This window comes from Bidens hawaiensis, unplaced genomic scaffold, assembly GCF_021521415.1.
Source record: "Bidens hawaiensis isolate Kalapana, Puna unplaced genomic scaffold, B.hawaiensis_p1.1 tig00001236_1, whole genome shotgun sequence".
NCBI classification, from domain to species: Eukaryota; Viridiplantae; Streptophyta; class Magnoliopsida; order Asterales; family Asteraceae; genus Bidens; species Bidens hawaiensis.
In genome coordinates this window covers 2,313,809-2,385,897 of record NW_027491070.1, presented here as the reverse complement: position 1 = coordinate 2,385,897, position 72,089 = coordinate 2,313,809, and the positions used below count along the sequence as shown (strand labels likewise).

General features: G+C 35.4%; 3 protein-coding genes across 4 annotated transcripts; 1 reads left to right on the top strand and 2 right to left on the bottom strand.

The window, feature by feature from the left end:
• Positions 1–17,186: 17,186 nt before the first annotated feature.
• LOC143569008 (uncharacterized) lies at positions 17,187–25,572 on the bottom strand. The gene is made up of 9 exons (XM_077055022.1): positions 25,541–25,572; positions 19,538–21,134; positions 19,228–19,454; positions 18,809–19,141; positions 18,482–18,728; positions 18,278–18,406; positions 17,851–18,190; positions 17,500–17,757; positions 17,187–17,404 (listed from the first exon to the last, which is right to left on the bottom strand). The coding sequence occupies exons 2-8, from the start codon at positions 21,086–21,088 to the stop codon at positions 17,513–17,515; spliced, it is 3,072 nt and encodes a 1,023-aa protein (XP_076911137.1). The 5' UTR covers positions 21,089–21,134; positions 25,541–25,572; the 3' UTR covers positions 17,187–17,404; positions 17,500–17,512.
• Positions 25,573–43,844: 18,272 nt separating this feature from the next.
• On the top strand, positions 43,845–47,115 carry LOC143568994 (EIN3-binding F-box protein 2-like). Of its 2 annotated transcripts, none has more exons than XM_077055014.1 (2): positions 43,845–44,158; positions 44,752–47,115. In XM_077055014.1, exons 1-2 carry the CDS (start codon positions 44,134–44,136, stop codon positions 46,581–46,583), a joined length of 1,857 nt encoding a protein of 618 aa, XP_076911129.1. In that variant the 5' UTR covers positions 43,845–44,133; the 3' UTR covers positions 46,584–47,115. The 2 variants fall into 2 exon arrangements, with proteins under 2 accessions (XP_076911129.1, XP_076911123.1); XM_077055008.1 differs by having other exon boundaries at positions 43,848–44,158; positions 44,749–47,115.
• Positions 47,116–52,830: 5,715 nt separating this feature from the next.
• Positions 52,831–55,131, bottom strand: LOC143567572 (equilibrative nucleotide transporter 8-like). Its single transcript, XM_077053966.1, has 2 exons — positions 54,369–55,131; positions 52,831–53,556 (listed from the first exon to the last, which is right to left on the bottom strand). The coding sequence occupies exons 1-2, from the start codon at positions 54,853–54,855 to the stop codon at positions 52,862–52,864; spliced, it is 1,182 nt and encodes a 393-aa protein (XP_076910081.1). The 5' UTR covers positions 54,856–55,131; the 3' UTR covers positions 52,831–52,861.
• Between the last annotated feature and the right edge of the window lie 16,958 nt (positions 55,132–72,089).

Sequence of the window (72,089 nt, the reverse complement as noted above, 5' to 3'; positions counted from 1 at the left end):
CCGAATCAGGTAAGACGAAAGAGAAGGTAGTGTTACCCACTGGTGGAGATAAAAATAAAGCTTCTAAAAAGAGTACTCCACTCAACCCGTATGTCCCACCTTATGTGAGACGAACGGCTGGTAACACTGCCTCTACATCCAAACCAACATTTGAAAAGAAAATGGAGAGTAGGTGTTGCTTTAGATGTAATAAATTAGGACATCTTGTTGCAGATTGCCCTCTGACGCCGAGATACAGAGGTGTGAGGCCAAATAAAACTGAGAATAAGCATCAGTTTGATACTGCTAAAAATGAAAACTTTTCAAAATGCCAAAATGTAACTAATTCAAGTTTTCATAAAAACAAACCTCAGTTTTTCAACTAAACCACAAGATATAACACTTTCAATTCACATAGGTTTGGAAGGCATCACACTCAATCTTCAAGGAGATTTCCTAACAGGACTTACAGGAATTATCCTGATGCTAACTTTGGAAAGCCAGGGTACGGGACGTATCGATCCAAGACCAATTGGTCTTGGGTCCCAAGATTCTAATTCTCTGTTTTATTGTGCAGGAACAGTTGAACAGGGCTGCCCACAGTCTTTGGATTGTAGATAGCGGCTGTTCCCGGCACATGACGGGCAACAAACACTTGTTGCAAGACTTAAAACCTGTTCAGGGAGCGAGAGTTAGTTTTGCTGGTGAAAGCGGAGGAAGAATTACTGGTAGAGGTACAGTGTCAAATGGAAGGATGACACTTGAGAATGTGAATTTTGTGGAGGAATTGAAGCACAATCTGCTGAGTGTGTCGCAGATTTGTGATAAAGATTACACTGTCCATTTCACGAAGAATGAAGCGATCGTGTTGAAGCCTGGTTTCCAGATACCAGACGAGTGGATAGTAATGAAAGCTCCACGTGAAACAAATACATATGTGATGGATATGAGGTCTACTGAAATGGCCACGGGAGAATCTTGTTTAATGACGAAAGCAAGCGAATCAGAATCTGAATTGTGGCACAGGAGAATGGGGCACATTCATCTTCGGAAGATGAACTTCATTGTCAAGAATGGGCTTGTGATGGGCGTTCCCTTAAAAAGTTTTAACTTTGAAGACAAATGTATAGCATGCAAGAAGGGAAAGCAACACAAGAAATCCCATCTCACCAAGAAGGTCAACTCTATTGCCGGTACTCTAGAACTACTTCACATGGATCTCTTCGGTCCCGTGAATGTAAAAAGTCTAGGAGGTACTTCTTACTGCTTGGTGATCACTGATGACTACTCGCGATATTCGTGGGTATATTTTCTGAAATCGAAAGATGAGACGGCTCAAATGGTGAAGAATCTAATTACAAAAGTTGAGAACGTCATGAGTAAATCAGTTAAATACATCAGAAGTGACAATGGAACAGAGTTCAAGAACTTTGAAATGGAAATCTTCTGTCTTCAGAAAGGAATTGAACATCAATACAGCGCTCCGTATACTCCGCAACAGAATGGAGTGGCTGAAAGGAAGAACCGAACTTTAATTGAAGGAGCCAGAACTATGCTGGCAGATTCAAAACTTCCTGTGATATTCTGGGCTGAAGCAGTTGCTACAGCCTGCTATGTTCTGAATAGGGTGTTAACCGTTAAGAGACTTGGAAAAACATGTTACGAGCTTATGCATGGAAGGAAGCCCAACTTGAGCGGTCTTGAACCATTCGGGTCTCCTTGTTCGATTTTGAAGACTAATTCGAAATTTGGTGAAGTAGCCGATGAAGGAATCTTAGTCGGTTATGTTGTTGGGACTCCCAACAGACGGGTCTTCAATACGTCGACTTGCAAGGTGGAGGTGGTGTGTAACACCGACATTACTAGTTACCAATCGCCAAAACCAAGCAATGGACCTGCTGAGCTTTTCGACTATGTTAAGCTGTTTAAGTCATTTAACATCCCTAATTTGGAAATTTCTGAAGAAGAAGAAAGAATTGCGTCGAAGATGATACTTGATGAGGAAGAGAATCTATTGCAACGACAGCTTATTGAGAAAAGTCAACCTTCCACATCAAACACTATTGATACCCCTGCTGCCTTACCTGAAGATGAGTTTATCAATCCATTTCACTCTCAGCCAGAAACAACCATTGATGAGATCTCTTCAAATTTGGAAGATAATTTGCATGTCGGTGCTGTTCCGACCACGAGAATTCACAAAGATCACCCATTGGAGAATATTATAGGTGATGTGTCCTCCAGTGTACAAACCAGAAGTAGCTTGAATCAGCACACCTGTGTTTATACAAACATTAAAGAAACGGGTATAATGAACGAATGTTTGTACTCCTGCTTTATTAGCCAGATTGAACCGAAAAATTATCAAATGGCTCTTAAGGACAGCTCGTGGGTCGAGGCCATGCAAGAAGAGTTGGCTCAATTCGAGAAGATGGAAGTCTGGACTTTGGTTGAAAAACCAAGGAATGTGCATGCTATAGGCACAAAATGGGTGTTTAAGTGCAAGAGGGATGAAAAGGGGATTATCATTAGAAACAAGGCAAGGCTGGTTGTTAAAGGTTTTAATCAGCAAGAGGGTATTGATTACAATGAGGTGTTCGCTCCTGTCGCCCGGTTGGAAGCGATAAGATTGTTTTTGGCGTTTGCTGCATGTAAGAGAATGAAGGTGTTTCAGCTAGATGTGAAGAGTGCGTTTTTAAATGGGAAAGTTGATGAGGTTGTGTATGTTGAGCAACCTCCGGGTTTTCCTGACCCAGACTTCCCAGATCACGTATACAAGTTGAGCAAGGCGCTGTATGGATTACATCAGGCACCTCGTGCCTGGTATTCAACGTTATCGGACTACTTGCTCGAGAATGGTTTTGAAAGGGGTTTAATTGACAGCACACTGTTCGTGAAGAGAGAAGGAAGCGACTTCCTACTAGTTCAAGTCTACGTGGATGACATCATATTTGCTGCATCAAGAGTCTCCATGTGTCAGGAATTTGAGGCCGTTATGAAGAAAAGATTCGAGATGAGTGCTATGGGTGAACTAACGTTCTTTTTAGGATTGCAGGTTGATCAAAGGAAGGACGGGATGTTCATTCATCAAACGAAGTATGTTCATGATGTGCTCAAGCGCTTCAAGATGAAGGACAGTTCTCCATATGATACTCCAATCTGCGTCAACCACAAGTTGGGAGCTGAAGTAGACGGTGACGCAGATGTGGACCCAACTCTGTATCGGGCTATAATAGGTTCTTTGATGTATTTAACTGCTTCTAGGCCTGATATAATGTTTTCTGTTTGTCTTTGTGCTCGTTTTCAGGCAAACCCAAAGGAATCTCACATGAAGGGTGTGAAGAGGATTTTGAGGTATCTCAAAGGCAAGCCGAAGCTAGGGTTGTGGTACCCGAAGGGAGGAGACGTGGAACTGGTAGCATATACGGATTCTGATTATGGAGGGTGCAATCAGAGTCGGAAGTCAACAACTGGAGGTTGTCAGTTTCTTGGTGGCAGATTGGTTTCATGGCAGTGCAAGAAACAGACGTCAGTCGCAATCTCAACGTGCGAAGCTGAATATATGGCAGCATCCAACTGCTGTTATCAGGTTTTGTGGATTCAGCAACAATTGCGCGACTATGGTCTGAATTTCTTACTCACTCCTATTTTAATTGATAACACTGCTGACATCTCAGTAATTAACAATCCCGTGAAGCATAGTAAAACTAAACATATTGACATTCGTCATCACTTCATACGGGATTGTGCTGAGAAGAAACTGATCAAGGTCGAAAAGGTCGATACGCTAGAAAATTTCGCTGATTTATTTACAAAAGCGTTTGATAAATCCAGATTTCAAAACCTAATTGAGCTGAACGGGATGATCAATCCCGAGTAACCATGTTTTTATTTGCGTTAAAAAAAAAAACGTCACTATTGCTTAAAATTAGTCGGTTACCTCAGTTTGATGGACATATCCTCGGATATGTTTTGGTCCTCGTTTCTACTTGTAGAGAAAGAGGATCGCCATTAACCAGACGACTGAAAGTGACCGGGGCGGTTATGATGTGTTTTCTTTCTGTCGCTGAAAATTAGTCGGTCATACTTAGTTAGAAGGACACATACTTGTATGTGGTCGGTCCAGTTGATCCATTGGATCTTCAGGATTTCCGTTTACCTGAAGACTTTGACGTGATCGGGGTGACTGAAGTCAAAATTTTTTATGGGAAATGAAATTACTTTTCAAGTCTGTTACTTCGTAAGAAGTTCGTTAGCTATGTTAAACGGAAAATTGATCTAACCTTGGAAAATGATATATATACTGATTGTGTGTGCTTAACTAGTGAAGTTATTAGGCTTAAAAGGCTTTAGGACAATCATTGTATGTCATGGTAACTTTTTATGGTGCGTAAAAGTAGATGTGATACAAACTAATTTTACTTGATTTTACGTGGAAACTCCTTAAGAGTTTTGCGTGTCTTCATATATATCTTTTCGAATGATAGGCAGAAAAGCGATTACCCAGTCATACACGAGCCCATGTGTGTTCTGATTCCCGTGAAGAAAGCGTTTCAAGACACTGCAGTGATCCAGATTCGGGACTTGCAGTAAAATTCTACTTTGAAGTCTATGTTGAAAAAAAAAAAAATATTTTTAAGTTATTGTAACATATTAGTGATCATAAATTCAAGACTTCTCTATCTTAGAGCAAGAAGAAGAACGGGAAACAGGAGAAGAATACATACAAGTTAATCAGACACTATGGGTCGAAGTCAATTCGGGGTGACTTGGGGAAAGCCAAATACGCTTTGAGGATAGATAGGAGGCATCAATATTTCTGAGTTGTTGCCCACTTAAATTTTAAGGATTAATTGAACCTAACTCGTATCACAGAAACGATGAAAACCATCTTAAAGTATATTACCTGCTTACAACCTGTCTCTATATGTCATAATACAGCTAAACACGGATCTATGTAACAGTCACGTAGTTAGTATGATTCCTGTTAGGATCTTTTCTAAAACGTGGTGTCCCTGACTAGACTGAAATTTGATCCCTTATTTCGTTAAATTTTTATAAGTTTTTCTATTTTTGTAGTTGTATTATTTTATATCTGGTTACTTAGACTTGATCATTTTTGTTTAACTCTTTATGAAACTTTCAAATGTTAATTGCAAAATGTTCAAACTTAAAGGGTTGATTCTGAACATATAGGCGAAGTTGTTGAATCAGGCGAACTTGTGCTTAACTTCGCCTAGGCGAAGTTATCCTTAACTTCGCCTGACCAACTCTGACCCTATATAAGGTGATTTTTTAACAGTAAACTTCATTATAATATCAGCGAACTTGATTTTCCGGCGAACTTAAGAGATTTCCGGCGAACTTGTGTTTATCTCCGTTTTCGATCTTTGCTTCTAGTTTCTATTATCATTGAGGGTATGTGTTGTCGATATCTCTCACAAACTTGTTCGTTCTTGATCGTTTTTACCCGGTTCGAGACCTCGGGTCGTCGGACCTTCAAAACCGAAATCTTAAAAACTTGTGTTAACGTGTGCATGGACATCCTTTTCAACTTCACATCCTTAATATCATGTGTATTGATGTCCTTGATCGTCGAACTTAGCCGAAAACACCGGATTTCCGGTGTTGGAATCCTAACAGTCGCCGATTAAGTTCAGGCGAAGTTAGGGTTTAGGCGAAGTTATCCACAACTTCGCCTGGGGCGATGTTGTGATAAGGCGAAGTTATCTTCAACTTCGCCTAAACCAATTTGTTTAACAGTTATTTAGACGAACTTACAGATGAAGCAAAGTTGTTCCCAACTTCGCCTCACCTTTAAGTTCGCCTATACAGTTTTAATCACAACTTCGCTCATGGTATAACGCGAACTTGTGAGTTGCTTAACAGTTATCTAACTTGGTTCGTTTAGTGCAGATATGGCTGCTGTTGGCGGTGCTGGTGGTGATGACGGTAATGATCAAAGACAGTTCTTTCCAGCGCATAACCAGTACATCATGTTAGACCCAGACGTAAGTGGCGTGGAGGACTACAGGGAAATAATCACATTTCTCCTGCGCTCAAGGATCTTCCATGCGATCACGAATACCCTGCCTATTTCACTACCTAACATTGAAGACTTTTGGCAGTCGGTAGAGTATGATTGCCAGGTTGAGCCCCCGGTGATGCGAGCAACCGTAAATGGTCATGTTGTGCAGTTCTCTTCAGAAGATATACGGTTGGCTTTGCAGTTTGGAGAAGAAACGAGGGATGACCCAACGGAGTTCGTCGCTCCTTTTCGTGATGGGGCATATCTCAGGATGGGTTATTCAGGTCCGTTGGGGGACACGCAGAGGAGAAAAGGATTTTTGTTAGATCAGTGGCGCTTCCTAATGCACGTCTTGATCGTGTGCATGTCTGGGAGGAAGGCAGGAACTGATGGAATGGGCGCGACGATGCAGTCTGCCATGACTGCCCTGACTTACAACAGAAGATATTCATTTAGTCAGCTGATATTTTACGAGATTGATCGTCAGAGGAGGGCTGTGGCGCGTGAGCGATTTATTATGTATCCTCGATTCTTACAAATGATTCTCAATCATGTGGCTCCGTTGCTACCTCAGAGACGCCCTATTAGATACGTTGAATGTGTGACGAAGCGTATCTTTGCTCAGTGTCGCACTTCTAGCGCACGAAGCAAGCCTGAGCTGCGTCCCAGGCATACTCCACTGTTTGGGTATCTTGTCAACCCGGAGTATGTTCCTGCTGGTGGGGACGAGTTCAGAGACCCAAGACCACAACAGGCGGCAGCACCTCATGCTGTATCAGCTGCGCCTGCTGTGCCTACTGCTGAAGACGTCGACCTTGATGCTGCTTTTAGCGGCCAAGGATTGTTTGATATGGATGTCTCGGGTTCTCAGGCCATGGATGTTACTAGAGCAGTTACTTCGGTAGCTGACTCCGATCTTGATGAGACATTTGCTGAAGCTAGACGATTGATGGTGTCTAGGGAGAGAACGATTGGGAAGAGGATGAGAACGGTTGAAGACGATGACGAGGAAGATGAAGAAGAAGAAGCAGTTCAGCTAGTGCTCAGACGTTCAAGAAGAGAACGGACAGGTATGGGTTCGGGAGCTGGAGAAACTTCAAGGCTGGTACGTTTTGCTCCACCTGCCTTGTCTGGTATGTCTCTTATTCCTTCTACAGCACAGGTTACTGCCGTCCAGACGTCGACTCCAACAATTGTGTCTCTACCACCTCAATCGCTTACTCCATCGGTGGTAGTAGCACGATTTTTTGAGTCTACAGTCACTACTACTGCAGGGTTACCAAGTGTATCACCTGCGGTCACTTCTGCTGCTGATGTCCCGCCAACTCCAACGCCTACTTCAGACTCCGAAAGGATAGCTTCACTAGAGCGGATCGTAGCTGAGCAGTCCAAGACTATTCAAAGCCTAGTGGAAGCAAACCAACTACAGGCCTCCCTCCTGGTCGAGCATGGGAAGATCATAGACGCTATGAAAGCGTTCTTGGCATCTCAGGGGGAGATGAGCTGTAGGGGAGATGAGTTGAGGACAAAACGGAGAGAAGATCATGACGATGATCCCAATGCACCGGAAGGTGCAGGTGGTGAGCTGCCAAGAACTTCTATAGCTTTTGGTACTTCCACAGCTGAGGGGGAGTCTACAAGCGCAGCTGATGATGATGATGTTGATGATGTAATCGACGCGTTGAAAGAGCTAGATGATGATGATGATTTTATGCTTGAAGAAGATGTGCTGCCGAGTGATGAGATTGAGAAGATCGGTGAGCAAATTATTGTTGAAAATGTGATAGAAGAAGGGGAGATAGTAGATGAAGATATTGAACACGAGATTCCAGAGGTTGAGATGCCCGATATGGGTGATGAGACAGTTGTGGAAGATACTGAATGGGAAGAGCAGCCGAATTGGAAGGAAGGTTGTGCTCAATGGTTCGTAAAGACGAAGAAACCGGCGGTCCCTAAAATGTTCAAAAAGAGTTACAATATTAAGGGATACGCTGAAGCAAAGAAAGGTATTATCTGCTGGATATATGATGAGCAGCTGCGGCTCTTCGCGATCAAAAGATATGACGGGATTCAGTACTTCAGGAGAACTTTGAGATCATTAAACACACTGCCTGAATGTGAGGTTAAAGACTTAGCCAGATTGGGGTTGATAAATCGAAGTGACAATAACATGGCTAGAGTTATCGGAAAGATCGTATGGAAAGAGAGCATTAAGGAGAAGAAGTTTGAGCTGCTGAAACCACAAAAGGGGAAACTTGTCGAAGACAAGGATAGAGGTTTGAGAGCTGATGGAAAGCCTTAGATGGTTATGAAGTATAAACCGATCCGGTGCCTTAAAGAAGTACCGATGAAGCTTATGCCCAAGGACGTGCTCAAAGACCTAAAATGGTGGTTCGTGGATTGTGAAACAGCGGAGGCGGTAATGGAAGATGAGGATGAACAAGAAGTGCTTAGGGTTTACGACCCGATGCATCTTGTTAATCTATCGCAAGCTGATCTGAAGATGCTCAACGAAAAGAAGATCTTCTACATTCCTGCTTGGAAGGATCAAGCAAGGAAATATCAAAGGGTGGTGTCGGTATGTGTTAGAGAAGGAGCGCACGCGTAAAGATACAAGATTACAAGACTCAAGTTTTGAAGATCAAGATATGAAGCTACTGCCAAGGGGGAGTCTGTTGGTACATGTATGTCAGTAGTTCATAGTCTAACGTTTGTAATCGAGTCTGTAATGTAATTATGTTTTTGATTATGTTTATGTTTATGTAACGAGCGAAGTTGTCAACAAGTTCGCTTAGGCGAACTTGTTGAACAAGCGAAGTTGTTAACAAGTTCGCTCAGGCGAACTTGTTGAACAAGCGAAGTTATGGACAACTTCGCCTGAGGCGAAGTTGTCGTGTTTATATATACTATTCACCGTAACAGTTGAGTAAAGTTCGCGAGGTTGGTTAGGGTTCGTTTCAGTTGATTAGTTCGAGAGTTACGTGTTTACAAGTCAGAGTCTGTAATAGTGACCTCGTGTCACGTGTTCGGGTTATCAATATAACGTGTTTCGGTTATTGCTCGTGTGTTTGTTTTATACGTATTCTACGCTCGTATCTACCTACGCAGGGATTCCGCACCTGCGCAGATAGCGACATCCCGTGTACGATCCGTCCAGGAACCTACACACCTGCAACAAGGGTTTGGTTGTTTATGATTTAGAGCTTCAAAATCGTCCGGTTAGGGTTTGGTGACCAAAACATGGAGATTTGGGTGTTTATGATTTAGAGCTTCAAAATCAGATTAGGGCTTATGAACATTGAATTGGGTCTTCAAAATCCGACTAAGGCTTCGTGAAGGTTGAACTTCGGTCTTTGAAATCTGATTAGTGCTCCGTGAAGGTTGAATTAGGGTGCTCGGAAACTAGGTATGGGTGGTGGTGGCCGATTGTGATGGTTTTCCTATCTCCTTTTGGTGGTGGCCGATTGTGATGGAGGTGGTGGCGGTCACAGATGGTGTGGGTGGTGGCTCGCCGGGAAACGAGGAGTGGTGGTGGTTGTACTATTGTGACTAAGAAGAAGAAGAAGAACTGAAGAAGAATAAGAAGAATAAGAACTAAATAATAATAATAATAATACACAGTCAGCCGTCACGTTGCGTTCCACGTAATCAAGTTTTTGCCAACTGGGATGGCCATGTCAGACAAAGACTAACGGAGTTAACATCCGTTAGTCGCGGCCCGTTAAAAACAAATGCATAAGTAGTTGGTACTGCTAGCAGGCAAGTGTAAAGTTGAGATGAATATTTACCAATAGGCCATAGTTGGGATTATTTAAAACCAATTTTTCTAAAAATTTTCAGGCAAAAAGTGGATGAATTTACATTACCGAGCAAATAAACGAGGGGGCCGAGCTCAAAATTTAGGTCGAAAACGGGTAAATTTACAATAAGTATAAAAAATTTCAACCGAAAAAGGATAACTATACACTACCGAGCGAAAAAACGGAGGGGGCCGGGGCCACCCCTGGCCCAAGTAAAGCTACGCCCATGCCAAAAACCGAATGTTCTAGTCCAAGACTGTACACACCCTATAAATTAGTGTCACACTCTTGTTTGTTATCTCCTAGCACAAAGGTAAGATTTCTTCTCATTCCATCGTTTATGTATGTTAATCTACAAGTTCTTGATAAATTTGTTTGTTTATTATCGGTTAGAAAAAATTTATGTGTCCGTTACTTGTTACCGATAGATATGTGAGAAAATGATATCATGTAGGACCAAAATTTGAGGAAGAACAAACAAGTAGCCAAGTAGGGCTAGAGATGAGTATTTGTGGGTGGTGTTATTCACAATTTGTTGATCTTCTTGTGACAATGCCAATGATTGTGACAATTATGTGTTGTCAATATATTGCTGGCCAATGGATATATACAATCACTATCATTGTATCTTATGGTCCTTAATTAACAAGTGGTAGGAGATTGAGATATGGGGCAAAATAATGTGAAAATAGACAAATATCAACATACTTTTGTACAATTGTACTAGAACATGTCATCGTTTGTTACTTAAAAATTTCGATTATGCAAACCTTGATCATCATAATCATGTGTTTTTCCTTTATGAATATGTTGAATATTCATTGGATGATACTATACGTAACGTAAACATACAAGTGTATGGCAGGTGAACAATGATCAAACGACACTTATGATTTTTTCAGTGGTGTGTGATATCACATCAATCACCTTAATGTCAGTATAACACATTATACGACCTGTATGATTTATATAATACCAACTTATATGACTTGTTTAAACATTATGACTCGTATGATTTGTCAATATAATATTTCATACAATCTTGTATGACGAACAATATGACTCGTCACTTATGTGCAGTTAGCATATCAGTGGTGTTAGTTATGTTTTACCTTATTTGATTTACATTAACTATATGTGTATACGTACGTGTGTGAGAGCCTCCTTAAGCAAGTAAGTATAAATTTATATAAATTGTTAAAACCAAATTACCTAATTATTTAAATATCATTTTTATAATTAAGAAAACAAACAATTTGCAAAATTTAATAAGCTTATTTAAAATTATTTGTTTAAACCTAAAAAAATACCCTTTAGCTAGGTCTTAATGTTTTCTTGTATTTGATTCAAAACTTTTAACGATTATCGGTGACGATGACACTAAGTGATAAAATTTGAAGGGACTAAATAATACAATAATCTTTTATTTTCATGGTACGAATTATAATATTGAAAAATGAATGTGAAATGCAAATATATTCGTTAAAGAGTGCTTTCCCGCATGACGTAATAAGCATTAACATCATCTAGAAACTTCAAGATTTTACGAATCCGCTTTTGTATATTTTGTAACTAGTTTGAGGCCCGTGTATTACACGGGTAATTGTTAAAAAATTTAAACTTTGATTATTAAGTGAAATACAATCAACAAATTGATCATATATTGTTAATACAATTACAATTAAATTAAAATTACAGACATTACATAACTAAGATTACACAAATATGTTACAAATAGGTAAAAACTACCTTTTACACTACATTTGTGATTGTATTAGCAGGTATACATTGTTTATCAAACATCAAAAATTTTAGTTCACGTCTGTTTTTAACTCTTAATAAAGTAACATATAGGCCTGCTTATAACTCTTGATATAGCCATATATAGTTGTCTGTGTGACAAAAAAGGTTCTCCAATTACATACCAACTCTAGATAAATGATAATATATATCCATGATACTAATAAACAAAATATGCATACTCATAAAATATCATAGCTTTTAATCAATTAATATGATGTCATTTGAGAACGAATGTTCATGTTATCCAAAAAAAAAATGATTATCCCAAAAAACATATACTTGAACTTTGATGATATAATTATCTTTAGAATCTAACAATTTGAAATTGATTGATAATGATAAATTTGTTGTCATTAATATTCTGTGTATGACAAATTTTTAATTGACTTTATATTTTACAATTAAAAATTGTATAATCAAGCAACATAAAAATCGAAAATTCAAATATAACAAAATGATTTATTTATTTCATATGAATGTAATTGCCAGGAAAATGAAAAATACATATTAACACTAAAACCATGTTCAAATAATAGTGATTATTCTGAGTTAGAAGAATATTAGAAGATTTAAAGTTGCATAAAGTGAAGGTAGTGGTTCTTATTTATAATCGTTGAAAGTAGGGCCGTCACTTTTACCCGTAACATGAAACCAAACCCAAGAAAACCCGTAGCTGAACCCAAACTAACCCGACCCGAGAAACTCGAACCCAAGAAAATAATATCCCGAACCTGAACCGAAGTAATTCGGGTTGATTCTTGGGTCCGAATTCTAGGTTTCGGGTCAACCCGAAAACTTTTAGTTTTAGAATCATATGTATTTGTAGGTATTAAAGGCTAAGCCTTAGCCGCTGACGTTATCATGATTTAATCCAGGTCGATTGTTCTCATTCCACATATTCTGAATCGAATGTTTATTATTTATTATTTTGAATATAAAGCATAATTAACACTTCAAAATTCACTAATTCTCTATTGTCAATCTATACGGAGAATGCTTATTATATGTAGTAATGTATTTAGTTGGAATAAACCTATAATTTTAAATCATATATTAAAATGACTTAAAAGATAAGGAGCATATATGAAAATTGGTTGATAAAAAGGTGAGGAGTGCTATGGTTTAACAAGTGGCAAAAATGGTAGGCTTTTATAACTCTTGATATAGTCATATATAGTTGTCTGTGTGACAAAAAATGTTCTTCAAGTACATACCAACTCTAGATAAATGATAATATATATATATCCATGATACTAATAAACAAAATATCCATACTCATAAAATATCATAGCTTTTAATCAATTAATATGATGTTATTTGAGAAAGAATGCTCATGTTTATCCAAAAAAATAAAATGATTATCCCAAAAACCATATACCTGAACTTTGATGATATAATTATCTTTATATTCTTTATAATTTGAAATTGATTGATCATGATAAATTTGTTGTCATTAATATTCTGTGTATGACAAATTTTTAATTGACTTTATATTTTACAATTAAAAATTGTATAATCAAGCAACATAAAAATCGAAAATTCAAATATAACAAAATGATTTGTTTATTTAATATGAATGTAATTGCCAGGAAAATGAAAAATACATATTAACATTAAAACCATGTTCAAATAATAGTGATTATTCTGAGTTAGAAGAATATTAGAAGATTTAAAGTTGCATAAAGTGAAGGTAGTGGTTCTTATTTATAATCGTTGAAGGCAGGGTTGTCACTTTTACCTGTAACATGAAACCCAATCCAAGAAAACCCTTACCTGAACCCAAACTAACCCGACCCAAGAAACTCGAACCCAAGAAAATAATATCCCGAACCTGAACCGAAGTAATTCAGGTTGATTCTTGGGTTCGAATTCTAGGTTTCGGGTCAACCCGAAAACTTTTAGTGTTAGAATCATATGTATTTTTAGGTATTAAAGGCTAAGACTTAGCCGCTGACGTTATCATGATTTAATCCAAGTCGATTGTTCTCATTCAACATATTATGAATCGAATGTTTATTGTTTATTATTTTGAATATAAAGCATAATTAACACTTCAAAATTTACTAATTGTCTATTGTCAATCTATACGGAAAATACTTATTATATATAGTAATGTATTTAGTTGGAATAAACATATAATTTTAAATCATATATTGAAATGACTTAAAAGATAAGGACCATATATGAAAATTGGTTGATAAAAAGGTGAGGAGTGCTATGATATTGACAAGTGACAAAAATAATAGGTTTTTATTAGAATAGATATACTAGCCTATTAGAAACAAACATATTACTATTATTATTAATTTATTATCCATATGCTAAACCTTTCTCATCTTTAAATATAAAGATTTATGGATACATAAAACTGTAAAAAATATCAGAATAATGAAGTATGATATTATGTATAAATAAATTTAAATTGTTAGAAAGGTAGTAAAACTGTGTCTTTAGGTATCTTTGAACACAAATAGTGAAGTAACTATATGTAATTGTGATTAATATACTTATAAATTATCGAAGTTGTTCGTCTAAAACTTTGAAAATTCTAAAAAATTGGAAGGGAAATGAGTGAATGAGTGAGAACTTGTGTCGATATAAGAGGTGGAGTGAAAATTTGGGATAATATATAAATAGAAGCATTATAAAGTCATTGATTCTTAAACAACTGAATAAATGAAAGTCTCAAAGGGGTCACACCCTCACTTGCACGTGGTACGGGCGATCAACACTCTTTGCACTTTGCAGACACACATCACTACGAGCCATCTTTATGTTTTAAAAGCTCGACTCAACGACTTAGCTCTTGATCGGCTTGGGCGTGAACCGTCACTATGTATTAAGCTATGACTTGGTGTTGAACTTTACTACTAGGGTTCGAGGAAGTACTTAACTTAGCTCTCACTCCTAATGTGCCAGTTACCGCTGCCTAGTGTCTCACAACAATGTTAAAATAGAACCCTAGTTACCTAAGTTGTTAAAAACGTTTAACACGAGAGTTTATACATAAACAGTAAAAAACTTGAGATTATATTAAAAAAAAAATTTAATTAATACAGATAAACACCCGAGTTGTATGTTGTGTCACCTTTAATATCCTGAACTTATATGACGTTATAAAACTTGTTTACTTAAAGTTGGTCCAAAAGGATTGGCCGGAGGGGGCAAGGTGGGCGACGGCCATGACCTTGGGCGCTTCCGCTGCCACCTCCACCCCACGCAGAGACGACCCGTCCGTTTTGTCAGGCTTAGTTAAACTATATTATATGATTGGTTTATGTTCTAATGAAAAGCCAAAAGGGTAGTCAAGATAAAGCCCTAATTGTTAATTGCAAAGAGTTGTTACTTTAGTGACGATTGAATAATTTACAGCACAAAAGCCACCAATAATAATATTTTCAAACGTCACAAATGGCGTTCTTTCCAAGTTCGGCAATTTGGACAAGGAAAGCAAGTGGGTGTTTCTTTATAAAGGAATAACATACAATAATAATAAGATTACTCTAAAGTCATTGCCACTTATTTGTTTTTAATCAAATTATATAATGTCTTACGTATGTCCAACAACACTTAATTTATTCTTGTGACGACAACAAAAGTTGGTTAATCCTAGAAACATGATTTTAAATTTTTAAAACGTTTTAAGAAACAAAATGGTTGTAGTCACAAAAATTAAAAATGATTTTGTTCTCTATTTTAGCATTATTATCATTGGATTTTGTCATACATGATTATCTCACATACTCTCCCGCAATAACCAAAACGCTAGGGAGTTTATATTCGGGTACCAATACTATTTCCCAAACGCGGCATGTCACGGCCTATACAATATTTATAGGCCTATACGATATAGACCTACATATAGAGGTATAAATGTGTATGACAATGTTTTTAGATTCGGCCCGGGCGTCGACCCAGACGCCTTACCGGATCAAAGGTCGGACTAACCCGAGAAGGTGGACCGGTGTTTGACCCGGATGGCGCCATAAATAATGTAACTATCTATATATAATTCATATGCATATAAAAAATAATAATAACCAATAATAATAAACTTTAATGTTTATTTATATTTTTTAAATATATATGATTTATGATTGATCAATGTTAATGAAGCTTGGTTGGTTGGTTTATGGGTAATTATTAGAGTTTCTATCTTCGAAATGACCCAAGTTTAAATCCCGGCATGCACATTTCTTTTTGAATTAAATGAAAATTTGGTTTTACCGGTTCACCCGCCGGGTCAACCGGTCCGGGCCAACCGCCCACCCGCAAAACCGGCCGGGTTTTTCAAAACTACTCAAATACACTGACCCGACCTGGTATAGAGTCGGGTTTCGGTCCGACCGGCCGGGCCTGGCCTGGCCGGGTTTCACAACACTGGGCGTATGACATATGTCTATACAATGTGAATAGCCCTATAACCTGTATAAGTACCCATATAACCTGTATAGCTTTATATGAATTGTATATCTAATAGGTCAACATCAATTAGGTGAAGACCAAGACCTAACTTATAACTATAACTAGGAGGATTTTGTATTATACACAATCATAGATTTTATTTTCCTTTTCTTTTTGTTTTTTTTTTTGATGTTATCCGTAATCAATTTCGACACCCATCAAATGACACATATCAAAGGCAAAAACAAAGTTCACAAATGTAGTTTTAGATTTGCCAAGTGTCTACTTAAAAGGGCCCAAACTCACATTAGTCATACACATTTACTATTTTCTTTTGTTTCCACAACCCACTACTTCACCGACTTAAATACATAAAATTAAATCCAAATCAATAATATATTAGTAACACTAGAAACTAAAATTGCATTTTTACATTATAGGACCTCTTTATCTTTTGATAGACACACAAGTTCCTTACCATTGTAGTACGGGGTACGGACTTTTTCCGCTTATTTTTTTTGAACGACCAACGAAAATTTATTAAACATGAAACGAGCCTAGGAAAAGAAGCTAGACCTGCAACAACCCAAAACACAACAAAGAAAACAAAAACATGTTACAAATGAAATCTCCGTCGTTTCTCCCATGTTAACGTTACCGTCTTCAGCCTATTCTTCACCACAATAAAACGGTCACCTTTTATTTCCTCTACCAAACTTTCAAGACGGATTGATTTACAATTTATAAATTTGAAAAGATCTCTTTGTATATAACATTTGAAGTTGAATTTATAGTTTTGCATCTTTATCCAATATTAATAATTTTAGGTCTCGTTTGCTTGTTACACTTTTTTAAACGTTTACTAGATATTTTTTCATATTGTTCCCAATTTTTTTACAATATTACAAATTCTTCAAAAATTATAGTTCTACAACATTACAAAAAATACAAATAATTGAAAAAAGATGGAAAAAAGCTTAATCCTGGAAAAATTTATAGGCCTCGTTTGCTTGTTACACTTTTTTAAACGTCCAGAAACATCAATAAATTTTACCAATGTTTTGTTTTTATAAAAAAATATCTTGAACAAATAAAATGATATTACTACTGACACACCATTCATAAAATCAGTTAACACATCTATTTAAATAAATATTATCCCAGACATGTCATTAAAGAAACTATAACAAGATCCACAAAAGATAAATTATATAATTAAGTAATTAACCTCAAAGTAAAAACACACGCCATGAATCCATTGTACAGATTTCACCTGAACGATTGTATGTTATCTTATTACATGCGTAAAACTTTTCAATACGCGAAAAAACTTTCGAAAAATGAAAGCAAAAAGATGCCGAAGCAACACTCTGGACAAAGATTGGACACCCTGAAAATAAGTGAAATACGTTAATCTCAAATAGTATTCACCTAAATAATATTATTTAGTAGGCTATATGCCTTATAACTTATAAGTATTCATACCTGGCTGCGGGCTCTAACTAAGTGCAGGATTGGTGACGGGTTCGGGCTGCAGGGCCTTCTCCACGATCTCAGCCTGCTCTCTGCCGTGAACGGTGTAGAAACCTGTTGCAGTTGCAGCAGATGGGGCCCGGCCCACATATTTGACATCATCAATAGTGCCTCTATTGAGTGCCTTCATGGCGGTTGCAAGGCGTGGGGCAATGTAACTGTAAGCTCCCATATTCATTGGCTCCTCTTGACACCAAACCACTTCCGCATCTGAAACATCACACAAAAAATACATAAGACATATTTACTCCTGCATTTGAACACGTATCCAAACATGAAACACCCTCTAGAGTTTGAACTTACTTGGATAACGCTTTAGTTCACGCTGGATGAGATCATATGGGAACGGGCAAAGCTGTTCAACACGACATATTGCAATATCTTTACCATCAACCGACTTCCTTTTTTCGTCTAGTTCATAATAAACCTTCCCTGAGCAAAGAACTAAACGCCTAATCCCTTCTTCAAGATCCGAGTGGTCGTTTTGGTCCTTAATAAGTCGTTTAAATCTGGTCCCTTGTTTATCAAAACCAGGGTGACCTTGAACATCATCAAACTCGGATAGATTTGACTTGCAGTCTTTGTGACGAAGCAAGTTTTTGGGAGACATTACAACAAGTGGCTTACGGAACTCCCTATGCAGCTGAAATACAATAATAATATGTAAGTAACAAATTTTATTTAAAAATTTTAGTTGCATAACATAACACTATGAAGTCTATAACTTCACCTGTCGACGTAACACATGGAAATAATTTGCTGGTGTTGTAACGTTAACAATCTGCATATTGCATGTTTGAATTTGGTTGCGTAGTGATGGATCCATCTCGGGTATAACAAATGGATTGTCATCACTCATCTGTTATCACATTTTACATTAGAGACCGAGTCAACAATAATTCTAGAAACTTCTAAACCCTGAGAATGTTAATACCTGAAGAAAACGCTCAAGTCTTGCACTTGAGTGTTCGGGTCCTTGACCATCATAACCGTGAGGTAGCAACACAACTAACCCGGTCTGGCGGAGCCACTTAGCCTCACCACTGCTCAAGAATTGATCAAATATCACTTGGGCCCCGTTTGAAAAATCACCAAATTGAGCTTCCCATAATACCAGTGAATTAGGATTTTCCATTGAATAGCCCAATTCAAATCCCAACACACCAAACTCCGAGAGAGAACTGTATACATAACATGAGTATCAAGACGAATGTATTGGTTTTGTAAAAAAAAACAGTTCATGTATAATAGCATGATTTACCTGTTGCTTACAGTAAACATTTCCTCATCTTGATTCATCATTACATGATCCAACGGACAGTAATGCTCCCCTGTTTCTTGATCGTGAACAACAGAATGCCTGTGACTGAAAGTACCTCTTTCGACATCTTGGCCACTTAATCTAACATGGTTTCCTTCCACCAGTAATGTTGCAAAAGCTAGGGCTTCTGCAACTGCCCAGTCAACACCTTCACCGGTCTCAATCATCTTATAACGGTCTGCGAATATCTTCTTAACTGCTCTGTGTGGTTTAAAGGTTTCTGGAAGTGTTGTAATTGCCTTCCCAACATTTTTCAAAATCTCGGGTTTAACCCTGCAAAACAGCATGAACTTGTTAAAAACGCCATGTTACTTAGTGTGTTATGTTCACATCTGTGCAAAGAACATTTTAAAAAATACCCGGTGTTACGAATACGTGAAAGTTGTTCTGGAGATTTAAATCCAGTCCAGTAAGCCGAAAGCCAGTCTCGTCTTTGAGGGACATAATCCTTGCTGGCAAGAAACTCTTCGTTAAGAATCGCAGTAACCTTGCTTTGTATTCTATCAATATCTTCTTTTGTCGCCTGCCCACTTTCTAGAAGCTTCTTCTGGTAGATTTCTAGTGATGATGGATGATTCCTAATGATCTGTATCAACAATTACTACTCAATAACCTTAAAAGAGAGAAGAAAAAAGGAAGATTTAGAAACACTTTAGATTAAAAACTGACCTTGTACATTTTTGGTTGAGTAAAAGATGGTTCATCAATTTCATTATGCCCAAATCGACGATAACAGACAATATCAACAACAACATCCGAGTGGAACGTTTGTCGCCACTCAGCTGCCAGCTCACAAGCATGAACAACTGCTTCAACGTCATCACCATTAACATGAAAGATCGGAGCATTTAAAGCTTTAGCGACATCAGTACAATACTGTGAAGATCTTCCTGCTTGTGGGTCAGTAGTAAAAGCAACTTGATTGTTGACAACAATATGAATGGTCCCACCAGTTGTGTAATTTGGAAGACCACTTAAATGCAGTGTTTCATAAACAACACCTTGACCCGCAAAGCTTCCATCCCCATGAATCAAAATACCCATGTTCTTTGTTCTATCAACATCATTTGAGTAATACTGTTTTGCTCTTGTTTTCCCAATCACAACAGGATCTACAGCTTCTAAATGACTAGGGTTTGCAACTAAAGACAAATGAATTCTCTTTCCACCACGTGTCGGCCGATCATAAGAAGTCCCAAGATGATATTTTACATCACCGGTTCCCGTGTAAAGCCCAACCTCATCAACCGGCTTCGTACCACCACTAAACTCACTGAAAATTTGTCGCAACGGTTTTCTCACAACATTACCTAAAACATTTAATCTTCCTCTGTGAGACATACCAATCACAATGCTTTCAACACCAAGATCCGCTGACCTGTCAAACATCTCTTTCATTCCTGGGATTAATGTCTCACCACCTTCAAGCCCAAATCTTTTAGCAGCTGTCCATTTAGTAGCTAAAAAGTTTTCGAATTGAGTACTCCAAATTAGTCGGTCAAGAATAACGTCACGACGTTCTCTATTATACTGAGTTGGAGTCGGGGTCTCGATTTTATCTCTTAACCAATTACACCGTTCACGATCAGCAATGTGCATGTATTCATAACCAATGTTTCCACTATAAGCTTGTTCAAGTCTGGTTAATATCGATCTAAGAGTTTGCACGGGTCGGTTTTCTGATAAAAAACCAGACATTCTCCATACACCAAGAAAAAACTCACGGTCTAAATCAGCTTCACTGAAACCATAAAAAGCAGGATCCAAATCATCAGGAATCTCTCTTTTTTCAAGACCCAATGGATCTATTTTGGCTTTCATGTGACCATAAACTTGGTATGCTCTAACAAGCAACAACAACCGCATACTTTCTTGAATTGTTTGGCCAGATATTCCAGGTGATGTGGCAGCCGTGCCCACAAAGTTCCTGAAGAAGTTGTCCCATGACTCATCAACACTGTTGGGATCATCTTCCCAAGCTCTTTGAAGTTCTTCCAGGTAAACACTGCTTGTTCCATCTAAAAAGCTATCTGTTAACCTGGAAAGTGGAACAGCTCTAGGGACAGGTGCAGATTGTGCTTTTGACTTAAAGACTGTTGTGTGAAAATGACGGCCTTCTGCAGGAAAAATACTCTTTCTTGCGACATACGATCCACTTTGTGTTAAGGTTCTTCTGATTGCAAGCTTTGCCACACTAGATCCAGCCCTAAACCACGTCATTTTCTTCAAATTTCAAGTTCTCAGTTTCTTAAATGATCTCAAAACACTGCAAAACAAAAGAAATAATAGAAATTTTATACCCTCAACAAAATCTCACAAACCTAACGACCATTTACATAATTCAAAATGAATGATAAATCAAACAAATTTCACGAACATTTAATCACGGGCCCCATTGGTGTTTGGATGTTGGAAAAAAATTAGAATGATGCATACAATTCTATAAGTTATATCTTAGATTCCTTACCTCATACTTATCCTAGTTGGTTAATTGTCACGATCTGAATACGGAGTTTAACAATGGATAACTTAACGATAGCTATATTATTAAAAATGTCTCTTTTATTGTATATGATTAGTGATTTAACATGCAATCATTACTAATTTGACACCTCAACAACTTAGAGTTGAGCAATAAACGAACCAAACATATTTTCATATATTTCTAGACTTTTATACTTCGATTTCATGTTTAGACAACTATACCTCCATTTCATGTATTTCAAAACAAAAAATTTTACCCCAGTTTGGTTTTGGTTACTAGCCGAAACTATAAATCCTAACCAAAAACCGACGAACTACCCAAATTAACCAAATCGATTTTGGTTTATCGGTTTCGGTGGATAATTTTGCAAAACCCGAATTTCAGTTCAGATTCGGTGAAGTGGAATAACATAACCAAACCAAACCAAACCAAACCAAACCGATATATGCTCACCCCTACTGGAAGTTGTCATTATCACAGTTAAGTAATGAACTACTTGCTCTAGCTATACTGTTATATATAAATATCATAATATGTTCTATTACAAATAAGTTTGCATCAACAAATTCCATTGATCTTCCAATCCACAAAATGAAAATCATCATCATCAATTATTCATATATTACTTTGTTTCAGCATCTATTAACACTTTAATAAACTTCATCAGCAACAAAATAGCGCATGTGTGATCCAAGTATTGTTCAATTACAGAGTGATCAACAAAAATGATAACATCTCAAATCAGAAACTAGGTCTACGAGTGAAATCATAAACTAAACCACAATTTCTAGAATTCTAACCTAAGAACTTGTTTACCCATTTAAGTTTGAGAATCAGGAATTAGTACAGCCAAAACGATGAAATTAAAAGATAATAATAGCTGCTAATTGAAAGAAACAGTTAAAGTGAACAATGAAACTTGAATGATGTAATCATTACCACCTCGACACCATGACGTTGTCATTATCACAAGTAAGTAATGATCTACTTGCTCTTGCTATACTGTTTAACATTAATATGTACTGTTACAAATAATTCTGCATCATTAGATGCCACTCATCAATTATGCACTTACTACTTTGTTTAAGCATCTATCAACAACAAACTTCATCAACAAAAAAATAGCACACGTGATCCAATTATTGATCAATAACACAACTCAAACAGATTCATTAACAAAACCACTAGAAATCTCAAATCAAAACAAGATCTACAAATAAAATCATAAACTAAACCAAAATCTATAGCTTACGAACTAGTTTACGCATTCAGAATATAAAATCCGGAACCACTACAACAAAAACAATTATAATATGACATAAAAATAGCTACTAACCGAAAGAAACAGTTAAATCAAACAAGGAAACTTGAATAATGCAACCATTACTACTTCGAGACCACGACAACGTCATTATCACAATTTAAGTAATGAACTACTTGCTCTTGCTAAACTGTTTCAACATTAACATGTGCTGTTACAAATAATTATGCATCAACAGATGCCGCTATCAGCCACTCGTCTTTCAATCCACAACTCAACAATCATATTCATCAATTATGCATATATTACTTTGTTACAGCATCTATTAACACTTAAACAAACTTCTTCAGTTCATCAACAATAAAATAGCACATGTGATCCAAGTATTGTTCAACAACAGATTGATTAACAAAAACACTAAAATCTCAAAATCAAAAACTAAATCTATTATTAACTCATTAACTAAACCACAATTTCTAGCTTATGAACTAGTTTACGCATTCAGGTTATATAATCCGGGACCAGTACAACAAAAACGATGAAATCAGGACATGATAATAGCTGCTAACTGAAAGAAACAGTTAAATCAAACAAGTAACTTAAATAATGCAAGCATTACTACTTCGACACCACGACGCTGTCATTATCACAACTAAGTAATGAACTACAAGCTCTTACTAAACTGTTTTAACATCAATATGTACTGTTACAAATAATTCTGCATCACATATGCCACTCATCAATTATGAGCATATTACTCTGTTTCAGCATGTTTTATCACTTAAATAAACTTCACCAACATTAAAATAATCCAATTATTGATCAATAGCACGTCTTAAAGAGTTTGACTAACAAAATCACTATAAATCTCATATCAAAACAAGATCTAAAAACAAAATCATAAACTAAACCACAATCTCTAGCTTACGAACTAGTTTACGCATTCAGGTTATATAATCCGGAACCAGTACAACGATGAAATCAGGACATAATAATAGCTGCTAACTGAACGAAACAGTCAAATCAAACAAGGAAACTTAAATTATGCAAACATTACTACTTCGACACCACGACGCTGTCATTATCAAAGTTAAGTAATGAACTACTTGCTCTAGCTAAACCGCCTAACGTTAACATATTCTGTTACAAATAGTTCTGCATCAATAGATGCCACTGTCAATCACTCGTCTTTCAATCCACAACTCGAGAATCATCATTATTAACATTTACGCATATATCACTTTGTTACATCATCTATTAACACTGTAACAAACTTCATCAACAACAAAATGACACACGTGATCCAATTATTAATCAATAACACGCCTTACACATACTGATTAAAAAACGCTAAAAATCTTGAATCAGAAACTAGATCTACGAACTAAATCATAAACTAAATCACAATCTCTAGCTTACAAACTTGCCTAAGCATTCAGAATAAAAAATCAGTTACCAGTACAACAAAAACAATGAAATCATGACATAACAATAGCTGCTAACTGAACGAAACAGTTACATCAAACAAGAAAGTTTAAATTACGCAATCGTTACTACTTCGAAACCACGGCGCTGTCATTATCACAACTAAGTAATGAACTACTTGCTCTTACTAAACTGTTTTAACATCAATATGTACTGTTACAAATAATTCTGCATCAACATACGCCACTCATCAATTATGAGTATATTACTCTGTTTCAGCATGTTTTATCACTTAAATAAACTTCACCAACAATAAAATAATCCAATCATTGATCAATAACACGCCTTAAAGAGATTGACTAACAAAATCACTATAAATCTCATATCAAAACAAGATCTAAAAACAAAATCATAAACTAAACAACAATCTCTAGCTTACGAACTAGTTTACGCATTCAGGTTATATAATCCGGGACCAGTACAACGAAAAAAAAAATTCAGGACAATAATAGCTGCTAACTGAAAGAAACAGTTAAAATCGAACAAGGAAACTTGAACTATGCAATCATTACTACTTAGACACCACGACACTGTCACTATCACAGTTAAGTAATGAACTACTTGCTCTGGCTAAACCGTCTAACATTAATATATACTGTTACAAATAATTCTGCATCAACAGATGCCACTATCAACCACTCGTCTTTCAATCCACAACTCGAGAATCATCATTATTAACAATTACGCATATATCACTTTGTTACATCATCTATTAACACTGTAACAAACTTCATCAACAACAAAATGACACACGTGATCCAATTATTAATCAATAACACGCCTTACACATATTGATTAAAAAACGCTAATAATCTTGAATCAGAAACTAGATCTACGAACTAAATCATAAACTAAATCACAATCTCTAGCTTACAATTTGCCTAAGCATTCAGAATAAAAAATCAGTTACCAGTACAACAAAAACAATGAAATCATGACATAACAATAGCTGCTAACTGAACGAAACAGTTACATCAAACAAGAAAGTTTGAATTACGCGATCGTTACTACTTCGACACCACGACACTGTCATTATCACAACTAAGTAATGAACTACGTCTAACATTAATACATACTGTTACAAATAATTCTGCATCAACAGATACCACTGTCAACCACTCGTCTTTCAATCCACAACTCGAGAATCATCATTATTAACAATTATGCATATATCACTTTGTTATGGCATCTATTAACAACAAAATGACATACGTGATCCAATTATTAATCAACAACACACCTTACACAAATTGATTAACAAATACGCTAAAATCTCGAATCAGAAACTAGATCTACAAACTAAATCATAAACTAAACCATAATCACTAGCTTACGCATTCAGATTTGAGAATCAGGAGATAATAATAGCTGATAATTGAAGGAAACAGTTGAATCGAATAATAATAATAATAATAATAATAAGGAAGAAGAGACTACAAACCCTAGCTTTGCAGAAGAAGAAGAAGATGTGAATAATAATCTAGAGACGGAGATCGGTCATTACGTTGAAAATGAGTGTTTATTGAATGTTGAATTAAGACCGACTAACTAAAGAACAAGTTTTATGTGGCGACGACTGCGCTTATTCTATTCCCGATTTCAAGGGTTCATATTTCAGAATATATTATTATTATTATTATTATTATTAGACAAGATTTTTATAGGTAAAATATTTTCTATTCTTGGTCAAATAAAGTTACTGTCTATAGTCTTCTTTTTACCATATATAGTTTTATATACCCGGACGGGGACGAATGATGAATTTTTGTCATTTTGAATTTAAGAGTGTAAACGAGCCGAGCTGTGTCTGACCTTGACGAGGCTCGAGCTTGTCTCGTTTTGATTTATGAGCATTTGAGCTCGAGCTCGGCTCATGTGGTATTTTTTCAAGGTCGGCCTTGGATCGGGCTTAACTTGTTTATTATGTATTCATTAATTGATATACGTATTTTTAATAATTTATATATTTTAAGAACGGCTAAAGCTCGGGCTCAATAACTAAATGAGCTTTGTTTGAGACTCAGGTTTGGCTCAAGCTCGAGTAGCTTGGCTTATTTGCGTCCCTACTTGAACATAATATCTCCGACCCTTTCGTATTTTATAAGCTTGCCATTGACGGACCACCAACCTAATTTGCATTTTCACATTTGTTTTTTAGTCTTGCATTTACTTTGTATGTTCAACTACTAAAACTCAATACACGTGTATTGTGCTTCTATGTTATATGTTTTCTTAATTTCTTCACACATGTGTGAGACACAAATGACACTACAATGTTTGAGTTTACCATGTTAGGCAATGAATCGAGACAATGAGCAGGGTCGCCTCCTAGCCCAGCTCGCATCAGCATTCTTCAAGGGCTTGCTTTTGCGAGAGGCCCCAAAATTTTAAATTATATATATATAATTAAAAATTTTAAACTAACAAATAAATTAACGCACTTAAGATTTTAAGACCATTCCTTTTATTTTTTTAACCCACTTAAAACAAATTAAGAGGGCCCAATTAAACAATTAAAAGATTATCCCATTAAATATGGTCTGCATAAAACCCACAATGGAGAATAAAGCCCACATCAAACCCACCACCATCAAACATACTCATTCATTACACACATGATTACTGTTAGCCCGGTTAAATGTCATGAGAGCACATTCTCTCAATTCATTTATCTTTGTTTTGTATTTGTTTATCGTTACAATAACTTTGTTTTGTTTAACGTTATCACAATAATCATCAATCTTCAAAAAAAATGTATAACAACCTCTTTTGTTGTAACTTTGTTTTGTTTAATGTTATCACAATAATCGTCAATCTTCAAAAAGAAATGTATAAGAACCTTTTTTTAGTACTCGTATGGACCTTTTGTTGCTTAACCCTATCTATTATTAAAAATATATATAATTTTATCGTCTAATTGTTCCTTTTTGGTCTTTAGTTATAAAGAAAGTGTATTCGAAAATTAATATAATTTATTTTGTATTTAGATAAATCAATAGTTTACCGGGCCAATAAATATAAAATGATATTGATCATTGCCATTAAGAGGAAATACTATCCATATAAAGAAGAAAATTTCAACTTATATGCGTATAAATAGCTTTTCATTGCTCCCAAAAGTAATTGGCGTTACATAGTTGGTCGTTCAAAAAAATTGAGGATATAAATGAGCAAATTGACATGCATATAACTATAAGCAACCTTTCCATAGTCCCAAAAGTAATTGAAGACACAAATAGAGATTTTGAATTGGTTTAGAGATTTACTTCTTGATAAACCCTATATATCATGAGATTGACTTCAAATAAATAAATATATGTACAAACATATATTAAACAACCATGTGACATCATTTTTGCAGGTTTAAAGGCAGTAAGGGACGGTAGACACCGCACCGGAGGGGCATTATGGGGTGGGCGGTATTGGGTTAACATTGGAAGAGGCTGAGAGGGTGGGCGTTATGGGGCAAGGGCTGATGTGGACGGGGGGTTAACACTTCCGATGTTAATCCACAACAAACAACCTAAATAGGGTTGTTCAAATACCTCATATTTTGAAGCTCACTTGAAATTAGGTAAATAATAAATAAATTAAGCTTGCAGTGTATAATAATTGCATTTACGAAGTGACGAGTAGACTAGGCAAAAAACATACACCTTATATGAAATAATTTGACCTAAGCGCTCAGTTTGTAAACAAGTTGAATCGAGCTGACTTGGTTTGCAAATCATTCGAGTTATTTCAAGATTTATTTGTAGAAAAAGGAAAAAAAAACACTAAAGACCAAAAAATAAAATAAAAATTGTAGTTTCTTAAATATATTGAAAATTAGTGGTGAAGTGATGGTACCATGGTTTTATATGAAGAACTGATTCCTATTTGAGGCAAGATTGATGGATACATACAAAGAACCAAAGTGATAAATGTAAAGTTGAAAAGTCTTGAAAACCAATGGAGATCTATAAATATGCCAAATGTGCGACGTGGTAGGCAGGAAAACACTAGTGAGGAGGTATAGAAATGTGACACGTGACACTTAAGATCTTGCTTTATTAGAGTAGGAAGACGCGCGAACATTATATTGTCTATTAACAAATTAAGAGCTTTAAATAGATAAATAAGTGAAGGGTTATCATATTTTGTCTTTCAAAAGTTTAATGACAATGTTACAACATACAATGGTAGATACACAAGTGTCACAATATATAGCCATGAATCTTGACAACAATTTAACATCAATTGGTGAAAATTGATCAATCACAATTGTAGATTCAGGTTTTACATCCATTAATGTAGACAACAAGAATTTATCTAATGATATGGAAGAGATAGTGGAAATGAGAATGAGGCACATGAGCTGTTTGATGAGATGCCAAAGTCAATATTCCCAAACAAGAAGGCACTATTCTCTAATTAACAATATGCAGGACTCACAAGCAGGTCGGTTCAGGGAGGTTCGTATCACGTCTCTAAATGGGTTAGGGTCGATTCAAAAAAGGGTTATTTTGTTTCATGTTGGAACGAGTTTCAGGTCAAAACGAGTTGGTTTAAAAATGGTTTTTATGAAATTAATTTGCATCTAAGCTTTGCTTCTGGTTTTGGGCACCGGTTAAGCACGTTTAAAGATGTAAAAATGAAGTTTAGTTTAGTTATTAATATGAATAAGTGAGAAAAAATTTAATTTCAAACATGCTTATCGTAAACAAGACCAATTCACTACGTTGAGTCTCTTAGATTTTTAAAATACCAATTATTCACGCTAGTAGTATTAATCATATTGATTAAATATAGAACAATAATAGAGAAATCAAATTTGACGTCTCAATGTGCATCGATGTGAGATGTCCTACCAAATACGACTCCTTAACTACCGATGTCTTGTAAACGAAATTATAGGGCTTTAATTAATTTACATGTTATCTTATATCCCAGTAAATATTTATGCTACAAATCATATATACATATATAATTGCTACAAATTTTTATGTAGTCAATCTGCCAAACAAAAAGAAATATAATAAACGGGCAATTTTATGTCATTTCAACTATAATAGTAGTTTAAATTCACTGCAAATTCTTTTAATAATCCTTTAATGTTTACTGCATATTCTTTTTAAATTAAAGTAACAGTAAACAAAACCATATGAATTCAGCTATAGATTCCTTCATAAAAACATATTTAAATAAACAAAAATTGAAAATGCAAATCGATTCAACAACATCAACTGATTCAACACACGGTAAACCGCAGCCATGAGAGTAGAACTGAAGCTAATGTGTACCATTATTTGTGTTTGTTAAGATTTGTTCATACATGTTTGTTTATATCTGTTCAATTATGTTCATTCAGGTTACTAACGAACGGACATATACGGATACGAACATGTTTATTTTTTTAAACAAATGCACATAAACAGACACGAACGTATTTATTTTTTAGACGAATGAACATGAACACAAATATCTGTCCGATTAAGTGTTTGCTTGCCACTTCCACATATGTATAAATACTTTGAAAACAAACTCTTACCAACTAGAATCCAAGCTCCAGACTGCATGTGTGTTGAACCGGTCGCACATATTCTTAGAAAATCTCCAGTTTGTAGGCTTTCACCAATTGTTGACCAGAGTTGACTTTTCATTGTTTTGGCTCGTACCCACCATAGTGATGATTCGCTGGTACTCTTACACTAAAAGGTAGAACAGGGGTGTAAGAGGTTTCGTGTTTCTGCAACGATTGCAATAGCAACGGCTGCGCAGACACAGTTTTGTCTTCTTTGGACTTTAAGATTGTTTAAAAGGGTGGTGGCTAACACGTCTTGTGGTGGTCCGATGGCTTTAGCAATGTAACCAAATGTGTTTGCTGGATACCCTGGCTAGCAACCATTCTATATTATAAGTTTAACGAAACAGCAATACCATCATGAAAGATAAAATTATTTATTTGTAAATTAAGTACTAGAAGGGTGCCCATGCGATGCAGCGGGTGTTTGAACATAGACTCTGGTAATCACGTAACAATTATGGTTCGGTTTGAAACCTTACAATCGTTTAAATCGGGCATCGGTTAGGTTAACGATTGGTTTTTTCTTTTACTTTCGGTTTCAATTTTCTATAGTTTAGTTACTATTTTCGATGACAAGTAAGTTACTAATAGTTTGGCTCGCATGTTTAACTTAAACCATCAAAACCGGCCTTGAACACTTATATGTAACATGTTGATTTTTTTAATTGAAAAAAAACTCCAACAATATCATACTAAAATTAAAGAGAATAAAATGCATGTTTTTATGGTGCAAAATTTTTTAAAAAATATTAACGTACGAAAAAGTTATGTCGATTTAAAGATCGTGGGGGAGAGTTGGTTTACAGTTAAAATAATTAGTAATAAATGGTTAATATTGAGGGGGCAAAATTGTAAGTATTCTTTCATTTAATAAAAGTTTCGGGTGAAAATTTGTAAATATATTAGATGAATTGAAAGTTCAAATGTGAATTTATGCTTGAAAGTTTATTTTGCCCTTTTTTATTATGCTTTATAATTGTACCATGTGTTGATTATGTTGTAAATTACTTAAAACTAAAACGTCTTAATTTGTCCATCTTTGCTATATTATATATAGTATAGATAGCTACAAGAGCAGAGAACAATTACAAGAAAATCAATCGGCTAACAGAACCACACAAAACAAACAAACAAAAGACGAAAAAACCAGGGGTAGATGCAATTTGACATACGACTATCACAGTTCACTCACTCAATCCGAGTGATTAACCAAAAGTAGGGACTCTGTGCATGAGGCCATGTTGAAAGCGAAACCACGAATCCCAACACCATTCATGCGTTCTAGGCCGGCTTCATAAACTCTAAGTTCATCACAAACTGCATGCATCGGTTGGCCATTCTTCCTAAATCCAACTATACTACGAGGCATATCCGCCTTAAGAGTGAGTACTTTTGTATAGGAGGCGGCACCACCGTTGTTTTTCAACATCAACCATATCTCACAAGCACCTCCTTACTAGTCAAGCACAGTAAGAGACTCCTTGAAATTAAATATGTCAAAGGCATCTACGGCTTACCAAAGTGTTTGGAAGATCTGCCACTGCTTGTCCAAATTCTTTGGTTGCCAAATCAAATGGAATAATCCGATTATGCTTTGTAACTGGATCATGGGCAACCCAATGAATAAACCCATCCAAATCTAAGGCATTAGCCGAAAAGCGCATTGATTGTAGATAGGGATTCATCGATACGCTTCTCCATGTCCATGTCCATGTCCATGTCCATGTGATGTTAATGTAAGCACCGCAGCCTCCCTAGCAGGTACAATTTTGACAATCTTAGGGTCAAAAGTTTTGGCGCAAACCCCAAACCCAAGAGTAAGTACTTGAGACGACGGCAAGGTTATGCCAGCAGATTTCCTAATTGCCGGATTCCAAACAACAATCAACCGCTGGCAGTTATTTAAGATACATACCAATCCGTGAGCGCAACCGAGCAATGTTGGAAGCCTAACAGTCGCAGGCGAAAACTTGTTATGCGGGAAACTATCATCGTCAACAATCGAGACATAACTGAACTCATAAGCTCATTCGTTGTACGGTACCAGCAGACGAGGAGGCTGAGTCCTGCTGTGATTGGCGATAAACTCAGGGCTATCGATTAATAATCAGAGAGATTATTTTTGTTAAAACCGTTTCTTATCATCTCTTATCTCATAAAAGTATAAAACAACCAAACCCTACTACTCTCTTCCTCACACGAACGAACAGAACAAACAATATTTCTCTCTCACTCTTCATATACTCTCCCCGTAAACCTAAACACAACACAATAGTAGCCAGGAGAGCTCTAGGTGTTCGCCGGAAATCGGTTTTCAAGGCGACGCAGCCAACAAAGAGGCGCAGGATAGCGTGAGATTGAAGTTGAAACTGAGAATCCGGTTTGATTCTTGATTTTATTAATTAGCATGGATTGTTCTTGTTCTTTTTGTATGTGTGTCTGTTTGATTAGGATGCTCTTGTTGTTGATTTTATTAATTAGCATGGTTATTTTATGTTTTTTTCAAAAATTAGAATTTTCTTGTTCTTGCTCTCTGCTTGAATCTAATAAATATATGTTTGTGTCTTTTTTAAGTGTTTTGATTCTTCTGGTTATAAAAATGTTTTTTTTTTCAAAATTTAGGGTTTTCTTATTCTTGTTCTCTGTTTGATTAGGATGTTCTTAGACTTGATTTTATTAATTAACATGGTTATTCTATGTTAATTCAAAAATTAGGGTTTTCTTGTTCTTGTTCTCTGCTTGATTCTGTAAATATTTTTTAATCGGATGATGATGAATTTGTTGAAGATGTTTGTTGGGTGTTCTGCCATGCATCAGATGGAAAGTTTGAAAGTAGAAGCTGTGGTTTTTGGTCAGGATGTTTGTGCAAAACTAGTCAAGTTGTTATGGTAAGTTATGATAAAAAAATTTTGAACCGTGTGTTTAAAATGATACAACATTCCAGGAGCCCGAAGATGGAGCTTCGCCTCCCAGCGCTGTTAACAATTCATAACATAATGGCGGGCGGAACCAAAAGGCATATAAGGAAAAGAAATTGTTTTTTAATAATAATAAATCATCATAATTCATGTTTGGTCACATTTTTTGCAGTTTGGTAACAACCAATGTCACATACAGAACGAACACTCACAATAAGTAATCGTGTATTATGGAATTGAACTATGTTCCCAAATTGAAGTCTTTTTTTACCTAAATAATTTCAATCGGTGTTTTTATCCATATTCTAATCAATTTGAAATTATTCACATGTTCTAGTTAATTGTTCTTCCACATTTCAATGGAGGTTTTTTATAAAATTGAATATTCCAAACAAAGTGAAAATAAATTGGTAGAAAAGACAAAATTATAAAAGGAATCCAGAAAATTGATGCGAGAAAAAGAGAACCAAAACGCATCTACTAAATGACAAAATGTGGCCGAAAAGGACAAGTAACAACCATTATCATGTGGACCCGACAAAATAGTACCACCGTCACGCCAACCTCTATTGAAATGTCGAACAACAATTAACTCAGGCAAACAACTTCAAATTGATTAGAATATGAAATTAAAACATCGATTGGAATTATTAAAAAATAAATAATAATAATAAATTAATAATAATGAATTAATAATAATTTCAATTTCTGAACTTACGAAATTAACAAATATAAAATCAATTGTAATCTTGATTAAGCCTTTATCGGCTTAATTAAATGTGTTGTTCAAAAATCATCAAAACATAACGTTGATTAATGTAAAACAAATGTTTCAACAAATTATAGGTGGCTCAATTCTTACAACTTTCAAGGCAAATGCCTGGTTCCATTTGTTGAAAAACACGAACATATATTGTTAATTTAACCACACAAGGCCCGATTTTTAGCACCTCGTTAAGCCCATTTTCACTATTAAACTTAAAATGGTATCATAAGCTCGATATATGTGTTTTAAACAAAAATTCACATAAAGAAAACCCTAAAAAACACTTCAAAATGGTATCATAAGCACGATATATGTATTTTAAACAATACCATGTTATTGTTCTCTGCATAAAGAAAACCCTAAATTTTGAAGAAAAAAAACATTTTTATAACCAGAAGAATCAAAACACTTAAAAAAGACACAAACATATATTTATCAGAATCAAGCAGAGAAAAAGAACAAGAAAACCCTAAATTTTGAAGGAAAAAAAACATTTTTATAACCAGAAGAATCAAAACACTTAAAAAAGACACAGACGTATATTTATCAGAATCAAGCAGAGAACAAGAACAAGAAAACCCTAATTTTTGAAAAAACATGAAACTTCGTTCTTTATGCAGTTTAGTTCAATTTCATCATTTCATGTTCTTGTTCTTTTTGCATAGAAAGATTTTCGTTTGATAGCAATTTAGGTGTTTCAAAAAAATGACGAATGTCATATTAGGACCAACCTATAACTTTACAACCTTATATTCTGAGGTCATTTAAAACATCAAGAAACTAATATTTTCTTTTACGTATTATTTTATGTCTGATAGATACCATCTGAAGAATGATAATATTTTTCAACTCCCAGAAACATGGATAGCAAACGTTTGCTGATTTTTAAGGTCGGCCTCATTTTTTGGTGCAAGTATAACTCGCTCAATAAAAAATTTATACTTTTGAAGTCTTCAATATATAAGGATATAAAATGTCAATTTATATATGATTAATGGTGTGCTAATGTCTAACATTTGTATTCCAAATATAAGAAGTTGTCTTATCCACCTGAAAACCAAAACATGTAGTTCAATGTTTATATTTGTGTAGATTTGTAAGATAGTGAACTTGTAAGGCCCTGTTCCCGGTAGCCCTACTTTCGTGTTGGATTTACTCATAAACACAGTTCTAAATATCAGAGTTAATTAAAACATTCGCGGAATATAAAAGCTTTCCTAAAACATTTCATAGCAAAACACATCTTGTCTTAAAGCAACATCTTGTCTTTCAAAATAAACAAAACATTAGACTTAAACGTCTTGAGTCTTCCGATGTCAGCCTCTTATTCGGTGCCACGTGTCTCCTCAAGCAAGCTGCCTCATCCTACTCACCTGCGTGCATACTAAAAGTCAGCTACGCTGAGTGAGTTCTAGTTAATCATGCATTATACAATACACATAAACTTATATCCTTTCAATCATACTTTCATACTTTCATACTTTCTTTTGTACTAACTTGCTTTCATATCTTATGTTATAAAGAGCATTACGCCCTACATTCCTCAAGTATTATTAGGGCTCGATACCCTCCTTCCTCGAGTATTATTAGGGCTCGATACCCTCCTTCCTCGAATATTAGTAGGGTTCGGTTCCCTAGTTCTCGAATATTAGTAGGGTTCGATTCCCTCTTTGTTACCATACAACCATACATCATACCTCGAGTATTATTAGGGCTCGGTACCCTTTTCGTAACCATACAACCATATAACCATCATTTCCTTCTTTTATTAACTTTATCACGTTCATACACATAAGCATACGTATCATACTTACCTTATACATAGCGTTACAACCTGACAGTACGTGCAATATCCGAAGATCGTTCACGTACCATCAAGCAATCATTCATACATTCACATTATTCACATAAGGCATACACTTATCTCTTAGGATAAGCGTATTAACAAACATATTGAGTATGCACACAGCCCAGAAAACATAACACATAATGGGGCTAGAAACCCACCTGAATCCTGTTACACTCTCCGTTAATCGTTGTTCCCTTCTTGAGCTGTGCACGGCTAACTGTATAATATTTACATGTATCAATTAACTACTACTACTACTCATGTTGTATTTCTATCTTTATATAACCCACAACGAACGGGGTCCGGGGGCAGCGCCCCTGGCAGCGGGGTCTAGGGGCTGCAGCCCCTAGCAGGGTCCAAGGGGCAGAGCCCCTGGCTGAGGTCGAGCTGCCAGGTCAGTTTGGAAAATTTTTATTTCCATTAACTGTCGTAACACATTTTCCATTATAATTTCGAATCATTAATTAATTTGCTAACTCAAAAGTTCAAGGGGTGAATTGTAATTAATTCATTCTTTTCTAAGTCCAGGGACTGTTCTGTCATTTTATTAAACTTTCTAGTTCGTTATTAAGTCTTTAACGAATTGACTTATCTTAGCGAACTGGTCATTTATAACGAACTGAACCCTCTAGCGAACTGGACCTCTGACGAATCCGTCCTTGTACGAACCAGTCCACATAGCGAATCAGTTCAAGTAACGAATTGGACCTTCTAATTCGTTATCTCCTTTAACGAATGGCTATAACGAAATAGGGGGGGTTAATTCGTTATCTTTTCCTTAACGAATCAGGACACGAACTAAGGCTAGTTCGTTATCTTTCCTCAGCGAATCTACTTAACGAATCACCCTTAATTCGCTAAATTCCCGTAAGCGAACTAGGTTTAGGTCAGGGAATGTCAGAACATTCCCTGACATACCCTTAACCTCGTATTACTTTTCCGGCGCCGTCATTGCCGAAAAGCCGCCAGAAAAACTCGAACTCACCGGAAAAACGATTTTTAACTCGTTTTTCACCGTTTTTCGCCTCGTTCGATCCAGATCTGAGCTAGGGTGATCCCTAAGCTCATCATAGGTTCGGTTTATACCCGATTCCACCCGGATCTCGTGATTTAAACGGTTTAACGGTGTCGGCTCGTTGTTTCGCAACTTTATCTAACGGGTTAAGCTCATACAATATTAAACTATCGTTACCTCGGATCGGTGCTCGGTGTCCTTCTTGATTTCGGCTAGAGATAAGGAAGAACTAGAGAGAAATCTTAAGTGTGTGTTTTGGGTGGTGTATGGAATATGTGTGAATGATGATTAAATGGATATTAAGGGTTTATATATTTATGGATCATGGCTTAAGCCCATGGTCTTTCCTTCTTTCTTTCCTAACCCAAGTCCATAACCCATATTCATTTACCCAGCACTGGCCCAACTCGTATTCTTTTTATCTAAACCGATAACGACCCACTATGAAATAACGAAATTTATTTTTATTATAATAACCGAAAGTAGGATGTTACAGAACTTAACATAAATGATAAGTTGATTAAATAGTCAATTAAAAAAAGTTGTAAATAGTTAGTTTTATGTAACACCATGTAATTTACCCTAGAATAAATTAGCTAAAAATACTAACTTATAAAGTATAGGGACCAAAATTGTATATTCTGAAAAATTGTAAGTTCTGAAAAATCCATCCATCGCGATATGAACTTATTTTGTTTCGTGTTGTAACGAGTTTCAAGTCAAAACGAGTTGGTTTAAAAATGTTTTTTTATGAAATTACTTTGCATCTCTGCCAGAGCTAGCCATAAGGGGTGGGAGGGTAGTCGACGGCCACAGGTCCGACATACCGCTAGACCCGAATTTAAACAAACATAAAATTATATGTATATTTATGAAAAAATTATAATAAGTTTTTCAACACAATTATATAATCACTAGTTTGGTCTAGTGGCAAAACGGTATAACATCTAACCAAGAGTTTGTGGCTTCTACTCTTATTTTAGACATTTTTAAATTTATATTTATACAAAAGTTTTTTACACAACTCAAATCATAACCAAGTAAGCAGTTTAAAATTAAATCGTTTAAACCCAACAAAATATTCCTTTTACTTAAGGCCCAAATTTTTTTTGCCTTTGGCCCGATTTTTTTTTTTTTGCTTTATCGGAGCCGACCCTGATCTCAGCTTTGCTTCTGGTTTTGGGCACCGATTAAGCATGTTTAAATGCCGGTTACACAAGCGGAGTTGCTTACACGTATATAATGTTGGTTACGTGTGAAGAGTTTGTTACGCGTGTTTAACATCATTTGCGCGCATTCCGGTGCTGGTTACGCATGTTTAATATCAGTTACACATAGTGGGGTGGGGAAAAAGCACGCCCGACACCACGTAACCCGCGTAACCCGAAACCCGTTAAGCGCATACCATCTTACTTACATGTACACTACAACTAATTGCATTATGGCTTCTTGTTATACTTGGTTGTTATGATGTGTTATTTCCATTATGATTTATGCTTTTCGTGCACGATTACTTGATTAATTATATGCACATACATGCACATGGTATTGTTCTAGTCCCATCAAATCAACACACACTTGAAGTTACATTATGACATTATGTTATCTAATACAATGTTTGGAGCATGTCCCCCATTCTTTATTAAACTTTAATTGTTAAATTTGTATTTGTAACATTTTTATTCATATATACTTGTTAGTTGTTACTTTGTTAGGTAAGTTTTGACACTTGTGTATAAATGCATATGGAATAGTAACTTTCAGTTATTTTAAAAGGTGACAAAACATATAAGACAATGGTATTTTCACCAACAACTTTTTAATATAATTGATTTTTTGACCTAGAATTTTGAAAGCATAATATTAAAGTTCTGATAAGGGCACACTACCTAATTTTATTGATATCAATGCATATGATGCATATTTAACAAACTTTTTTTGGTGACAAAATAATATTGTGGGTCCATTGATACTTTTGTGGAGACATGTGAGACATGAATTCAGGAAAGTAATTGCTTTAAGATCAAATATTTGACAGGATTATAATTATTTTTTTTATCTTTTTGTTTAGATTACACATTTTTATTTTATAAGATTGGATGCCCTTTTCTTACATAATTAAGGATTTTTATCATGAAATATCTTATACTGATTTTCAAAATTAGCATTAAAGATTACTATATTATGTAAGCAAATTAAAGATGTAAAATCAAGTTTAGTTTAGTTATTAATATGAATAAGTGAGAAAAATTTTAATTTCAAACATGTTTATCGTAAACAAGACCAATTCACTACTTTTAGTCTCTTAGATGTTCAAAATACCAATTATTCACGCTAGTAGTATTAATCATATTGATATATAGAACGATAATAGAGAAATCAAATTTGACGTCTCAATGTGCATCGATGTGAGATGTCCTACCAAATACGACTCCTTAACTACCGATGTCTTGTAAACGAAATATAAAGCTTTAATTAATTTACATGTTATCTTATATCCAAGTAAATTTTTATGCTACAAATCATATAACATATATAATCCATCACTATACATCGTGACTTGACATTTTAGTATTTTACACTCTTGACACACTGTGAAATGCAGTTTATAGTACAAAGGTAACTAACTATAGTTTACTTTATCAAAAAATAAAACATTAATTTGTAAATTGTAATTACCCAATTTGAATATATATAAATATCTGATTTCTCTCTCATCAGTTGGGGGTGCAAACGAGCCAAGACATGCCCGAGTTCAACTAAGCTCGAGATCGACTTGAATTTACACGGAGCTCGAGCTTGGCCAGGCATGACTCGTTTAATTACTATTTATTAATTATTATTTATATATATTTGTAACTATTTATATGTTTTTTTCAATTATATTTTTTTGTATAAAATAATATATATATTATTTAGTTTATTAGTTATTTTTTCATAATATTATATATATTAATAAATACTTATTAAACACCAATATCAAGTCTTTACCTTACACTAAAATATTTAAATTGTGTTATGGATGATCAAGTTGATAAGATGACAATGTATCTACCCTTAAACCTTAAATTCCAACAAACCCCTTGTGACAGTTAGTGTTCATTTCCCATGATTTGTTTTTATTAGATTCAACCCTTCCAGAAAAGGGAAGTTGCATGCACCCTACTAGTACTTTTATATATCTTGGAATATAAAAATAAAAGACTTTAATCAACTCGTGATTAAAAAATTAATAAACTAGTTTATGATTGTCACCTTTTAAGCTGTTCTTTTCTCAATATGAACGCTAATTCTTCCGTACTCGTTGACAGTCCAAACTTTGCTGGTTTAGACACCCGATTAATCGATTATTTATTTATTATTCTTTTAAGTTGGATCATGGATGAAAAATAATATAGAACATTATTCATTGCATGTGCATGCATGTTAAAAAATAAAAACTCAATAAAAGTAAACAAATATATAAGGTTATGCGTAGTGGAGGGGCTACAAAATGGGGTGTTTTGCGTCATGTGACGTCCAGTTAGCAAATTATGAGTTTTTATTTTTGGGGTGTAATGGTGTTGTATATATATATATATATCACACACACACACACCTATATATATAATAATATTAAACATAAACACATTGCAGGCGACAAATATTTGTAGCCCCCCACATTTCGCCCCCAAAATCGCCCAGGGGTGCGGTGTTCGCGTCCCAATTCGCCCCATTCCGTCCAAACTATTTGCCCATTACGTATAGTCTAAGAAGTTTCCCTATATTCGGGTTTATTATTAGAGCAATCATAAATGCTATATTTGTATAAAATCACAGTCATTCAAGTGGGCAAACCAAAAGTTGTGTCTACTTTCGCTTGTGTAGCATACTTTTTCTCATTATTAGATACATACGTATTTGTTTTACTTCCAGTCTTCCATTCCCGTGGTAGGTTTTTTCTCGATATTGGATACATGCGTATCGATTATACATGTCTTCTTAGTTCTATATATGATATAAAAAATATTAAAGATTGATTGTATTTTTAACAACTAATTTAAGAACCTATTTATAAAATTTTATAATTGAAATAAATTAATTAAGATCTTTGGAGGTATATATGCTCAATCAAATCTCAAACCAAGCAAAAGTAAACATAAAAACAAATCACCCCAAATCTCATTAATGTTTGTTTAGGTTTTGAGAAGATTTTGAAACCATGTGTAGTTGTTTAAAATTCTAGATTAGTATTAGTATTAGTATTATACAATAATATTGTTTTGACAAATAACGTGCATTTTATAGAAACGTAAGGGTGGATATGTATAGTCACGGACATAAAATTTTCATGTAACAACAAATATTCATGAACTATTCACCACACAGGGTTCAAAGAACTTGTGAACTATTCACGTGAATGTCGTGAGTAATTATTTTCACATGCCAACCATTCATATAACTATATATAGTCTATATGTGACACAAATACATTATTTGAACGTATTATTTAACATAATTTAAAGATTCAAACCTTCGATAGTCGACTTACCTTTGAAATTTAAAGAGATCAATTTAGCACTCAATAACCCTTTGAGATTTACCACAACAACCGTACCCAGCGAATCTCACATATTGCGAATCTATTGATAGGGTTCAGGGGGATGAAATGCATCTCAACTTTTCCTCTAACTATAGGGATAGAGAGATTCTTTTCAGAGAGACCATTGGCTCCACGGTAACCGACCGTTTGGGGTAGTACTTGTAAAAAATTATATTTGATGACTTTCATTTATAACTTTTAACACTTTAAATCCACCCTTAAGTACTTTTCAACTTATATGTGGTTTTTGATGGAACCTTCCTATATTATATTATTAATAATTAATTATAATAATAATAATAATAGCAATATAAAAAAAAGATGCCATACTATGTGTGGGTTATAATTGATAGCAAGCACAAGGTCAAGTTGGAATAAAAGAGAGACGGAATGGGAAGTTATGATTTTTTTACAAGTGGTGTTCTTCAACTTGGTTCATGTTTCTGTTTTTTAATCATTTGTAAGTTATAAATAAAAATGAATGATTCATCATTCATGCATTTATTAAGGAGTGGGTGTGAACATGTGAATCCTACTGTATTATTAAAATAAATTAGTTTGCCTCCACATATCTCTTTTTTATTGGTCAATTCCTATCCTTTCCAAAAATAACATGCACTTCTTGTAATTTCTTTGTAATAAAATAATTCAAAAAAAATAAAAATATGAATTCCATCGACCATTATTAACATCCGTATCTTTAATCCTTTTCTTTCACAATATGTAACCCTATGGTATATTCTTTGATACATGCCACTAATGTAATTTAATGCCTCTTTTCATTGTTCATTTTTCGACTTTAGGGGAAAGTTGGTCACTATGCAGGCCGCAAATTTAGTCCAGCTGTTTGTAAAATCATATCAGTGTGCAAATTGGTTGGGCTCAGTTTGTAAAAATGGTTGGCTGGTCAAAAAGACAATATGGTACTTTCTTTGATACATGCCACCAATGTAATTTAATGAATCTCTTAACAGGTCTTAATTCCGACTACTTTAAAACCACTGCAGATGCCTAATTGATACCGGTTCCTATCCTTGAAAGTTTCTAGGATGGCTTCTTTTCGTGTTAACTTGCAACCATTGTGAATTATATTCTGATGTTGTGCAAGAGCAGAGACGGGGTAAAGTTAGTGTTATTAAATACGGATGGTAAAGTTACAAATAAGACATGTAGAGATTTATAGTTTTTGTATACTTTGTAAATTGTAATTGTAACAGTAAGTTAATTTGTCAATGTTATATGTGATTGTTTGCTATTATCATTTTTCTTTATAAATTTGTGATTGATATCGTTTACGATTGGATAATGCTTAAAGAATGTGCTTACTTTAATTAGTTACATTTGAGTATCCTTAGTGTGAATATGCCAATGCTACTCAGGTATACAAGCAAGTAGGATGAGCAAAATCGGTACCGGTTTGGTACCGTCGGTACCAAATAAGTACCAGAGTTTTAAGTTTTGGTACCGGTACGGGACGGGACCAGTATTTCCCGAATTTTTACCTTCAATCCCGGTACCGTCCGGTCCCGTACCGGTACCGAACCGAATACTTCGATACCAGTACCAAGAATTCGCAATTATTGGGACCGGGACCGGTCGGTATCGGTACGGTACCGATCTCATTCCTACAAGAAAGTAACATATGCAGGTAATTCATTTGCTTATGTTGTTATTTATGTTATCAGTTTGTTTATCAAATTCCAAATTTATCACAATTTTTTCCAATTTTTTAAGGGTTTCTTTATAGTTTATCGGTATAAATGTTTTATTTCTAAATAAATCACACTAAATTTTGACAATTTATGAATTTGTAACTTTTAAAGTTTTAAATTATGTTTCTAAACAATATACTATGAATATTCTTTATTAGTAACTTATGTTTTTAAGTGCTTTATTTACATACGAATATAAATTGCAATTATATCAAATACTTCTCATAATAAACATATAAAATAAACTTTTGTCATTTTAAAAATGTCTTTAGTTGACGATTTCATATTTCCACCCGTGTTATACATGGGTCAATAACCTAGTACATAATATTGGATCCAAATACATTCTATAGACAATAGTACACACTCTTATGATATTTACCGTTTATAGATAAACATATCAAATCTTTTGGATTAAAATGGTATATATTAAAAATAGAATTAAATAATTTAGAATTTATTTCTCATAATAACTTAGTGTTATATATAGAACTAGATAATTTAGAATTTATTTCTCACAACAATTTAGTGTCAAGTATCACGCTTTTTAGAACACTGTATAAAATTTTACATATACATAAAGTAAATTTGCGCGATTTATTTTCGTATTGTTTTATATTTAGTTTCTAGAAAGAAATGAAAATAACATACTGAATCTGAAGATTTAATCGTGAAATCCTAGCAACTCCTCGAGAGCGCATGAAACGCATGTCAGGCACGAGTTTCTCTGACATGAGAACAGTTTTATAAAAAGCTCGTCGAGCCACACTTAAAACGCCTGACAAGGAATAACATATTTAATCATTAATAATATCATATATTCCTCTAGCAGACAAAGTGATATATTCATCGTATTTGGAAACCAAGGGAACGTCATTAACAAGTCATCGACGAGCTACTAGATAAACCCTATAAAAATCACTTGTCCAGTTGTCCCTATATGTGCTTAAAAGACGTCGACGAAAGGTCTTGAAGCAACCATACAAAGTAACAAAACGCAAGACTCACATGTTACAAGAAAAAAGACACGTTTAAACATTTTCAATCCATCTCAACTCTAACGTAATATTCATTCTAACGTTTATTTTTTCATCATCGTTAACATTCTTCGTTCGTTTACATTAGATTAAACCTACTGTAGTCTACTATAGTATGTATACAAAACTTGCACCTTTATGTATTATGTATTATTATTATCATTAAATGACCTTAATTAGATGTTGAACATGAACATATTTCAGGTCAACAACGCGTACCAAAATAAAAGGACATTAGTTTTGAACTTTTGATATAATAATAAAAAAATAATTTATATTATAAAGATTCAATGAATGTATGCATCAGTATGACTGTTTAGGGGGAGGTGGTTATAATGTATCTAACACATCACCATGATTTACATACATCCCCTTTTGCATATATAAACTCATAAACTCAACAAACACCAATATCATCACATTCAAATTTCAAACTCATACCAACAACCACTCTTTCTTTTTGCCTTGCTACTTGTTTGTTGAGGGTTTATTATTATTTGTGAATGCACCCAAATCTTGAACAATATTTTGTGTGTTTTTTGGTTGAAGATTTGACCTTTTCTGTGGGTTCTTGCTAGCTGTTACAAAGATGCCTGCTTTGGTTAATTACAGAGGTGAGTAAATGAGTTTGCTTTGTATTTATTAAAAATCTTTGCTTTTGTTTGAGTTCTTGATGGGTTTGTTAATTTAGGTGGTTTTGATTTGTGGGTTTTTTTTTAATGTGATAGCATATTTGGTTTGATCACTAGGGTTTCTTGATTGCCATGGTACTTATAGTTTGTTGATGATAAAAAGCTTGAAAATTTGGGGATTATGAATAGAATTTGCAAGAAAAACATCATACTTAGGGTTTAGATATGATTTTAGAGCCTTAAATTAGAGTTATTTTATAAAAAGTTTAATTTTTTTAGAAAACCAGTTTACAAGTATTATTATTTAGGCATATTTGGTTTGATCACTAGGGTTTCTTGATTTCCATGGTACCTTTAAAGATTTTAAATTTTGTGGTTTTTGAATAGGAACTAATGTAATATGCTAAAGTTTTGTATGTTTAATTGGATCTTAAAAAGAAATATCACATAAAAGAGTTATTTTTATTGAAAGATTAATATTGTAGGAAAACATATATATATGTATACAATTCTATATCTAATAGGAATCAAGCAAAAGCTGTGTTTAATATTTTTATTTATACAATTTACAGGAGATGATGATTATCACACAGGTGGATCACTATGCTCAAAAGATTCGACCCGTTTTCTATCCATTTACGGGTCACCTTGCAAGCGTCAAAGAATCAGTGATTCATACTCTCTTTTTCTTGAAGAAGAAAAGAAACCATCAATTGAAGTCCTTCCAGATGAGCTTCTTTATGAAATCTTAAGGCGTGTGCCCGGTGGTCAAGCGCGAAGTGCATCCGCGTGTGTCTCAAACCGTTGGCTCACGATCCTGAGTAATGTTAGGACCTCAGAGATGGTTCATGAACCGTCTAATGACGTTGAGATGGTTCAAGAAAACGATGGGTTCCTTACTAGATGTTTGGAAGGAAATAAAGCAACTGATCGCAGACTTCAATCGGTTGCTGTTGGTACATCTGCCCGTGGTGGTTTGGGCAAGCTTTCGGTCAGGGGAAGTAACAAGGTTACCAAGATTGGGTTCACAGCGATCGCACATGGCTGCCCGTCACTAAAGGTTCTATCTTTATGGAATGTTCCTTCAATCGGAGACGAATCTTTAATCGAGATCTCGAAAGAATGCCATTTGTTGGAAAAACTTGATCTTTCCCATTGCCCTTCAATTTCCAACAAGGGTGTTTCCGCAATCGCTCAAAACTGCCCGAATTTGTCTTCTTTAACAATCGACTCGTGTAAAAACATTGGAAACGAGAGTCTTCAAGCCGTTGCCCGATGCTGCCCGAATCTTGAATCGATTACCATCAAAGACTGCCCGAATGTTGGTGACCAAGGAGTTGCTACACTCTTGTCGTCACTTTCTTCGGTTTTAAAGAAAGTAAAGTTTCAATCTTTAAACATAACCGACTTCTCACTGGCAGTGATCGGGCACTACGGGAAGTCAATTACCAATCTTGCCCTTATCGGTCTTCAAACTGCTAGTCAAAAAGGGTTTTGGGCAATGGGTAGTGCAAAAGGTCTTCAATCATTAACATCCTTAACCGTAGTTTCGTGTTACGGGATCACGGATCTTAGCCTTGAAGCAATCGGTAAAGGGTGCGGTTTCTTGAAACAAATCTTGATCAAAAAGTGTTGCTTTGTGTCCGATAAAGGATTGGTTTCGTTTACCGAAGCTGCTGAATCTTTAGAATGTTTACACTTGGAAGAATGCAATCGGGTCAGTCAACAAGGGTTCTTGGGATCTTTAAAGTCAAAGTTGAAGTCTTTGACAATAGTCAAATGTATGGGAGTCAAAGATTACCCACAAGAAACACCCGAGTTTACTCAATGTGGATCGCTTCGATCTTTAACTATTAGAGACTGTATCGGATTTGGAAACGCAAATTTGGCAGCTTTTGGAAAGTTTTGCTCCGAGCTACAAAATCTTGAACTAAGCAGGCTTTGTGGGATAACCGATTCGGGTCTATTCTCGATTCTTGAAAACTGCCAGGCTGGATTAGTCAAAGTCAACCTAAGCAATTGCTTGAACTTAACCGACAAAGTGGTGGTAGATCTTGCAAAGAATCATGGTGGAAGCCTAAAAGTATTGAATCTCGAAGGCTGCAGGAGGATCACCGATGAAAGTTTGGTTTCAGTTGCAGACTACTGCTTGCTGCTCACAGATCTTGATGTTTCAAAATGCTGCATATCGGATAACGGGTTACATTGTTTGTCTGAAGGTGTTCAGATGGGCTTACAGGTTCTTTCAGTCTCGGGTTGTTCCAAGATTTCCAGCAAAAGCGCGCCTTTTTTCAAGCAAATCGGGCAAACTCTAGTTGGATTAAACGTCCAACAATGTAATCTTATCAACAGTAGTTTAGTAGATTCACTTATTGAGAATCTTTGGAGGTGTGATATCCTTTATTAAACTACAACAACTATTACTACTACTGCACCCCCCCCCCCTCGCAGCGCGGTCAATCAAGAATAAATATGGAAGTATCGGGTTCGTGTGACGGGGTTGTTTTGTTTTGGATCTTTAGCCAGTCAGTTGGTTTTCTAGTCACAAAAGGTTGTTTCTTGACCGTTTTGCGACTCTTTTACCCTTGTTTTTCTTCAAGAAAACAAGACGGTTTCAACTGAGGCTATGGTGATTGGTGAGATGTGCCCTGTCAAGAGTGTATGTTACTTTTCTTTAGAGTCTAGCTTAGTTTAGTGGTTAGGGGTCGGTTGGGGGGGGGGGGGGGGTTGGACGGGGTCTTATGGTTCGAGTCGGTTGTAAGAGTCTAGTTTTGTTGTGCAGTTTGAGGGTGAATGAGGGTGCACCTGGTTTTTGGGCTATGGTAAATGGCAACAGATATGTTTGTCTGGTGTCATTTAACAACACTTTGTGGTTTTTTTTATGAACCATGGTCCATGTTTTTTGATGGGATTTTAGAGTCCTGTTTTCCCAGGTTGATCTTCTTGCTACCTTAAATTGTACCTTTTTTAGTGATATTATAATGAAGATATATGTTTAATGTACTCCTTTAACATTTTGTGTTTTTACTAGTTGTAATGCATAATATTATATGTTCTTATGGCACAATCTATCAAATCATACCTTTGGACAAATGTGATTATTTTTCGTAAAAGATAATATCATAATGTTATATGCTTGCCCATATGGCTATTTATTTATTATTTATTTACATAAAAATAATGAAGGTTCAATGGACATGGACTCAATTGGTGGGGACCTATATTTACCTAATCATATCAACAGGCCAATTAATAATGGTATTAAAATGCCATAAAGATTTTGACATTGTATCTGGTCTGAGCATGGTTTGTTGTCATATTCCTATATCACATATTTGCACCTACTTTAGAATGTTACTGTTATAGATATTTCTAAAAGTATTATGCCTAGAAGGTGTTTAATTGCTTGACCAATTGGTTTGGTGTTTAGGAAATCCGAAAATAAAAACATAAATTTGAATTGAAACCGATACCAGAATAATTTCGATCGAAATTCTTATTCGGATAGAGATTCAAAAAATTCGAATAGTTCGGATTATTTAGATATTTGAAAATTATATAGTTTATTTCGGTCCATTGGGATTATTTCGGATGATCATAATCCGATCCAGATCCATCCGAAATCAATTCAGATCAGACAGGAGCACCCCTAATTCAGATAGGATTTCGGATAAGGTGTTAAAAATTTCAAATCCCAACAATCTGGACCGAATAAACCAAATAATATGTTATCCAATTTGATGAACACCACTATGTTTAGTGGTATGGTGTCTCCTTTATGAATGTAAAGTTGTGGGTTCAAATCCTTGCACCAACAATATAAATGTAGAATTTTGCAGTTAATAGAAAAAGAAGTTAAAAAAATTATACAATACAGTAAAAAAGTCAATCGTTTTAGAATTTATAAACTTTCTAATATTTTTCTAGACAATTTATTATTATTATTATTATTATTATTATTATTAAACCTTTTATATATTTAGACTGGGCCTGGTTAAAGAACATTACTCTAAAGGCCAACACATGGGCCGATCCGAATACTTAAGCTTAATTAAGAAAATCCAGCTTGGTTTATTTTAATGGACTGAGAAACATAGATTCAAACATACAATAAAACTAGGCCCAATATTGGATTGTAAAGTATTTAATAATAAATACATTATAAGCAATTAAGCATGAATATTAAATAGCTTGTAAGAGTCAAGATATGTACGATTATACTAACTATGTTAGTAATATAATAAATGATTTATTTTCAAGAGAAACACTTTACGACATGCCATGTTTTTGTATTTTTTAAAACGAAAGTTTGGAAACCTAAAAGCTACATAACATCATCTCGAAACGTTTTCTTCTATACGATAGATTTTTGGATCAACGGTAACCCTTTGGCTAACCAATCTTCTATACGAATTACGATAGATGAATCATGAATGAGCTGATTTTGATCCTCTACCCATACCCCACCCATTTGTAAAGATATGAAGATGCTTTGATGAGGCTCATAATTCACATGCCGTCTAAAACATATATGTCGTAATTCACATGCTATTTATAAAATATATATGCCGTTTAAAAAGAAAATAAAAAATCTAAACCATATAGTTTCCTCCACACAACCTGCAGATTTTTCCCTATGTCAATCACATTGATCTCAAAGTTTTGGAATCTTTTTAAATATTTTTAAATTTTGCCATCACAAATTAGTTTATATATCAGACTCAGATATTTAACATAGTATTTAAACAAAAATAAATGTGTCAGATTAGGGGCGTTCATTGTTCGAATCAAAATGACAACCATTTCGAATTCAAATTTTGTGTCGTTAAGAATATAAATATAAAATTTGATCTTATCAATATACAGAAATTTAAAAACATGGGATTCTAAACTCGTTACACTAATACGTCTCTAAGTTGTGTTGTTCAACACATTAATGATCTAGGTCATATTAATAACGCCATGTCTAACATTAATGGTACGCCTAAATCCCAAGCCACTATAGGTAAGGGTGAAAACAAACCAAGCTGTTTGAGAGCTACTTAAGATTGGATCGAAAAAAACTTGAAATGAACCGAGTCATTTTGAGCCCAAGTTACAAACATAGCTTGTTTAATTATCAAGCCCAGGCCTGACCCTTGTATGGGAAGCTCACTTAGGCCCTTGGAATTTCAACAAGCGTTATGTATTTTTAAATTTTTACATATTTTGGACTTCTATGTAAAAGTTTCCCTCCTACACAACCGAGCTCGAGCCGTGGTTTGGCCCGTTTAAGGTACTACACAAGCTTGAACCGAGCTTATGCTCGTTTAATGTTTTTTTCTCAAAATATGTAGAATAATTAAAAACGTATACAACTTATATATTAAATAATAAATTAGTCGAACTTGAAGAAAAAAGCTCACGAGCCGCCGAGTTTTGGCTCGTTTAAGGTACAACACGAGCTTCATCCGAACTTAGACTTGTTTCAGGTTTTCTCAAAATATATAAAAACAACTAAAAATGTATACAAAACTAATTAACAAATAATAAATTAGTCAAACCCAAACCTAAAAAAAATAGACTCATGATCCAAACTCGAACTTAAATTTAAAGAAAAAAAAAAACAAAACTAGCCGAGCTTCAACCTTATCGACCTCAGGCTATTATTTAATATAATAATAGTATAATAATACACAAAAGATACCATCATATAATTATTAGTTAAATTTAAAATACAGATATGATCACAACAACCAGACCAACGGTCAAGATTAATCACTCCCGCCTTTTATTATTATTATCCTTATTTTATAGACAGAATTACAAATTTTGTCCTTTAAAATAAGACGAATTACGGTTCGTGTCCTTTTCTAAGTTTCCTTGCAGGCGGTATACTTTAAACTTTTTTTTCCTACAAGTTTTGTCCTTTACGCTAACTGGGTTAGAAAAAGTCAGTTAAATGCCCTCACGTGAGACGCATGTGAGGGCATTTTTGTCTTTTCGTCTACCCTGCAAATTTATAACTCCTTCCCCTCATTTATCTATTCTTTCTCTCTCTACGCCACCACCATCACCACACCACCACCATCACCACACCATCACCATACCACAACCACTCCGACCACCATACCATGACCCACTCCGGCCACCATACCCTGACCCATTTCTAAACCTTAACAACAGAAACAAAACTAAATCAAATACCCCCTACTTATATGCTAATTCTTGAAATTAACTTAGGGCTTTGATAATTTAGATGGTTATGAAGAATACCCAGAAACAATCTGAGACAACGTGCTGGTAGGTCATGGTATGGTGGCCGGAGTGGGTCATGGTATGGTGGTCGGAGTGGTTGTGGTATGGTGATGGTGTGGTGATGGTGGTGGTGTGGTGATGGTGGTGGCATAGAGAGAGAAAGAAGAGAGAAATGAGGGGAAGGAGTTATAAATTTGCAGGGTAGATGAAAAGACAAAAATGCCCCCTCACATGCGTCTAACGTGAGGGCATTTAACTGACTTTTTCTAACACAGTTAGCGTAAAGGACAAAACTTGTAGGAAAAAAAAGTTTAAAGTACACCGCCTGCAAGGAAACTTAGAAAAAGACACGAACCGTAATTCGTTCGTCTTATTTTAAAGGACAAAATTTGTAATTCTGTCTATTATATATATATAAATCTCAAACCCCCATTTCTTTTACTTCAAACCCCCAATCTTAGAACCCACAATTAGGGTTTTGATCATGCTACTTCGTAGTTCATCGAATCCCGCACTCAATTCGTGGCTCTGCCACGAAATCCACACCGAATCATCACCGTTCGACCCGTTACTCGCCCGCCGTACCCCCAAATCACACACAATTTCGATGAGTTCGATAACCGATCCACCGAGGAAGCTCATCCGAGCTTCATCGGAGGCTGATTTGATCGGTAATGTTAATTCGATTGTTAAAGGTAACAAAACCACCAATTCGTTACTCGCTTCGATTGCGGTTGAAGAGGATGTTGAAGGAGAGGAGAGTGATTGTGATTGTGAGGGTTTGTTGTTTTCGAGTTCGGGAATCGGAGTTACGGTGGATGGTACTGGTGGAGGCGGTGGAGGGAAGATCTCCGGTGGTGATGGGAATGGGAACGGGAATTGGAATGGTTATGAGAATGATAGTACGGATTTGTATTATCGGAGTATGATTGAAGCGAACCCTGGGAATGCAATGGTTCCTGGTAATTATGCCAAGTACTTGAAAGAGGTACATAGTGTTTGTTAGAATAATAGCACGGTTTTGTTAACGAGCCGCCACGGTTGGTTTGAAAACGGGCCGGATCAATCGGCCTGCAAACGAGCGGATCAGTCGGTCTGTAAACGGGCTGACTCAGTCGGTCTGCAAACGAGCCAGCTCGTTTGGTCTGCAAACGGGCCGGCATGGTCGGTCTGCAAACGGGCCGGCTTGGTTTTGTTAATGAGCTGTCTCGGTCGGTCTGCAAACGAGGCGGCTCAGTCGGTCCGAGTATATCATTTTTATGTATAGTAATATTTTCCAACAAATAAAAGTTTGCAACTTGCTCTTCTGGCTCGAGCTGCTCATCAGCTCAGCTCGGCTTGACTCAGCTCGTTTACAGCCGTAATATCTATTTGAATAAAAACATCAAGATTCACGGATTGGTTTAATGATTTCAACATTGATATTGTTGTTTTGGATAGGTTAAAGGTGATTTCGTTAAGGCTGAAGAGTACTGCAGCCGAGCGATACTAGCAAACCCTCACGATGGAAACGTGTTGTCAATGTATGCTGATTTGATTTGGGAGACACAAAAGGACGCCCCTCGTGCACAAAACTATTTTAATCAAGCTGTTCAGGCTTCGCCAGATGACTGGTATAATTAACTTTTAAAAAAAATTAGCGTTAAAGTTAAATGATATTTAAATTTGTTTGTGTGATGATGATGCTATGTTATGGCGTCTTATGCTCGGTTTCTCTGGGATGCGGATGATGAAGATGAGGAAGAAGATGAAGTTGATATGAATGTATTAACACCAAGTTTCTTAAACGAAACCGCACAATTACCTCCGATTGCTGCAGCTTCTTAAAGATGATGAATACTCTTTTGTATATTGACACAGATATTATTATACAGTAACTTGCTAACCTACTTTTGTTTGTTTTTGTTTGCTTTTTTTTGCTCTTTTAACAAGCCATGTGATGTTGTGACTTGTTACATAAAGTGTTTAATAGATATATTTCTATTGATGTATGATTTTGTAATTATCATGTTACAAATAGTAATAAAATGTGAATGATGCAGCTTGAATTGCAAGTAACACTCACTATGTTATTTATTAGGCTTTTAAATAGGACCATTGCCTTTTTGTATTGAAGTACAGCTGCTCAAATGTATTATTCATATCAATAACTTAATATGTATTATTCATCTGTTGTTTTGTTGTTGTTTTGCATACTGAAAGAAATATCTAGTTAGCTTGATGTGAGACATTGCACACTCGCACGTAGCGTGTAACGGTATAGTGCTCTGACCCCACAAGTTCTTGAAAATATCTCATGTATTTTGACTTAACTTCATTGCCATTTATCATTATGCACTATTATGTTAATTGGTAGTAACATATAATGTTATAAAATTAAATGATATTCTTGTATAATATAAGAATAACACAAAGGATAAACTACATTAGAATCATTAACTAACATCTTCAAATGATCCAAAACCAACCAAGAACCGACCCCGAAACCAACCCTAATCCCAAACACAAAGCCATGACAACCGCAGCCATTTCTGCTTCCGAAGGTGGAACCGATTTAGGCGCCAAAATCATAATAACACTCGTCAGATAACCATTCGTAAACCCCAATACAACAGTCAAAAACACCACAAACACCTCATTTCTAAGCCATATAGGTCCATGCAAACAGGCGGTAAATAGCGGATATAACAACAACCTACCCAAACAAGCCCATGTAGCCTTAGCAATACTCTTTAAAACATAAATAGCAGTAAAAGATTTCCCTCCAAAATCCGCGATATTATATGTGGTAATTAACATTATCGGGTACCAGTCTTTTAACACATTTGATTTTATATTTTCCGCTAAAAAGCCTGGAAATATCGATAAGGTTACGGTATATATTACGAATATTCCTAAAGCAGGCCATTGAATCATTCTTGCTACATCCCAAAATTTTTCCCTTGATGTCAAACTATTATTTTTTTGTGACTTATAATGTTGTTCCATAACTGGTAACTTGTATAACAAGGTACAACAAACCATGCAGAGCAGCAAGATAACCGTGCTGACTAGGAAGTATAAGTGTGCGCTTTTCTTGAGCCCTTGTGGATCATGCGGGAGTGAGGCTTTCGTTATAATCCGCAAGAATGAGACCAAGATTCCTGAAAAGTTTGTGGTTTTAATTATTAGCTATTTCTACTTGTTTGCATAAAAATGGGCCGATCTGTTTTATTTGCAACGGGCCAACGGATAAAGTTTTAGACTTTGTTAAAATTAAAACGGGCCAAATGTGTTAAGATCTACCCATTTTCCTAAAATGGGTCGATTTTGTTTTATTTGCAACGGGTAAAGTTTCGAACTTTGCTGAAATGAAAACGGGTCAAATATGTTAATTTCTACCAGTTTGCCTAAAAATGGGTCGATTTGATATATTTGCAACGGGTCAACATGAGTAAAGTTTCTCATTTGTTAAAATGAAAACGGGTCAAATACGTTATTTTCTACCTGTTTGTCTATTAATGGGTCACTTTATTTTTTGTGTTGTGGTTTATTGTTTTATCTGCAACGGGTCAACTGGTAAAGTTTCAAACATCACTAAAATGAAACGGGTCAATTATGTTAATTACTAAACGTTTGCCTAAAAATGGGCCGGTTTGTTTTATGTGCAACGGGTCAACGAGTAAAGTTTCAAACTTTGCTGAAATGAAAACGGGTCAAACATGTTAAATTTCTACCCGTTTGCCTAAAAATGGTTCCGTTTGATTTTTGTGTTGTGTCTTAATGTTTTATCTGCCACGGGCCAACGGTTAAAGTTTCAAGCTTTGCTATCAAGAAAACATGTCAGATATGTTAATTTCTCTAATGAATACAGTTTTCCTAATTTTTTTTATCATTCATAAATATGAACAAAAAATGTTCTCGGGTCAGGCTCAACCCGTATAAAACTATCCATTTTAACCCGACCCGTGCATACCTGATGAAGCAGTTCCAGCGAAAACAGCCTGCATGTATTCTTTTGGCAATTTTCCTGCGGACCCAACAAGGCTGCCGCCAATCAACCCATCAGCCAAACCACAAATCACGACCGATGCAACCACTACATAAAACGCTGACGTGGACTTCTCGTTCCAACTAACCCAATCAAGCGTTGGACTAACCATTAAAGACACAACAAACATTGTAAAACCAATGTTCATCCTCACTTGAAAGCTCACTAATCTGCTCAAACTACTCCACTTTATCATAAGAATTAATATTAATAGTGTCGAACTCATATACGCTACTGAAAACACTTTCTCCACGTGTTTATCCGGATAAACATCACCAAAATAATCAATGGCAGTGATTAAAGCATTCCATGGAAGTAAGTTTCCTGCACCAAGTAAGAAATGCATAACATAAGCTATTTTGAATGTGTCTTTTTGTATAATGTCACTCGACTCGCTCTTCAAACTCTCCATTTTCACATTAAAAGTTTTGTGCTTTAGATAGTGTGTTTATATAAGGCCGACGGGTTAAGATATTTTGGTGCGAATTTTTAAAAGTTTGATTCTTTTCAAATCTTTTGTTATGGATCACTGGATGACTGGAAACCTGCCTTTGATTCAAGATTGATGTGAATGTAAAATATCAAATATATCATTTTTTTTCATATGATGGTTGTCTTTTACTTTGTGAAGCATAATCCATCAATGTCTTAAAAGAACAATAAAAGCAAAGAAATTTATTTTTCTATGTGTGTATAATGTTACAATTATTTTATTTTTTTTCCTTTGGAGTACATATTTATTCTAATTGCTTGATTGACATAGACTAGGTTTTAAACCCAAATGTTGTTACTTTATAATACATGAAAACAAATATGTCCATGTGTGTGTGTGTGGGGGGTGGGGGGGGGTGGGGGGGGGTGTAAATGGATGGCAAGAAATGGTTTGTGGTTTTTTTTAGAGTATACTGCAGTTTTCGTCCCTGTGATTTGTTTAAATTTGCGGTTTTAGTCTAATAGTTAAAGTTTACGATTTTTGTCCATGTGGTTTCATTTTACTTGCAATTAAACCCGAATTCACTAACCCCGTTAAGTTTGGTCATTAAACTCATCAGCGCCCCTCACGTGAGGGGCAATTTTGTCCTTTTCCTCCCCAAATACTACTCAACCCCTCACGTTAGGGGACCTGTGAATTAGGACTGATGTTTATTTTGGGAGAAAAAGGACAAAACTGTCCCTCGCGTCACACTGATGGGTTTAACGACCAGACTTAACGGAGTTAGTGAATTCGGGTTTAATTGCAAGTAAAATGAAACCACATGGACGAAGATCGCAAATGTAAAACTATTGGACTAAAACCGCAGATTTGGACAAACCACAGGGATGAAAACCGCAGTTTACTCGTTTTTTTTTTTTTCTTTATGGTTTATAAAATGTTATGCTACTATTGTAACACATATGGCTTTCTTTGATGTTTTAATCCTTTTCAATCATGTTAAAGGCATTCTATTGATTTTACCAACAGATCATGTAATGACACCTTGGAGTCCATATGGTCCATTCCATAGCTTCAATATTCTCCGTATATTCTGATTTTCACCTTTATATTATTTGTTCACAGTCCACAAGCATATGTCATAGGTGAACATGTTTTGGTTTATGCTGTTTGAAAATCTTGGATTTTGACTTTTGAGAGATGGTATTAGTATAAAACAAAAGATCATGTTTTGTACGCGTTGGGTTGGGATTTTTTTTAGGGGGGGGGGGTGTCAGACGGGTTGGGTAACGAATCGAAATAGTAGTGGGTTGAAAAGGGTCATTGGTTTGGGTTGAAACGTTCAATGTGTTTGGTTGATCTGCTAACACTTTTTGTCTATAGTTGACGTACTCCTATGACTTGTTTGAGATAAATAGAAAACCCATAACGCCCCTTGAAAGGAGGATTTGAGATTCTTGACGAGTAGACATAATGTTCAACCTACAAATACGCGTAAACATTATATAAGTGCAAACACTTTGCATATGTGATGCAACATGTTTATTCTTTTTGGGCAAGAGGCAATTTTACACCTATTATGTTTGGGTACTTGTGGAAATTTAAGGTGAAGTATAGAGACCAATTAAGGTGCTACGTGAACATGAACATCAACATCAAAATAGGCTTTAGGGTTGGAAAGAGGGGGCTAAAGCAATGGCTCATGATCTTGAAATGACTATTTGTGAGCCCTAAGGCTTTTTTAGATTCATGGTCCATATGCACAACTTGATTCTTTTTATATCATTCAAGTCATAAAAGAAAAGACTTCAAAAGCAACACAACATGTAATTTTTCTTATTCAAAAATCTTGAATTAGTATTGTAAATTTGTAATGTTGTAATTTTTCTTATTCAAAAATCTTGAATTACTTGTAAACAAAGAGTATATTTGATAGATTACTAGAACTTCACTTTGTTTCAGCTTCATTTTCTAGAACTTGGAACTTAGCCGCTCTCGAGACACTCGTACTTAGAAAATGAGATTAAATTTATAAGCACCTAGACACGATAGTTGAATTCAACTCCAATAACTAAAAGATCTATGGCATGCGATGAGTGATAGGAGCATCCTCGAGAATTATGTTAACTATTATTTCAGGGGTACGGGAAACCAAACCAGCGGGGTTGGGTGGGTCAGCCACACCTGGCAAATTTTATTGGTTCAGTTTTAACGGTTTGAACCAGCTTCTTCAGTATATCACTAATTTGTATTTGAATTTTAAAATTTCCAAACATGGTTCATGTGCACAACTACATATTCTATGAATGAAAAAAATTTATATAAATACTAAAGATTAAAGATTTTAAATTTCTAAACATGGTTCATGTGCACAACTACATATTCTATGAATGAAAAAGGTATATATAAACAATAAAGATTAAAGAACTTGTTTTAAGATCCAAAGTAGGCCGAAACGTGAATGAACCGTTTAGATCTCAAACTGGCTTAGCAAATTAGCATACTAGCTTGCTTCAGTTTGAATAGTAATCGTTTAAACGATTTATAAACACCACACCACAAAATACTTGAATTTTTATTTGTGATAATAATGTATAGTTTTTCTAAAAAAATATTGTTGTAATATATTGGATTGTGAGAAACAAGGCCGTCATTCAAATGGATGCCCACAGGCCACAGCCCAAGCACTATAATATTCTATCTAGTAATCTAGAATCTAGATATGGCTCTTTAACTCTTTTATCTTGCTGACTTGTAAGTTATGTATTATGTATAGTGAATCCAATGGGCTAATTGGTTTACATTGGGCCAAATATGGGCTTTAGTCCAATATGCTGTGGCATAACGCAAACCTTAACAACTTGGTTTAGAGTTTAGACGTTAGGTTTATAGCACCTCACCATCTCATTTTATATAGGTATTCGATCTCTTTTTGCTGTTTCAAAATACAAAAGTCCTTTTACGGGACTAGCCAGCAAACGATGGTCTTACTGATTCACTAGTCCAGTTGAACCGTCGAAAAATCGTGTTCAGAATCGTATGAAGTCATAATTCATTTGGAAAATATTTAAAATTACATGATATATAAATATTGCGTTAAAATGAAAGTATTAGTTTGTTTTTATGATGGTTATATTAATAAAAAGAAATATATTGTTTTCTAAAAGATAAAAAAAGTAGTGAAGAATTTTTTTTTTAAAATGTGTCAAACAAACATGAACAAGTTTGTGTTCGTGGTTGTTTGTTTCAGTTTAGCCTTAACTAATGAACATAAAATTTAATTTGTTTGTTCTCGTTTGTTTTTTGTTCTTTATTACTATGAATGAGCATAAACAAACTTAAAACGATAGAAACAAAACTAGTATATAGGAATTCTAATTTCTAAAGACGACAACCAATCTTTGAAGCTTTTTGGACTTTATGTAACGGGAATGGTTGATGGCTCTCAACATGATCACGATACATTTCATTAATATTTTAATTTAATATATATGTTTTAATGAATATCTAAAAGGTTATAAACATATAAACATTAAAAACAACCTTAATATATAAATGATGTTAATGAAGGTAAACAAATGAACAAGACATGTATTTATGTTCATTACGAGCTTTATTTTTCTTTTCTTTTTTCCATATCCGTTTGTTTAGTAAATAATTGAACTTCTTACATAATAAATTATTGAATATCTTGACAACCCTAGTCTCCTAATCTCAAATATTAGTTAACATGGAGTCAATAATTATTGGCTTAACTGGCAACTACTAGCTGAGTTGAGTATGAAGCTGCAAGGGGATGTAGCATGGTTATAAACCACACGTGGCAAAAATTTTGTGAACACTTTTTTTTGTGGGGGAGGGGGGAGTGGGTCTCGGTTTGATTCTAACAAATATATACCAATAAGGGGAAAACTGCTATTTAAGGATTCAAATTCGGGTGATGTCAGTTATATGCAGATAATAAACCCCTTGAGAGTCCTAGACAACCAGTCGTACTAAAGCCATTAAAAAAGATTTAAAGATGGAAAAGTGAGATGCTCTTTCTACTTATGATTAATTTGAAGACTGTTTCATGTTGAACTTGTTCTAGTGATACTCTAAATATGTGCGGTATCTTTCAAGAAATCTAGTGATTTTGGACTTTAGCGTCTCTTGTTTCGTGCTAGAGAGAATTTCTTAAGTCAAATCTAAGTATTCTTTCACACACTACAACTTTGTTTTCTTAAGATTCTCTTATCACACATGACTCACACACCAAGAAATTATTAGATTTACATAATTTTTTACAATATTGAAGCACAATATATATTTGGACTTCACTTTGTGCTTAACATCTATAAGAAACACCTTAATAATAAAAAAAAAGTATTCTTTGACATGCTATTTATTAACATGACTTTCAATTATCCTTCCCATGTGAATTTTTTCTTTAAACGGGCAACGAAATACGAATTTACATAAAGCGGACGGCAGGAAGCCAAATCCAGGAAAGATACAAAACCACCATCACTGTTCGAATATAAAACTGATAAAAACGCCAAATCAAAAAAAAATTACCAGCCAATATTACATAGATCAAATTTGTTTCAATCTTCAAAGGATAAGCTAATTTCTCTCACCCGGTTCTTAACTCACACCTCATTGCTTTTTATCGTTGTAGACCAATCGACCAAGCAAGAGGGGCTTCCTTTCAAACACCCAAAGAGTGGTATGGATACTTGTCTGAACCGCCTTAGCTAGCCACCTTCTTTATCGCCCTAAGATACTTAATACCAACACATTATTAGACTTTTAACCATCATTTTATTTCATCCCTTTGAAATAAACTAACTTAACTAAAATAATTAGTAAAGCTAAAAGAAATCAAGATTGACCCGTATACACTTCATTACAAGAACATGATTCTATGAGAGTTATACATTTTACATACATGATTATTGTTCTAAATGTTCCCCACTAATCGAGTCCCAAACACTTGGAATTTGTGGGAATTTATCCATGTTATCATCATGTTTCACAATGCCTAAGAGCCATCCAAGCATCCAACTTGATGGGACACTTTCTTTTATCCTTTTGGGACCCAACATTCAACATTGTTTGGTGTTTATGAAAGGGAGAAATTCTTTGATAACATGGGTGTTTGTCTTTTAAGATAAATATCAATCATAAGGTTTCCAAATACTTTACAAAATAATCGACTTTATATTTTTATTCATTAAAGGTTTATCAAATAACAAAAATAAAATGCACAACATGATTCATGACTAAATTCAAACTAATTTGTTCAAAAACAAGTCATCGAGTTAAATATAGTTTTATAATTCCTTGTAGATCGTATGTAAAACTAATTATTATAAGACCATACCACTAGACCAATACTAAATTATGTTCTAGTTAAGCCAATCGTGAGGATGAAACAAGTATTTTTTAAATATTGATAGCAAAACTCAATACCAAACATATTCGAAAGGTTCACATGTGTTTTTTTTTCTTTTTCAGTATAATAGTTCTAATATATTCCATCTAGTTTAAGAAAACGCGCTAGTCGTTGTTGCGTTTCCTAAACGAATAAAGTGCATTTGCATGCCAATATTCAAGTTTAAGTCACATAAAAAGCGGGATTCTACGATTGACGGTGTAAATGTTACTTCATTCGATGCCACATCTAGGTTTCATGATGCGTGACTTGAGTTAGATTTATCTTTTTCTTCACTTTGAACAAATACTTTTCTTCATACCAAGGATGACCCTACGACCAGCTAACCACACAAAGCCTGATTATTCGGATGATAAAAGTTTTATTTTGTTTATATATATAAAATTATATTGAAACAAAATCCTATGAAATTAAAACCCAATAATAATTTACAACCCAAATTATTGTTTAAACTAATTAACAAACATTAAGATATGCTCAAAATTTTATTAAAAAACCAGAGTTTTAACTTTAAAATAAATGAAAAAACTTTCTTCTGATGCCCCTCATCCTCAATCCCATCTTCACGCTTAAATTCTTAAGTAAATGATGAGATTCAAAGATCAATAAAAAGTTGTCATGTGACTTCAAAATCTCATCGTCATAGAAAAATTGCTCTCAAATGATGAGTTTGAAAGCAATTTCAGTGCTACTTCAGCACCTCCAATGACCATCTGAGAATCACCTCGGATGGTCTAATATACCCTAAACGTAAATGTTAAAGTAGCTCAATTTATGCATGTGAATGTCAAGTTTAGTATGCATAAACCTACAATATTAAAACATGTAAACGGAATATATATGCTTATAAGCTAGGGAACGTGGGGTGGGGGCAAGAGAGTCCATTAACCACCCGACCACGAGAATTTGTTAGATTTTCATACATAAAACCGAGATTTTTAAATATAAAAACATATTTTAGACCCTCTAGTTGCAATTAATATAGAAGAGAGCCTTATGATAACCCTTCGATGAAAAAAATCATGATTTCACATTTCCCCAACCAGTTATATCACCTTAATCATTGTAAACTTTTCCAAAAAAATATGTCAACCATTCACATTAACAACCCTTTTATATTCATTACTTACTACATGACATATTTGCATATTAATATGGTTAAAAACACCCTAAGCTAATCATACAACTTTTGACTACAAATTCTCAAAGTTCAAAGAATCAATCACTTATTGGGTTCACTAAACAAAATTGCCTACCAAACCCTGTTTGCATCACCTTCATGATCGCTTAGATTATCCTACAACCCTCATCTCGATTGTTTGGAGTACCTTAGATTGGAATCGCAAACGTTTGGAACTCTCGATGACCAAGTGACCAATATCTGGAGCGCATAATATTCGGATCACCTATTGAGCTAAGTTTTTGGCGTTTGGAACACTTAAGATCGACAAGGAATTTTACAAGGAAAGAATTAGAACTAATTACACTAACACTATAGTAAAGTGGTTTTCCATGTGTACAGATGAATATTTCTCATTGACACATGAACCAACACTTAATACACTAATGGGAAGGCACAAACGATGATGTTGCATTTGGTGTTACATTAGAATAATGCATAGACTGTGCAACCATTAATTACTGAATAGGCCGACCAAGTCTTTTATAAACTACATTAAACTATTTAAATTATGTTGAAATAGAAGGCAAGCGGACAACTAGCTTCGCTGCTAGCCCCAATTGGATTGCAAAACCAAGTGTTTTATAAACAACATTGGTTGATCTTGGAGTCATAACATTGCTATGCTTAACACATCTTAGGCGCGAGGAATAAACACGTATTGGTTGCCAATGCACGCTTTCGCATGCTTAAATATGTTAAAAAGAACATCCCGAGCCAATTTGTGTCAGTACTTGACCTTGGGACTCTCTACAATGTACCGTGTGCTCCTTAAAGGAGTCCAAACTCGCCTTGCAATAAACAGAGCGTATCTCATAAACCGGGAATATATATAGAAATCATTAGGCGATACTTAAGGATAGTACGATGCTCTACTGGTGATATATGTTGGCATAGGCCATCTATAGGGATAGTTAGTAGAAAATCTTGAGCATGCTATGCTCGTAGAAACTCAAAAACAAACTTTTGTCTAATAGTCATGTCAAATTGTACTTTTAAGTCATGGACAGTATTACTAAAAAAGACACTCGCCTGTGCATGTTAGGCTTTTGTGGGGAGGGGGTGTCCTTGTTACTTAAATCGCTGAAGTCAAATCTTGGAATCATATCACCATAATCAAAATATATGTCACATATTCCACTATCTCGTAAGATGTAGTCCCGAAGCATAAAAGCATATGATGAAGCCTCTACTAACGAATATTATCCCGAACCCTCAAACTTGATAGGCAATGCGATGAGTTGCCATCGGAGGTCTCGAAAGTAAGAACCTCCATAGACCATCATGTCCTCAATCGGTTGGCGTAATCCTTTGTCAAGCTGCCAAGATTTTCTATTAAATGTTGACTTTAATGAGGTATAATTGATTAATTGTGTAGTTGAGGTTTGTTTTTATTTTATTTAGATGTTATAATTCAATTGTATAATATAATTTTCATTATTGTTAAGGTTATGATTTTCATTAGTATTAAATTATTTATTTAATACTACGTTCTTTTTTGTTTTGTTTTAAAAGTTACATAATAATTGTGGGGTAGGTTTTGACGTGACAAGAAATGAAATGAAATAAATGAAATTGCAGACATTCAGATTCTGATGCAGCCGTTCGTTCTGCACACACTTTCCACCCATCAATAAAGACAAACATACCCCGAGGGCTATAGTGTAATTTCATCTACTTTTAGGGACTTCAAATTTAATTTTATATGTTTAGTTTTTTTTAAAGAAATGGAATGTGATCTTCATACACCAATCACCATTCCTATGGTACGTGAAGAAGCGTGGATCGACTCACTGGTAGACAATCTACTTTCCTCGGGTGTGATTATACTATTTCACCGATGGTTTTCTTGGATCTGGGTTCTTCCACCTACAAAATGAACAGCACCGTCAACTTACCCCTCAGAAAGGGACAGAGGGGTCCTCTTTGGGGTAACCCTCCGGTGTGAGAATAAGTATTTGTGGAGAAGATAATAATATGAGAGTAAGGAAATCTGGAGAGTATTCCTTGATAGCTGAATACTCTGTGATTGAATATGATTGTGTATGTTACTGGCTGTAACTGTCTGTGATTGAATGTAATTGAATATGATTGAATGTGAATGAATGTATGTCTCTCCTTGTGGAGTTGATGCTGTATTTATAGTGCTAGGGTTTCCATTGATTGGGCCCAGCCTTGTTGGCCTCCTCCAATTGCTCTGCGCCACGTGTCCTCTGGGACACCTGGTGCTTTGTCATTGGTTGTAATCACGTGGTAGCACATGTGTCATGCTGAGTTGTCCACCTTTCATTTGGCAGCTGTCAACATCAGCATATTCTTATTCCTTAAAAAGATACCTTCTGGAAGGTTGTCTGACGTGCACAATCAAGGTTGCCCTAATCCTGATTTGGATAAGGACGAGGTTGATTATGTGCATGTGTGATATGCGCCAATCCTGAGGATGCGCGAGGTCTTCTCTTTATTCTCACGCGCAGATGTTTCATGCGCAGATGTGATATGCGCCGCGCGCTGATGCGCCACGTGTTGGAATACCGTATGCCCGAGACACATAATTAGGTTAATGTGGCTAGTCATGTTTGATCCAAGTCGGGTCATACCCAATAACGAGTTAGACACACACCAATTATGTATTTGTTAAGATAAGATCTATAAGACAAATACAGAACACGATACATTCAGAAAATCGGGTTTCTGAATATTTACTTGAAAGTGTTAAATAAATTAATCGGTTAATTTATTTATTCAAATAATTATTATTGGAATGATTATTTAACTATGTATTCTTTTATAAAATGGTTTATAAAAGATGGGGTGTTTATATATTTTATAAAGTATAAAATAAATAAAAAAAATAAAAAAAAAAAAAAATAAATAAATAAATAATATTGGGGCCGGTTTTGGGTGGGCCCCACACCCCAAGATTATGATCTTTTTTTGTCAAGGTTTTGGTAGAGGTTGAGTATACTCTACTTAAAATCAACCATACACAAAGTCATGATGGTGTTGATATATATGATCATACACACTTTCAAGTAACATTATTACAACACAACTCTTCCTTTCTTTTCTTTCAAGTTCACGGCCAAAAGAAAAGGAAGGGCTCGGGTCTCGGGTTTTTCGTGTTCAAGCTTCCTAGCATAGCTCGGTGTGTGTTGGAGGCTCGGGGTATATTCCGTTTGAGGGTTTTCCTTTGAAAGTCTAGCATTCACATCATTATCTTCTTCAACCATCTACTAAACTCTTAAAGGGTTAAGAATGTAAGTGTTTACAAGCTTGATAGTTTAGCTTTTCCGTATCATTTGATCCTTGCTTCGGGTTTCTAATAAATAGATTATTGGTAATCTTATAACATGAATAAACTAGGTTATTCATGAACATATACATATATAAACACATGGATACATATGTTTAGTTTGTAAATATCACGCTTCCGCCTTAATTGTGACTAGTTAAATGGTTAACTAAGTTTATAAATTCTATAGAAACCCAACAAATGGCATCAAGAGCCGGGATACGGGAAACTAAGCTTCGGGTTCTCGGTTTTATATTTTTCCCCTTGAAAGATTTTATACAAAAAAATTAACATGCATGATATTTTTTTTTGTATTTAAACTTGTTACTGTTTTTGGCTTATGTTCAAAAAAAAAAAAAAAAAAAAAAAAACCGAGCAAATGGGCCGAAGCCCAATTCGGGTGAATTTGGGCCGAAGCCCACTTAAATACGGTTATTGGGTTAACCGGATATAAAAGGGAAAAAGCTAAATGGGCCGAAGCCCATTTTTGGTTAAATGGGCCGAAGCCCATGAGTTTTTTAATTGGGCCGAAGCCCATGTGTTTTGCACATGTGGGCCGAAGCCCATAATCACGTTATTGGGTCAAGCCCAAATTGGGTTGGGCTAGGCCCGATAAAGTCAAGGGGTTTTTGGAACGGGTTCCTAAGACATAAAGGGTTATGTTTGTTAAATACTAGACCGAGCCGTAGACCAAGTGGATGTTTGTTTGTGGTTGATGTTGTGATTGTAATTAATTATTCAAGTTTCGGTTTGTAATAATTAATTAGGGGCAATTTTGTAATTTTGTAATTATTTATTCATATGGGTATGTAATAAATAGGTTATTTGTATTATCTTTATTTTATAGAAAAATGTATTAGGACATTTATTTTGTAAAATAAAGAAGATTGCAAAATTGGAAGTTTGGGCCTAATTGGGCCGGGTATGGTGATAATGGGTCTCACAAGCCCATTAAAGGGATTCAAACCCAAAAGGACCTAAGCCCACCAATTGAGCCCAAATGGAAGCTTATGGAAGCTAAGGCCCAAGTTCAAGCCCAATGGATCACAACGGGGTTGAAGAAGATGCTCGAAGCATTTGGATGCGGGATCGAGTGGGAGCTACAACATCCATGTGTCATGTGTCCCTTAGGATTGGACCTAAGACACACACTTGTTTCGGCTAACAAGTGTGGTCTAATTTAGTGGCTCGTGTCTAGTATAATTGTGTATGCTTGTTAATTGATTGTTTGATTGTGTGGTTGTTAGATATTAGGATATCAACTTCGTCACATAGAATTAATTAACAAAGCATAAAACGGGTTCTAATAATTATCGGTAATTACGTGACACATAGTTTAATAAAATGGATTTATTAACTAGCCGTCTCACGCCCATAATAAAATGGCTTTATTATAAATTAGAATTTTGAAAATGGTTTCAAAATATCGTGTTACTAAATGCATGTTAGAACATGATTTAAAGTTTTACAACTAGAATTATTAAAACTAAAAATTCCCTTTTTAAAATAAAGGATAATAAGTTAAAACACCATCCTTTTGTATAACGCTTAACATATTAGTAAGCTCTTAGTGGGAAAAAGGTCACCTAACCGCGTAGAGTAAATTAATATGTTGAGGTAATATTGGCATATAAATGGGAAAAAGGTCACCTAACCGTTTGTATGTTAATATTACAAGTTGATACAAGTAGGACGACTTAAATTAGAACCATGTGAAGAGGGTCACCCAAGCATGGGGTCTAATAGGTGTTGATGGGATAAACATGCCGACACGAAATATGATTTCGAACCGGTCCCATAAACTCTAGAAGTTGCAAAAGGGTTTGCAATTGTTATAAATAACTACCTTGATAAACCGACAATGGGAAAAAGGTCACCTAACCGGAGTCGGGTTTATCGTTGGATTCTAGATTTTAATTATTAATTATATTTGGTATATATAAAAAGGGTATTAATAATTAAAAGGTAAAACACTAAAATGAACTTAATTAAAATTCTGCAGATGGCCGCACACGTCGACGACAACATAATCCCTAACGTCCAAAACGTATCTCTCCGATCTATTCTCGCTAAAGACCGTCTTAACCACAATAACTTTTCGGATTGGTTCCGAAATTTAAGGATTGTTCTAAAACAAGAAAAATTATATCATGTTTTGGAAACACCTATCCCCGAAGAACCGGAAGAGGGAACTGAGGTCGAATACATGAATTGGGTCAAACTCACGGAAGATTCCATTCAAGTATCATGCCTCATGTTGGCGACTATGGTTCCCGAAATCCAAAAGGATTTCGAAAACCATAATGCGTACGACATGATTACTCAACTTAAGGAAATGTTCCTTAAGCAATCAAGAGTTGAAAGGTTCGAAACGGTTCGAGCCTTGCATGCATGTAGAATGGATGATAATCAACCAGTTTCAACTTATGTACTTAAGATGAAAAGTTACATTGATCGCCTCGCCAAGCTCAATTGTCCCATCTCAAAAGAGTTAGCAACGGATTTGATCCTTAACTCTTTGTCGAAAAGGTTCGACACTTTCGTGTTAAATTATAACATGAACGGGTGGGACAAAACCATTGGAGAACTTCACTCAATGCTTAAAACAGCCGAGGCGAGCATGGGCAAAAGGGTTTTACCCATGTTTGCGATCAATGAAGGTAGATCCAAGAATCGATCTCAACCCAATCTTAAGGCTAAGGTAGCCAAAAGAAAGGGTCCTCCTTTGCATCTTAAGGGTAAGGGCAAATCACCGGTTATGGCAAAGAAACAAAAGGTTATGGAACCGAGGGGTCATAAGGATGATCCTTGTTTTGGTTGTGGGGAGACCGGACACTGGAAACGCAATTGCCCGGTCTACCTAAAAGAGCTAAAAGACAAGAGGAATGCGGCGCATACCTCGGGTAATGTCTTTATGATTAATGTTGAGCTAAATCTTATTTCTTCTAACACATGGGTATTGGATACCGGATGTGGAACTCATATTTGCAATTGGTTGCAGGGGTTCAAAAAGAATGAAGACTTAAAGAAGGGCGAAGTGAATCTTTTCATGGGCAACGGTGCAAGGGTGCACGTGGTCGCTAGAGGAGACTTCACTTTATCGCTTCCAAGTGGTTTGGAAGTTGTTTTGAGAAATGTTTTGTATGCTCCTAGTTTGACTAGGAACATTATTTCTGTGCACCTTCTTAGACAATGTAATTTTGACTTTAAATTTGTAAGATCAGAAATGCATGTATCATCTAATGGTATCTTCTATTTTAAAGCTGTACCAAACAACGGTATTTATGAATTGGTTCATGATAATACCTCAAATAGCTCATTATATCAAACTTCTACTAAAAGACTCAAAAAGGATTTGAGTGATTCCTACATTTGGCATTGTCGCCTTGGACACATAAACAAGAATCGTATAAATACTCTCCAAAAGAAAGGTCTTTTGAAAACAAACGAGTTAGGTTCGTTTGATGAGTGTGAATCTTGTATTCAAGGCAAGATGACCAAAGAGCCTTTCAAAGGTACAAATGAAAGGGCTAAGGATTTGTTAGGTATCATACATACGGATGTATGCGGACCTTTCAAGCCAACTAGTAGGAATAGTGAAAGGTACTTCATTACCTTTACCGACGATTTTAGTCGATATGGGTATGTTTATCTAATGAAACACAAACATGAAGCCTTTGAAATGTTCAAAGAATTTCAGAATGAAGTACAAAATCAGCTCGACCGAACAATCAAGGTACTCCGCTCCGATAGAGGAGGCGAATACCTAAGTGATGCTTTTCAAAGTCATCTTAGAGATTGTGGAATTATTTCACAGCTCACTCCTCCTGGAACTCCTCAACATAACGGAGTATCCGAGAGGAGGAATCGAACACTGTTGGACATGGTTCGATCAATGATGGCACGAAGCTCACTACCGCCATCATTTTGGGGATATGCGCTACTCACAGCGGCTCGTATTTTGAATATGGCCCCGACCAAAAAGGTGGATCGAATACCCTATGAAGTGTGGCATGGAAAGGTTCCATCCTTTTCATATTTAAGGGTATGGGGATGCATAGTTTATGTTAAACGTGACACCCCAAATAAACTTGAGGCTCGATCCATCAGGTGTATCTTCATAGGATACCCAAAGGATGATATAGGATATATATTCTATGATCCTAGTGAACAAAAAGTGTTTGTTTCACGCAAAGGATACTTCTTAGAAACTAGGTTCCTTATGGAAGGACCTAGTGAAAAGAGAGTGGAACTTGAAGAGGTTCAAGAATCACTGGATGATACACAGTTGGTCGATACTAGCTTTCAACACGAGGATGTTGAAGATGATCAAATGGTTGATCATACACACGTTGCTCGCAGATCTAATAGGATTAGTCGACCTCCCAAGAAATATGGATTTCTTGTGGATGATTGTTACTTGGTCGATTCGGATGAACCGATCTCCTACAAAGATGCTATGTCACAATCTGATTGTGACAAGTGGCTTGAAGCCATGAGCGCCGAGATGCAATCCATGCACGATAACCAAGTTTGGGAATTGGTTGATCGTCCACTTAACTCCAAACTGGTTGGATGTAAGTGGGTCTTCAAAAGGAAGACCGATATGCATGGAAATTTAGATACTTACAAAGCACGACTTGTAGCAAAAGGTTTCACGCAAACTCAAGGGATTGATTATGATGAAACCTTCTCGCCGGTCGCGATGCTTAAGTCGATCAGGATATTATTTGCCATTGCAGCTCATTTTGATTATGAGATATGGCAAATGGATGTCAAGACCGCTTTTCTAAATGGATATCTTGAGGAAGATGTCCATATGGTTCAGCCTGAAGGTTTTGTCGATCCATCTAATCCTGATAAAGTTTGTAAGTTAAAGAAATCAATCTACGGGTTGAAACAAGCATCACGGATGTGGAATCATCGTTTTAATGAAGAAATCAAAGCGTTTGGTTTCGTCCAAAACGGTGATGAGGCGTGTGTGTATAAATGGGCTAGTGGGAGTATAATCATTTTCCTTATTCTGTATGTCGATGATATACTTTTATTTGGAAATGATATACCAAGTATGGAAAACGTTAAAGCGTGGTTAAGTAGTCGTTTCTCAATTAAGGATCTTGGAGAAGCGACATATATCTTGGGAATAAAGGTCTATAGGGATAGACAAAGGAAATTGATCGGACTCAATCAAAGTGCGTACATTGATAAAATCCTGAAAAGGTTCAGGATGGAAAACTCTAAGAAAGGTTTGGTACCTATTCCTAGAGGAACCGTGTTGAGCTCATCCCAAAGTCCTAGCTCTAAGGAAGAGCAGGATAGGATGAAGCATGTTCCTTATGCTTCGGCAATAGGATCTATTATGTATGCAATGATGTGCACTAGACCGGACGTCTCGTATGCTTTAAGCATAACGAGTAGATACCAGCACAACCCAGGTGACAGTCATTGGATGGCTGTCAAGAATATATTAAAGTACCTTAGAAGGACTAAGGATATGTTTTTAATATATGGGTCTGGTGAGGAGGAACTCGTCGTAAAGGGTTACGTGGATGCGAGTTTCCAAACTGACCGAGATGATTCTCGGTCACAGTCGGGATATGTCTTCATTTTGAATGGAGGCGCTGTCTCTTGGAAGAGTTCGAAGCAGGATGTTGTCGCGTTATCCACTACAGAATCTGAGTACATCGCCGCTTCAATGGCAGCCCAAGAGGCTGCATGGATGAAAAAGTTCATCATGGATCTAGGGATTATCTCTACCATTCAGGAGCCCCTAGAGATATTCTGTGACAATGAGGGTGCTATTGCACAGATTAAGGAGCCTCGTGCTCATCAGAAAACGAGGCACATTGAGCGCAGATTCAACTACATAAGGGATGAAGTTGAAAAGAGAAAGATATGTATTCATAAAGTTCATACCGATCAAAATATTGCGGACCCACTCACGAAGCTCCTCGATAGGCCAAAGCATGAGGGTCATGTTTGTGCATTAGGACTTCGGTATTCTAGTGAGTGGATTTAATCTGTGTTTAGTGTTTGTATAAGAACGAATGTAATGGGTATCTCATGAAATTAATTATGTTTTAATTATTCAATGAGTTATGTTCTATATTTGCATGTTTAATCCATGAATGACTTATGTTGTTCTAAACGTCCGTAGTCGATCATGCTTGTGGGAACAAATATGAAGGTAAGACTATTATGAACCCGGATTGGTTGATATTCATGTGATGAATATAAGGCATAGGTTTGCCACCAAGGTTCATAGATATTTGTGGGACACAAATATTGGACATGATCCGCTCTCAAGGATCACTGCATGGAGTTAGTGCAACTGATCATAAGTAATCCTTGAGTAAAGGCGAGTATCATTGTGTCCTTTGACCTGAGATGCATATTGGATCTGGTTTCTCATCAAGTCTGATAACTTGACTCTCTTCTTTGTTTTTCGGTAACACGATGACGTAAAAGAAAGAGCTCAGATATCATACGAGATGTCAACAAGGATGTATGCAGTCAAGATGGGATTTGTTCCTCTTATGTGTTGAGAGTTTAGATGTCTAAGGCCTGTTAAGTTAAATCATTGAGAGAATGATCACTCTGTGTCTCTTCGATTTGACAGGACATCTAGTAACAAAGGGATGTAATGATAAGACTTACCTATATCATATCAAGTATGGACTTGAAGGGGATGATGTTATTGAATGGCACTTAGTCAAACACACTAGGGGTGGTGACCTGTTGTTAGGCGGTATTCACCATTAGCGTTAACTTCTTATGAGTCACGTGCAAGTGGGAGATTGTTGGAATACCGTATGCCCGAGACACATAATTAGGTTAATGTGGCTAGTCATGTTTGATCCAAGTCGGGTCATACCCAATAACGAGTTAGACACACACCAATTATGTATTTGTTAAGATAAGATCTATAAGACAAATACAGAACACGATACATTCAGAAAATCGGGTTTCTGAATATTTACTTGAAAGTGTTAAATAAATTAATCGGTTAATTTATTTATTCAAATAATTATTATTGGAATGATTATTTAACTATGTATTCTTTTATAAAATGGTTTATAAAAGATGGGGTGTTTATATATTTTATAAAGTATAAAATAAATAAAAAAAATAAAAAAAAAAAAAAAAAATAAATAAATAATATTGGGGCCGGTTTTGGGTGGGCCCCACACCCCAAGATTATGATCTTTTTTTGTCAAGGTTTTGGTAGAGGTTGAGTATACTCTACTTAAAATCAACCATACACAAAGTCATGATGGTGTTGATATATATGATCATACACACTT

What these genes read in the sequence shown, in the direction of transcription:
- LOC143569008 (XM_077055022.1), bottom strand. Translation starts at nt 21,088, where the DNA reads ATGACGTGGTTTAGGGCTGGATCTAGTGTGGCAAAGCTTGCAATCAGA. An exon ending in CTCAACCAAAAATGTACAAG is followed by an intron (nt 19,455 to 19,537) that starts GTCAGTTTTTAA and finishes TTGTTGATACAG; the next exon opens with ATCATTAGGAATCATCCATC. An exon ending in TGAACTAAAGCGTTATCCAA is followed by an intron (nt 17,758 to 17,850) that starts GTAAGTTCAAAC and finishes GTGATGTTTCAG; the next exon opens with ATGCGGAAGTGGTTTGGTGT.
- LOC143567572 (XM_077053966.1), bottom strand. Translation starts at nt 54,855, where the DNA reads ATGGAGAGTTTGAAGAGCGAGTCGAGTGACATTATACAAAAAGACACA. An exon ending in CGCTGGAACTGCTTCATCAG is followed by an intron (nt 53,557 to 54,368) that starts GTATGCACGGGT and finishes CAAACTTTTCAG; the next exon opens with GAATCTTGGTCTCATTCTTG.
- LOC143568994 (XM_077055008.1), top strand. Translation starts at nt 44,134, where the DNA reads ATGCCTGCTTTGGTTAATTACAGAG. An exon ending in TGCTTTGGTTAATTACAGAG is followed by an intron (nt 44,159 to 44,748) that starts GTGAGTAAATGA and finishes TACAATTTACAG; the next exon opens with GAGATGATGATTATCACACA.